Raw genomic sequence first — 65,026 nt, forward strand, 5'->3', positions numbered from 1 at the left:
TAACTTGTATATTTTCAGTGTAACTGTATCTTCCAAACTACTGAACGGATGTGGGTGAATTTTGGACATGTGGTTCACCCAGATCCCCCGGTTCCGAGGATATATTGGTTATGGGGTTATTGCATGTTTTGGGGTTCCTGTGATATGCTTTATAAAACTGTGTTTCTCTGCCTTTGATAATTATATTCGCCCTTGTGTTCAATAATCATCATCGGCAGAGGGGAGGATTTTGTGTGGGTGTGTTTCTATTGTCCCATTGTCCCATTGTGTGTTTAAATGGTGATGTCTGTCCTGTTGTCTCCACATGTGTATTGGCGATCTCCCCTTTGTCCTGAGAGATAATTGGATTGCCCTCGGTTGTCTCCCAGGCAGAGAGGAGGAAACCATGATGCATTGTGGGGATGTGTTCTGTATTTGCAAAACTGTAATAAAAACCAGGCTGGGTGTGCCAGCACTTCAGACCACTGCTTGACCCTGATCACGGAGCCTTGTCTCGTCATTGGGGGGATTCCCTGTATGCTGTTGGAGACTGATTGCCAGGAGTGTAAGCTGACTGAATGCTTTTCCTGTTCGTCTGCTGGCAGCTATTTGCGAGGTTCCAGTTTGGAGTGCTATTTTGTATCCAGTTCGGGAGGTTGGTGTTCTGCAGTAGCTGTGCCTGTCTCTCGGAAAGGGGCATATTGCCTAAACGGATTTTAACCCCTTGTCTGCTGAAACAGACCGTTACACCCACCTTTTGCTTTGATTACTGCTTTGCACACTCTTGGCATTCTCTTGATGAGCTTCAAGAGGTAGTCACCTGAAATGGTTTTCACTTCACAGGTGTGCCCTGTCAGGTTTAATAAGTGGGATTTCTTGCCTTATAAATGGGGTTGGGACCATCAGTTGCCTTGTGGAGAAGTCAGGTGGATACACAGCTGATAGTCCTACTGAATAGACTGTTAGAATTTGTATTATGGCAAGAAAAAAGCAGCTAAGTAAAGAAAAACGAGTGGCCATCATTACATTAAGAAATGAAGGTCAGTCAGTCCGAAAAATTGGGAAAACTTTGAAAGTGTAACCAAGTGCAGTCACAAAAACCCTCAAGCGCTACAAAGAAACTGGCTCACATGCGGACCGCCCCAGGAAAGGAAGACCAAGAGTCACCTCTGCTGCGGAGGATAAGTTCATCCGAGTCACCAGCCTCAGAAATCGCAGGTTAACAGCAGCTCAGATTAGAGACCAGGTCAATGCCAAACAGAGTTCTAGCAGACACATCTCTAGAACAACTGTTAAGAGGAGACTGTGTGAATCAGGCCTTCATGGTAGAATATCTGCTAAGAAACCACTGCTAAGGACAGGCAACAATCAGAAGAGACTTGTTTGGGCTAAAGAACACAAGGAATGGACATTAGACCAGTGGAAATCTGTGCTTTGGTCTGATGAGTCCCAATTTGAGATCTTTGGTTCCAACCACCGTGTCTTTGTGCGACGCAGAAAAGGTAAACGGATGGACTCTACATGCCTGGTTCCCACTGTGAAGCATGGAGGAGGAGGCGTGATGGTGTGGGGGTGCTTTGCTGATGACACTGTTGGGGATTTATTCAAAATTGAAGGCATACTGAACCAGCAAGGCTACCACAGCATCTTGCAGCAGCATGCTATTTCATTCGGTTTGTGTTTAGTTGGACCATCATTTATTTTTCAATAGGACAATGGCCCCAAACACACCTCCAGGCTGTGAAGGGCTATTTGACCATGAAGGAGAGTGATGGGGTACTGTGCCAGATGACCTGGCCTCCACAGTCACCGGACCTGAACCCAATCGAGATGGTTTGGGGTGAGCTGGACTGCAAAGGCAAAAGGGCCAACAAGTGCTAAGCATCTCTGGGAACTCCTTCAAGACTGTTGGAAGACCATTTCAGGTGATTACCTCTTGAAGCTCATCAAGAGAATGCCAAGAATATGCAAAGCAGTAATCAAAGCAAAAGGTGGCCACTTTGAAGAACCTAGAATATGACATATTTTAAGTTGTTTCACACTTTTTTGTTATGTATATAATTCCACATATGTTAATTCATAGTTTTGATACCTTCAGTTTGAATCTACAATTTTCATAGTCATGAAAATAAAGAAAACTATTTGAATGAGAAGGTGTGTCCAAACTTTTGGTCTGTACTGTATGTCTGTATAGTGATTAACCTGAAATCTACCTGCACTTATAATTGTTGTACTTAATGAAAGCTCTCTGTTAATATTCTAAGAAAAAAAAAAAAAAAAGAAGAAGAAGAAGAAAAAAGGGTATGCTTTACACAGAAATGTACTTCTGTTTGATTATATTGTTGTCAGTGGCATATTGCCATATGGAAACTTTCCCTGCGTTGGCACAATTGTAACTGGGCAGTATTGTGTGGGAACAACTGCTGTTGTGCTTTATTGCAAGACTAAATTTAAAGAGCTTTCCAATAAATAATTGTAAGCCTATTTTCAAAAGACTCAGAAAGGCTTTAAAAAAAAAAAAAAAAGTCATACATCACGATTTTCTTACACTTCTCTTGTCCCCCACCAATCCCTGCTTCCTGGTCCATCTTGGCACAAATACTGTACATGACCACTCAACCAATAATTGGCTCATGCGGGTCACTGCTGCGTCAGTGGTTGGCTGGCCAGTTAGTTTTCCTTGGCTATCACATCAACACAAGCGGCAAAGTACAACAAAATGTTAGATCCTACAAGTCACTGAGGCAGTGAGGCATGTCACAGTATTGTCACTTAGGCGAATAGCTGTTTTTGCATGGGAGGCCAGATATGTGGCCTTGCGCTAAAGCTGTATGTTTTTTTTGTTTTATAATTTATTTGCAGTGTATCTTAAAGTGGATGTGTGATCATGCTCAAACTGATGTGATTGCTGAGGCCTGTGATTGGCTGCAGCAGTCACAGGACCAACCCGCTTCCTGGCCCTGCGGAGAATGGAGCAGCAGCAGGACCGTGAATAGGTGAGTGGTGTTTTTATGCTAAGGGGTATAGGTTAGGACCTCAAGGGTGGTTGACTGCATGACTGGACAACCCATTTAAGAAGATATATCTGCTTCCATAAGCTCCAACCTTCCCTAGTGGTGTGAAGTAAAGGAATTAGGGCAGTGTGACAGAATAAGGGTATGTTCACATCAGAGTTGGAGGCCTCTGTCATAGATTTTATCAAAAATAGTGGAAAGGAAAGTCCTGCATACAGACCTTTTTCCCACAGCTAAAAAAGTGCTCTCCTGTTGTTAATATTCAAAAAAAAAAAAAGAAAGAAGGAAGAAGAAAATAGGGTATACTTTACACTTGCCACTTTCATTGTTTTCGTTGTTCTGCTCCTATAACGAAGCAGAAAAACAGAAATAAAGAATGCTAATGTAAAAGAGCCCTGTGATTGAAAATAATAAAAAAGGTCTTTCTGTAATTTATTATCTCAGAGAATAAAATCCCCAAAGTGATTTCTGTGCAGTTAAGGCCGAATGCACACGGCCGTGTTCCGCGGCCGAGAGCGGTCCGTGGTATACCGGGCTAGATTCCTGTTCAGAGCAGGAGCGCACGGCGTCATTGGTTGCTATGACGCCATGTGCTTAATGCCGCCGCTGGACTACAGTAATACACTATACGAGTGCTTTGCTCTGAACAGGAATCTAGCCCGGCATACCACAGACCGCTCTCGGCCGCGGAACACGGCCGTGTGCATTCAGCCTAATCCATACTACGCTTCTTCCAAGTTCTGCAATTATGTTACATTTTTGACATAAGAACAAGTAAATTATTACAGTTACAAAACAACATAAAATGACACAAAATATAATTCATGGAATGTGCAAGGTTGTGTTTGCAAAAAAAAAAAAAAAAAAAGATAAAACCACAAGGGAAAATCCTAAATTGAAATACTTCCCTAAAATACTTAGAGGGTCGTTGTCACGGGTATTGGGGAAGGGGAAAACACCAGATACACATAAAAGGAATAGACAACAGTCTAGGCCTCAAAAGCTAAGGAAGAGGGATGGTGACCTCCTAGTAATCCCTAGGCCTTTTCACTAACTCCTGCCAGTATGAGCAGATCCTGATGTTGGAAATGCTCATACGCCATATACCTAGGCTCTGCTGAAACTGACGAGCCCAAGGATAGGTAGCAGGAGATGAGACAGCTGGTTCTTACCCAGATGAAGGAACCCGCATCTCCCTGAGGCCTAGAACAAAATACACCAGCGAACAACAAACAGAAAAGGTAACAAGCACTTAGCTTTGGGATGTCTGAGAAGCAGGAGATACAAAACAAACAAGCTCTAGCAACTCCAACAGGAAATATCAATTGCATGGTCAGCAATGTGAGGCAGACCTAAATAGAGCCTCATCACTGATAACGAGCAGAACCTGTGGAAAGGTGAGATCCTGCCAAAAAACAACAAACCATGAGGAAAACAGAGAGACCTGTCAGATAGCTTCACGTGCAGCAAGTCTATCCGATCTTCTCACCTCTGTACCCCCCCTTCTACAAGTGACCTCCGGACACCCAGGACTGACTTTCTTAGGATTCACCCTGTGAAATTCCTTCAAAAGGCGACTGGCATTCACTTTGGTCGCAGGAACCCACATTCTTTCCTCTGGACCATAACCCTTCCAGTGCACAAGATACTGAAGAGATCCATGAAGAATACGTGAATTCACTATCCTGGCAATCTGAAACGCAAGATTACCCCATGACAGGAGGGGGTGGCAGAAAGGACGGTTTAGCAGGTTCGACATTTTTCAGTAATGATTTGTAAAACACATTATGAATCTTCAAATTCTGCGGAAGTTCCAGACGAACAGCAACCAGATTAATAATGGCAGAGATCTTGGATGGCCCAATAAACCTTGGCCCCAACTTCCAAGAGGGTACCTTCAACTTAATGTTTCTTGTGGACAGTCACCCACTCTCAGGTCCGGACCACTCATACGTCTCTTGTCAGCCAAAAGTTTATACTTTTTGCCCATTTTTTTTCTTATGGTTTTGAATCTTCCGACAAATAGATGACAACAAAGAGGAGATTCTTTCCTCTTCAGGTATACCAGAAGTCTCAGTACCAGAAAATGTGCCAAACTATAGATTGAACCCATATGCACCAAAAAACGGCGACTTATTAGCGGACTCCTGTCTACGGTTATTTATGGCAAACTCGACCAACGACAAAAATGAAAACCACTCTTCCTGATTCTAAGTGACAAAGCATCAGATTTGACATTTTTATTCCCAGGGCGATAATGTCATGGGTAGTAGGGAAGGAAAGACACCCAAAGGGAACAACAACAAAACAACTACAGACTAGGCACCAAGCCTAGGGAATAAAGAGGTCACCTCCTAGCAAACCCTGAATCTCACCCTAAGCTGCTAACCACATGTGCAAGTCTCAAAGGTAGAAATACACATGCACAGGAACCTAAGACTGCTGATACACTACACCAAACCCTCAGCTTATGGAACAGGGAAAGAGGCAACCAGCTCCTTCCAACCTGAAGGAGCCAGTGTCTCCCTGAGGCCTTGTCAGGATAGACACAGCAAAAAAAGGGAAAGGACTTAGCTTGAGAAGCAACTCGAACAGGAGAATCACCACACAAGCAGAGCACTCCTCAGAAGAACTATTAGCTGCAGGGAAACCAGTGAAAGGCGGAACATATAAAGAGGCCACCTGACTGATAATGAGCAACACCTGCGAAGGGGTGAAAACCTGTCAGCAACAATGAAAACAATAGAGATCTGTCAGATCGACACCTTAGTTTTCCGTCAAATTGAACTTCTAAGATCTCTCCCAGAGCCAGCGGTGACAAATAAGTGACAATGAAAGTAAATCTAGTAAAAAACAACAACCATCTGGCCTGCCTTGGATTCAAACGTTTAGCCGACTCTAGGTAAGGGCTCTTTCACACTTGCGTTGTCCGGATCCAGCGTGTACTCCACTTGCCGGAATTACACGCCGGATCCGGAAAAAAGCAAGTGAACTGATAGCATTTGAAGACGGATCCGTCTTCAAAATGTGTTCAGTGTTACTATGGCAGCCAGGACGCTATTAAAGTCCTGGTTGCCATAGTAGTAGTGGGGAGCAGCATACTTACAGTCCGTGCGGCTCCCGGGGCGCTCCAGAATGACATCAGAGCGCCCCATGCGCATGGATGACGTGCCATTCGATCACGTCATCCATGCGCGTGGGGCGCCCTGACGTCACTCTGGAGCGCCTCGGGAGCCGCACAGACGGTAAATATACTGCTCCCCCGCTCCCCACTACACTTTACCATGGCTGCCAGGACTTTAGCGTCCCGGCAGCCATGGTAACCATTCAGAAAAAGCTAAACGTCGGATCCGGCAACGCGCCGAAACGACGTTTAGCTTAAGGCCGGATCCGGATTAATGCCTTTCAATGGGCATTAATTCCGGATCCGGCCTTGCGGCAAGTGTTCAGGATTTTTGGCCGGAGCAAAAAGCGCAGCATGCTGCGGTATTTTCTCCGGCCAAAAAACGTTCCGGTCCTGAACTGAAGACATCCTGATGTATCCTGAACGTATTTCTCGCCATTCAGAATGCATTAGGATAAAACTGATCAGGATTCTTCCAGCATAGGGCCCCAACCACGAAACTCTATGCCGGAAGAAAAGAACACAAGTGTGAAAGAGCCCTAAGACAGTTTTTTGTGATCAGCAATTACTGTAATGGGATGAATCGCTCCTTCCAACCAAAGACGCCATTCCTCAAAAGCCAACTTAATGGCCAGCAACTCTCTATTACCAACATCATAATTTCTTTCGGCAGTAGAGAGTTTTTTAGAGAAAAAAGTACATGGGCGCCATTTGCTAGGAGAAGGACCCTGAGACAAGACTGCTCCAACCCCTACCTCTGATGCGTCAACTGTTGCACCAGAATAGGAGCAGAAGCTAAATATTCCTTTATTGCTGAAAAAGCATGTAATGGCTCTTTAGACCAGACTGAGAAATCCACGCCTTTCTTAGTCATATCAGTTAATGGTTTAACAACAGTTTAGTAATTCAAAATCAATTTACGGTAGTATTTGATGAACCCCAAAAATCGCATGAATGCCTTCAGATCTTCGGGTCGATCCCAGTCCAACACAGCACAGACTTTTTCCGGATCCATACGAAAACCCGAAGATGAGAGTAGGTACCCCAGGAATTGCAGTTACGGGACTGCAAACACACACTTCTCCATCTTGGCATACAATTTATTCCCTGTTAGGATCAGTAAGACCTGTCTCACGTGATCCTCATGCGTCTCCAACTCTCCATATCAGGGGAATAAATAAGAATATCATCCAGATAAACCACCGCAAACCTGCCTAATAGATGATAAAAGATATAATTAATGAAATGTTGAAAAACAGCAGGAGCATTAGTCAATCCAAAAGGCATGACCAGATTCTCAAAATGACCCTCAGGAGTATTAAAAGCCGTTTTCCATTCGTCCCCCTCATTGATTCTTACCAGATTATATTCCCCCCTCAAATCCAATTTATAGAACACCTTGATGCCGACAATCTGATTGAATAAATCTGGGATCAAAGGAAGGGGATAGGGATCACGGACAGTGATGCGATTAAGCTCACAGAAGTCCAAACATGGCCTAAGAGTTCCATCCTTTTTTTTTTTACAAAGAAGAAGCCTGCAGCCACTGGTGATTTGGATGGTCTAATATGAGCTTTAGCCAAACTCTCGGTGATATATTCTTGCATGGCTACTCTTTCGGGTTCAGAAAGATAATACAACCGAGACTTCGGCAATCTACCTCCGGGAATAAGGTTGATGGGGCAATCATATACTCGATGAGGAGGCAACTCCTGGTCTCCACTCTCAGAGAATACATCAGAAAAATCCAAAAGAAAAGAAGATAACATTTTAGTAGTTACAACAGAAAGCTACGTTCTGAGACAGTTGTCAATGCAGTAATCACTCCAATCGAGAATCTGTCTCGCTTGCCAATCGATGGTAGGGTTATGTTTGTTTAACCATGGTAAACCTAGCACCAAGGGAGCAGGCAAGCCCTCCAGCACAAAACATGAAATTCATTCAATATGAGAATCTCCCACCTTTAGTTCAATGTTCTGCATCATTTGAGACAGACACTTTTGAGAGTGAGGAGCAGAATCAATCGTAAACACAGAAATATCTTTGTCTAATGCGCCTGTTGTCAAACCATGCATACAGGCAAACTGACCATCCACTAGGTTAACCCTTGCCCCACTGTCAAGAAATCGGGTACTACCGGCAAATGACAAAAGCATATTCTCAGATTCCCCACCCACACTACCAAGAGTGAGAAGAGGATTAAACACATTAGTTTTTTTTATTTTTTATTCTTTTCACCTTCATGTTTAACATAAGGACATACGTTAACAAAATGTCCTCCCTTACCACAGAAAAAGCAAAGTCTTTTCTTAACCCTAATGTTTTTATCACCTGGTCCAGGAGAAACCTGCCCCAATTGCATTGGCTTATCACCAGACATGAGCTTGAGTGTCAGAAGAGGCCTCTTCTCCATATCATAGTACATCCCGGGCGAGAAGAACTTTAGATCTCTCCCTCAGGCGTCTATCAATACGTACAGATAAAGACATGGGCGCCTCCAGTGATTCTGGATTTTCGTGAAATGTCAAGGCGTCTTTCAGGTTCTCAGACAGCCCTTGACAGAATTGACTACGGAGAGCTGGGTCATTCCACTCCGTATCAGTTGCCCACCTCCTAAATTCAGAGCAATAGGACACAGCAGAACGCTCTCCCTGCCGCAAGCCACGCAACTTAGATTCAGCCAGGGGAAACCCGATCTGGGTCATCGTAGAGAAGCCCCAAAGCTCTGAAAAATTCATCTACCTATCGGAGGGATTGTGATCCGGTTGGCAAAGAGAAAGCCCAAGACTGAGCGTCACTTTTCAGTAATGAAATAATAATCCCCGCTCTCTGACTCTCGTCCCCAGAAGAGTTAGGACATAGTCTGAAATATAATTTGCACGACTGTCTCTGAACAGAACAAAGTTGTCACTTCCTCCAGAAAACCTATCCGGAAAAGCGACCTTAGGTTCAGGACAGGCATGGTTCCCGCTGCCGGAACCCACTGCCTGTGGTCTCTGAAACTGTGCAAGGAGAGTCCCTGCATCCGATCGACCAGTGCAGAAATAGTATCCATAGTTGCACTGACAAAAGTAAGGATAACTTTTTTTTGGGACGGTTGATAATGTCACGGTTATTGGGAAAGGGGAAAACACCAGATACACACAAAAGGAATAGACAACAGTCTAGGCATCAAAAGCTAAGGAAGAGGGATGTGACCTCCTAGTAATCCCTAGGTCTTTCCCTAACTACTGCCAGTATGAGCAGATCCTGATGGTGGAAATGTTCATACGTCGGATACCTAGGCCCTACTGAAACTGATGATGCCTAGGATAGGTAGCAGGAGACAAGAGAGCCGGTTCTTTCCCAGATGAAGGAACCCACACAGAGGTGGCTCTAGACTTTGTGAGGCCTTAGGTTAAACTCGAACATAAGGCTCCCACAAAGATTTTGGGGATGCTCGTGATCTCCCGTACGGCGCCCCGGCTCAGTCCTCAAGAAATAAGCTGTGTTAACCACCGCACGGAGCAGTGGTGTGGTCAACACTCCCCCTCCATGTATCTCTATAGAAGACTCAGAGATACACAAGTGCTGTGCGGCTCTCCCATAGATACATGGAGTGGGAGTGTTGACCACCGCTCCGGGCACACGGAGATCCGGAGTACCATACAGGAGATCGTGGGGGATCCCAACGGCCAGACCCCTCAATCAGACACTTATCTCCTATCCTTTGGATAGGGGATTTATTTTCCTATCCCGGAGTACCCCTTTAATATACAGTGACATCACAGTAAAGAGTTAATATGCACAGTGACAACACAGTACAGGGCTTATCTTCACAGTACATATTAACACTTTGCATTAACCCTGGCCCAGTTCTCTAAATCGACCCTCCCCCACACACCGCCTTTTGCTGTACTTGCTATACAGCAGCACATACCTGTCACATACAGAGCCTCCAGGTGACGTCTCCTCGGATGTAGATCTTCTCTGTCATCATCTTCTCCATTCGGTCCGGACACTTCTTTCAGCCGCTTCGTCTCTGCAGAGCGTGACACACAGACATCTTAGTGTCCTCACTTTTCTATCATCATCCCCCAACCTGGAGTCCCCACAGTGTTATCCTGCTGCTTGCCCCCCAATACCCCAAAATACTATCCTGAAGAAATAGTAGTGCCCCCAAAGTAATAGTACTCCTCATAGTCCCACCAATAATAATTCCCTTCTAGAATGCCCTCATTAGTAATACTGCCCCCACACTGCCCCCATTAAGTAATTTGCCTCCCACATTGCCCCCATTAAGTAATTTGCCCCCAAACTGCCCCATTAAGTAATTTGTCCGCCACACTGCCCCTATTAAGTAATTTGCCCCCACACCGCCCCCATTAAGTAATTTGTCGCCACACTGCCTCACAAATTCCCTTCTAGAATGCCCTCATTAGTAATACTGCCCCACACTGCCCCATTAAGTAATTTGCCCCCCACACTGCCCCCATTAAGTAATTTGCCCCCAAACTGCCCCATTAAGTAATTTGTCCGCCACACTGCCCCTATTAAGTAATTTGCCCCCACACCGCCCCATTAAGTAATTTGTCTGCCACACTGCCTCACAAATTTGCCAACACACTGCTTCATATTATGAAATTTCCCCCCCATCTTATACTTGTCCGCTGATCTGCTAAGCTGCTGCGCAAGCATGAGTTCAACTTCAGTCACTTGAGAGCGCAACACCATCCAGTGGCGCGTAATCCCGCGAAACCCTTGACTGAATTCATGACCGCGCGGCGCAGCAGCCTAGCAGATTAGTGGACAGACAAGTACAAGGGGGTGGGGAAAAGCATTCGCAGGCTGGAATATTTTGACCTAAGGACGCTCCCACCCGACACTGCCGCAAGTACTTGCGGCTGTGTCGGATGGGAGCCAGAGCAAGGCCCCCACCAGCACGAGGCCTAAGGTGGCGGCCTAAGTGGCCTAATGGAAGAGCCGCCTCTGAACCCACATCTCCCTGAGGCCTAGAACAAAACACACCAGCAAACAACAAACAGAAAAGGTAACAAGCACTTAGCTTTGGGATGTCTGGAGAAGCAGGAGATACAAAACAAACAAGCTCTAGCAACTCCAACAGGAAATATCAACCGCATGGTCAGCAGTATGAGGTAGACCTAAATAGAGCCTCATCACTGATAACGAGCAGAACCTGTGGAGAGGGGAGATCCTGCCAAACAACAACAAACCATGAAGAAAACAGAGAGACCTGTCAGATAGCCTCACGTGCAGCAAGTCTATCTGATCTTCTCACCTCTGTCACGGGAGGGACCTTGACAGTCATTTATTATCCAGAAATACGCCACGTGTTTCTGGTAAGGAGTGGTGCACCCCAATAGAAAATAAGTTCAGAGAGTCAGGGTCTTCAGTTAACCAGTGTGCTTCTTTACTGGAGGAATTCTGGTGCAAAATAATACAGGCAAGGCATAGGCATGCTCCCTGGCAGAAGAAGGGTTAAATGCTGAGGAAAGGCCCGAGCTAGCTGTCCCTCTCTCTCAGAAGGCTGGTACTCTGGTCAAAGGCTGGAGGCCCACGTTCTGTAGCTCTGTAGTCCAAATGGCTCCTTGGTCACAGGGCTGGTGACCCATGGTCTGCGGCTCAGTGTCACTCATGCAGACTCAAACACTGCTCCCTAACTGCATAACATTAGGGGCTCTGACTGCTCTCCTTAAGTAGAGTTACTAGCTAGACAGGAATATTCTAGTGAGAGGGGTGAAGTGGGGAGACTCAGCACAAACAATTACAAAGTTGCCAATCCCATCTGTCATAGACGTACATAATCAAAACAGGTTTCCAGACATAACAACAGAACTAAATCAGACATTCTGGTTTTGGTGGTAAATAAATATGTATTTTTCCCTCTAAAATAGGCTCTTCTTTAAACTCTATGGCAGCTGTGGAAAATTACCAGCTTCTTAGTCAAAGTCCCAAAGTCTCTCAGTGTTCATTAAACCTTTCTACACTGCCATGCAAACACAGTGCAAATGAACAGGAAATATATCACAACATACATATAAAATGCAGTGATAGAGTATTAAACAGTGCAAGTTAACCCTTTCAAGTGAAATAAAGTAAGAAGTTTATAATTTTGCACAGGGGGAATAGGCAAATGTCCAGACTTCAAAGTACCCCTGCTCCAGGGCACCTCATTTTCTACTCCTTTTTTAGGCATAGAAAATTGTCTGAATGTAAGCCAGCAGGGAAGCTGGCTTACATTTAGACTGGCGCTGGATGCGCTAAAGTTATGTAGAGGCCTGTGTCTCTTTATACCTTCTGCGGATCCACTGCCAGACCGGCGTGAAAAAATTAAAGAATAAATTACCCCCTTAAATCCTATTCAGGCTACTAAAACTAAACTAGCAATAGTAAGAACTAACCTGTGTGGAATTTAGTCTTGTCTTAGGAAGGCAGGACAAGCATATCAAAAAGATTTTTCTTTTTTTTTTGTAATGCACTGTATATTTTGCATGGAGATTAATTGAATAATAGATTTTACATGGGAAAATTCTTCCAGCTACAGCAATAAATATTGTCATGTTAAGCAAATGAGTTAAGTCAAAGGCATTAGGTCCGTCTTAAAGCGGGCAAATCACAAAATACTGCACACATTTTTACAGTTGCTACTTTGACCCTTGTAGAATTGATTTGTATTATAATGTATGCAAACACTGGCAGCTGATAGGACATGTGTGCACGCTGTTCATTGTCATTTTCTGTTGTACCCTGTTCTCTCACTTTCCCATAACCTACGCTTGTTTGGCCTGATCTCTTTTATGCAGTGACATTCATCAATTTCACCTATCATTATTTTACTGTGTATAATGAAGCCACTGGTTTGCAGTGTTCTACTGGTGAAAACTGTCTCTGTTCTATAGTATTTAGTTTCAACTATGTGACTGAGAAGTATTAAATTGAAGTATAGATATACAAAAACATAAACAAAATGCTTTTCTAGAGCAGTAGTCATCTGTAAGGGATTTTCCGGGACCCTTACAATAGGACATCAGTATCAGAACGATGGGGGTTCGATCTCTAGCATCCCTGCCAGTCAACTGTTTCCCAAGGTTAAGTGCCAGAACTTGGAATCAAAACTTGACAAATCCATCCACCAGGCAAGGCCACTACACATTGAATGGCGCTGTGTAATTCTGGTACCTGGTTGTAGTACTGGAGCTTGTGAAAACAGCTGATTGTCGAATATTCTAGGAGTTAGAGTCTGACCAATCTGATACTGATGACCTATCATAATGATAATTCATGAATAAGTAAGTCCCAGAAAACACCTTTATAGAAAATGGCCTATATATATATATATATATATATATTTATTTTATTTATTTATTTATATGAGAAACATGGCGGCACTGGCAAATGATAAAAAGTTGGGTGCATGCTTTTAAGGGAATAGGCTTCTTACCTCAATGAACAGTCCAGAAAATGAACGGCACTCCAGTAAATCATGAACAAATGACTCCTTTAATCACCCGTGCGGTACATCGTTTCGGCTCAATACTAGAGCCTTTTTCAAGCAGAGAACTCATACAAATAGTGACGTATATATATAGGTAAAAAAATCAACATACAAATCATGTGATCCAATCCAGCCGGTGGGTGTGCACCAATAAAAACACAATACAATAGAAAAAAGTGCATACAATGTATACAAAGTGCAATATGTAATAAGGACATGGTCATATATATCAATCGTGATACATTTAATACTAATCTTGTAACAAAAAAAAACATATTAATCATATACAGAGCTAACCATGTCAGGTGATGAATAATGACGTAGAATATAGGGGGAGGAGCAAAAGAAAACATAGTGCAGACATACTAATCGGGTAAGGCACACAATCCATCTCGGCGTTGTGTACATCCTACTGCAGCTGCTCAGAAGAGAGCCAATCAGGTGGTGCTCAAGCAGCTGCGGAAGTCATGCGTCAAGGGCAATTGCCGACGCATGCACGTTCCCCAGCTACCGCACCAATGATCAGCTTAGGTGTGTTGAATATTCCGCCCATGGCCAGTGTGATCCAGGCACACACGCGCAATCTTGATTAATGGAAAACCGCCCTTTCTCTGCGAGTCCACACTGCTACTGCCTAAAACCACCTCTATTACTGAGTATAACACCGCCAAGAAGTAGGGATAGTCCCCATCACAGGGCTCCCACCCTACCACTCAGGGTAAAATCCCGAGGACCACCACAAGTCACGCGGCTATCCAAGGGGGATTAATAAAAATGACACCATAAGAGCTAATATAACAATATATTGTTATATTAGCTCTTATGGTGTCTTTTCTTTTTAACAGTTGATCTGCCCTCTGTGTCACCTGCGCACCAGCTGGAGGAGATCCCTCCTGAGTGGTACTATGTCTGCACGACCCTCAGGATAATCCCCCTTGGATAGCCGCATGACTTGCGGTGGTCCTCGGGATTTTACCCTGAGTGGTAGGGTGGGAGCCCTGTGATGGGGACTATCCCTACCTCTCGACGGCGTTATACTCAGTAATAGAGATGGTTTTAGGCAGTAGCAGTGTGGACTCGCAGAGAAAGGGCAGTTTTCCATTAATCAAGATGGCGCGCGTGTGCCTGGATCACACTAGGCATGCGTGTAAAATTCAACACACCTAAGCTAAACATTGGTGCAGTAGCTGGGGAACGTGCATGCGTCGGCAATTGCCCTTGACGCATGACATGCGCAGCTGCTTGAGCACCACCTGATTGGCTCTCTTCTGAGCAGGCGCAGTAGGATGTATACAACTCTGAGATGATACATGGATTGTGTGCCTTACGCGATTGGTATGTCTGCGCTATCTTTTCTTTTGCTCCTCCCCCTGTATTCTAGGTCATTATTCATCACCTGACATGGTCAGCTCTGTATATGATTAATATGTTTTTTTTGTCACAAGATTAGTTTTACATGTATCACGTTGATATATATGACCTTATTACATATTGTACTTTGTATACATTGTATGCACTTTTTTCTATTGTATTGTGTTTTTATTGGTGCACACCCACCGGCTGGATTGGATCACATGATTTGCATGTTGATTTTTTTACCTATATATACGTCACTATTTGTAAAAGTTCTCCGCTTGAAAAAGGCTCTAGTATTGAGCCGAAACGTTGTACCGCACGGGTGATTAAAGGAGTCATTTGTTCATGATTTACTAGAGTGCCGTTCATTTTCTGGAATATATAAATATATGTTACAGGTAAATCTTGTCTAGATCAGGGGAAGTTTCACTGTATAGAGTATAGAGAACAACATGGGGACATATTTCAGAACATATTTCAGAACCACAGAACTACTTAATCCAGGATTAAACCAAGTTCTTATGGGATCTGTCCAATCTAGTTCATGGTCCTTCAAACACATGAGGGACAGGTGTTCCCATGCACCAGTCTTGATCCCTGTGGGCCAAAGTGAGATGTGCCTAATTTATTAAATGGCCGATGGTAGTCAGTTTGCCAGAAACTGAAGTCTAGGGGTATAGTGTACTTCAGCTATAGCTTACACTAGTTTCTGGCATTAGTTAAAGTAAATCCAGTGGGCAGTGTAAAACCCCACCCCTTCTGCTAAGCCCCGTCCCTTTTCTCACCATTTTATAAAATGTGTGGGGAATCTCAAAAATTCACAAATTATGGCACAAATATGGCATGCTCCATGATTTGTAAATTTTTTATACCATTATGGCATAACAACTTTAGTAAACACCACTGATTGGCCTTATTCTTTCTGATCCACTAAAAAAACACTGGGGGAGATTTATCAAAAGTGGTGCAAAGGAAAACTGTCTTAGTTGCCCATAGCAACCAATCAGATTCCACCTTTTATTTTTCAGAGCTTCTTTGGAAAATGAAAGTTGGAATCTGATTGGTTGCTTTGAGAAACTGAGGCTACTTTCACACTAGTGGCATGGACCTCCAGCAGGCTGTTCCATCAGGTGAACAGCCTGTCGGATCCGTCCTGCCGCTAGTCACCGTGTGCCCCCGGACTGCAGTTCCATTCCCATTGACTATAATGTCTGACATTTATTCTGGTAGCCTCTCAATGTGCGCTGCCGTGCCTCCGCCGGAACTTCGCCCCACCCCCATTATAGTCAATGGGACGGAGCGGCAGTCCGGGGGCACACGGTCACTAACGGCAGCACGGATCCGACAGGCTGTTCACCCGATGGAACAGCCTGCCGGAGGTCCATGCCGCTAGTATGAAAGTAGCCTAAGACAGTTTTCCTTTACACCACTTTTGATAAATCTATCCCTCAGGCTCTCTTTTTCAACTTGCAGTCTAATGTTATATAAAATCCCTTTCCCTAGTTGTATAAATAATGTCTTATCCTTTGTGGTCCAGTAGGAAAAGATTGGTTTTATCCCTTTAAAAATGTTGACCTCCAATAGTTCAGAGCTGAACCCGGACATATCCCTTCTTCCCCCACTCAGCCCTTCTGCAGAATTTTCTGCACAATCCTGACACAGCTTGTAGATATTCTGCAAAGAACATAAGGGTTAACACTAGAGATGAACGAATTTCCGCTTATGAAATTCGTTCACACTTTGTTTGGTGGTAAAAGGTGAAGTGCGTTATGGATTCCATTATAATGGACCATAATGCAATTTTATGACGGAATGCATAATGGAATGCCTTTAGAGGCATTCCATTATTCATCCCTTCATAATAGAAGTCTATGGGCTGCATAACGGATCCGTCCTGTTTCCGTTATGCAGGAGAGGACTTCCTCCCTCTAAATGCATTCCGTCATAGATTTGCGTTATGGTCCGTGGTAACGGAATCCATACCGCAATTCACCCTTTACTACCAAACAAAGTGTGAATGAATTTCAAAATATGAAATTCGCTCATTTCTAGTTAACATCTTAAGGACCTTGCCATTTTTCACCTTAAGGACCAGGCTGTTTTTTGGAACTTGATGTGTCACTTTATGTGGTAATAACTTTGAAATTCTTTTACTGATCCAAACCATTCTGAGACAGTTTTCTTGCGATACATTGTACTTCATGATAGTGGAAAATTTTCGTCAATATAATTCACCTTTATTTCTAATTTATATTAAGAAAATCATGAATCTATGGAAAATTTTGAAAAATTTGCAATTTAACAAATTTTAATTTCTCTGCTTTTAAGGCAGATAGTGATACATCATAAAATAGTTATTACTTTACATTTCCCATATGTCCACTTTCATGTTTGCATCATTTTGTAAATGTAATTTTATTTTTTAGGATCTTATAAAGCTTAGAGTTTTAGAAGCAAATTTTTTAATTCTTTAAAAAATTTCAAAACCCCACTTTTTTAAGGACCACTTCAGTTATGCAGTCACTTTGTGTGGCTTACATAGTGGAAACTACCCATAAATGACCCCATTGTAGAAACAACACCGCTCAAGTGATCCAAAACAAATTTTACAAACTTTGTTAACCCTTTAGGTGTTCCACAAGAATTAAAGGAAAATGGAGATGAAATTTTTAAATTTCACTTTTTTGGCTGATTTTCCATTTCATTAATTAATTACTTGTTTCCTGTAACACATCAAGGGTTAACAACCAAAGAAAAATCATTATTTTATACCCTGATTCTGCAGTTTACAGAAACACCCCACATGTGATTGTAAGCTGCTGTATGGGCACACAACAGGACGCAGAAAGAAAGGAGCGCCATATGGATTTTGGAGGGCAGATTTCACTCGGATCATTTTAAGTTACCATTTCACATTTAAAGACCCCCTGATGCACCCCCAGAGTAGAAACTCCAAAAAGGTTACACCAATTTGGAAATTAAGTTGACAGTTTTATTGGTAGAATTTTGGGGTACATATTTTGATCCCTCTATATTACGCTTTTTGTGAGGAAAGGTAACAAAAAAATGCCTGTTATGGCACAGTTTTTATTGTTGCTATGGAGGCGGAAATATCAAATATGTCTACTTTTATTTTTATTTTGTTTCAGTTTTACATAAAAAAGCATTTGAAAAAAAATAATCATTTTTTGGTGTCTCCTTTTTCTAATAATCATACTTTGTTTTCCGGGCGATTATGTTATATAGGGGCTCAGTTTTTGCAGCATGAGGTGACAGTTTGATTAGTAATATTTTGGGATACAGTCGACTTTTTGATCGTTTGGTATTGCACTTTGTGATTTAAGGCGACAAAGATTTATTTATTTTTTTACGGTTTTCACCTGACTGGATAAATCATGTGATATTTTTATAGAGCAGGTTCTTATAGACACAGTATTTATTTTGGTTTTACATAATAAACCAAAATTTTCTGAAAGCCATTTTTTTTATGTTTTGGGTGATTGTCTTAGATAGGTTCTCATTTTTTGTGGAATGATATGACAGTTTGATTGGTACAATTTTGGGGCACATATGACTTTTTGATTGGTTGGTATTACACTTTTTGTGATGTAAGGTGATAAAAAAATTGCATTTTTGGCACGGTTTTTATTTTTTTATGGTGTTGACCAGACAGGGTGGATCGTGTGATATTTTTATACAGCAGGTGTTACCGATGTGGCGATACCTAATATGTCTGTTTTTTGTTTCATTTTTTCAATTTTTTTACAATTTTATATGTCTCTATTTATGAAAAAGCTGCATTTTTTTACTTGAAACTATTTTTTTCAATTGTTAAAACACTTTTATTTCACTTTTTTATTTTTTATTTTTGTCCCACTATGGAACTTCATCATTACAGTTTCTGATCCCTGTTTCAATGCAATACATTACATCTGTATTGTACTGCATTGACTGTAATCCGTGTATTACAATGTATTATATAAGACATCAGAAAACAATTGCAATAATATAATTTATCAGGCTGAAAAAGTTCATCTAGTTCAGCCTCTTCTCCAGTGTCATAACTATAAAATGTATTCCATCCCAAACTTTTAAATGACCCCCCCCCCTTCCCCAGCATTTAAGTTAGGTTGAGGGTGCACTTACCAACAGAGCAGAACAATATATTGACTACTACAATGACCATAGTAGGAATGGATAACTGAGAGTCACTTCACAGTACAACTAAAAATGACATTCCTTAATCTTATTTGCAAACAAACAACCCAGGTGATAAAAGGAAGTTTTATTAAGGTATAAAGTGGAGACAATACATGGAGAGCATGTGCTGGGATCCCATATTTACATTTAGGCTATTGTCTTCCAGTCCATGCTCAGAAACTTCAAGGGACGTCTGCTGCAATTTAAATAGTTGTACGTGTCAGTGACGTGTAAAAGGAGAAGGACATAAATATCTGCTACCTCACTCTGTTAAGTTATGGAACCCTGCAACAAAGGTAAACCAAAGACTTCTGGCACATCTGACACTCTACTAAGCATCATTAAATATAGCTGTTTATACTGTCCCTGTATATCCTTCTTCTTAGATCACTGTGCTGGATATTTGATGCAGGATTATTCTGGATGAATCCACTATGGTAAGGTAAAAATTACGAATGCTCTCATCTTACTGAGTATGTGATCTGAATAGAACTATGTGGTGCCTTGTGAAACATTTATTGATGTTTTTAATTGTTATATATATATATATATATATATATATATATATATATATATATATATCAGAATCAAAAGCTTATAACATTCTAAATATGATTAAAATGACAATATGTAAAACTAAACAGATTACTTTTACCGGTAATTCTAATTTTAAAAGGCTACAATGATAATAAAAAAAATAAATAAAAAAAATCTGGTAAAAAGGTGTACCAGGACAGAAAGGAATAAAAAGGGAAATTAAAATATATATTGCCACCTCACAGATGTTAGCAGAGAATAGATGTTAGCAGAGAATAGAAAAGTGTTATTGCAAAATTAACAGGTTTATTTCAATTATTACATTACAGATTATTAAATGGAATTTAAATGTAGTAATCTTCCAAGGAACAATAATTAAACTGGTGTAAAGTAGCAGCCAATCACATTCCTCCTTTCCTTTTCCGAAGGAGCTGTCCAGAATTAAAGATGGAATCTGATTGGTTACTATGGGCAACTAAGCCAGTTCTACTTTACACCAGTTTGATAAATGACCCCCAAGATCTTTTGCAAGTCTGTGAAAGTTCACTTTATTACAGCATGAGATTACTTTGACAACAATCTTCCAGCTGGCAGAGAAATTGAGAGATAAATGATACATGGTACCTAAAGATGCAATTTGACAGATTACTACAGTATATTGTCAATCACAGCGATGCACAGCCTCTACTTCCCATAGAGTCACATATTTAGTTTGTACTACTGCTTAGAGCTTCAATAAACACTTTAAAACATATTCTTGGGACATTTATAATGTATCCACCATAAATGTTGTGAATGTCTCATAGGTTGGGGGTTCAATGCTAGAACCACCACCTACCTGGACAATGAAGGTCCCCTGGTAGGCACTCCAGAATAGAGGAGACTAAGTGGTTGCACATGCTACTTTGTATGTGTCAGGATGCTTTGAGGCCACAGAGGCTGGTATCTGATTTAGTCATTACATATTTGGTCAGAATTGAAATAAAGTAATAAACATGATTATTTTAATCTCTCTCTCTCTAATGGCTCAGAGGCTGACCGACAGTCTGACCAGCCAATCAGCGGCCGAAATCAGAAAGGTTCTTTGCAGAGAATGTCATACTGCCATTCTGTGTTCAGCTTCTGACATGGAAGGGTGTCATGTGGCAGTGCCTGACAAAACGCTATTACAGAGCCACTAATGCAGGGTGAAAACGACAATCTAGGGAGAGAATAGAGAGATATAATAGGGTAGATTTTAGGGAGTTTTATCAGGAAAATCTTTAAGGGAGTGAGGGACTGGTCACCCAGGTTGAGTGTTTAACCCCTTAAGGACCGGGCTCATTTTCACCTTAAGGACCAGGCTATTTTTTGCAAATCTGACCACTGTAACTTTATGTGTGAATAACTTTAAAACACTTTTACTTATCCAGGCCATTCTGATAATGTTTTTTCTTCACATATTGTACTTCATGACACTGGTAAAATGGAGTAAAAAAAATTCATTTTTATTTATAAAAAAAATTAAAAAATTACAGAAAAGTTGGAAAAATGTGCAAATTTACAAGTTTCAATTTCTCTAAAAGGGTTTTTTGACTGTGTTCATCTGAGCGGTTAGGTCACAGGGTATTTTTATAGAGCAGATTCTTACGGACGCGGCAATACCTAATATGTCTACTTTTTAAAATGTATTTAGGTTTTACACTATAATTAGTATCTCCATAGTCCGAGAGTCATTTTTTTTGGGGGGGGGGGGGGGGCTGATTGTCTTAGGTAGGGGCTCATTTTTTGCAGGATGAGAGGACGGTTTTATTGGCACTATTTTGGGGTGCATATGACTTTTTGATTGCTTGCTATTACACTTTTTGTTATGTAAGGTGACAAAAAATGGCTTTTTTGACAGTTTTTATTACATTTTTTTGAATGTGTTAGTTCATGGGGTATTTTTATAGTTCAGGTTCTTACGGACACGCCAATACCTAATATGTCAACTTTTTTTATTTATTTTAGTTTTACAAAATATCATTTAAAAAAAAAAACTAAACATTTTTGTTTTAGTGTCTCTAAAGTCGGAGAGCTATAGTTTTTTTTTTTTCTGGGCAATTGTCTGTGGATAAATAGAATTAAAATTGGGGAAGGGAATTATAAATTTAGTACTCCGTGGAAGTGTGGTACTCCCTGAAGCAACCGTCAATGCAGAGGCCCGGATGATCGGGGCACGTGTCACACTGAGTGGTGGTGTCCTTCTTTATGCCCCTCCTGTGACACACTCTGCACTTTTTTGGGGAACGTCCCTTCTTTCCAGCATGGCAGACCATACCTGGAAAGTGTTGGCCCAGGTGATGGTCCGGGCGCCTCCAGTTCCCGAGGTTCCCCCGGCCTGCTCTTTCCCTGTCAAAAAAGATCAGGGCCTTGAGGACTGCCTCATAGAACTGGAGGAATTTCCCTGTGTTGCCAGCGCTCTGGGACAGCACAAAAGAGTTGTACAAGGCAACCTGTACCAAGTAGACCGCAACTTTTTTGTACCATGCCCAGGTTTTGCTCATGGCGTTATATGGCTTGAAGACTTGATCAGAGAGATCAACTCCTCCCATATACAGATTGTAGTCCACGATACAATCAAGCTTGAGGACCGTTGCCGCAGTACTTCGCACAGGGACAGGGGTGATGCCGTTACCGTGAATTGTGGACAGTACAAGGACATCCCTCTTGTCCTTATATCTGACCAGCAACAGGTTTCCACTGGTAAGGGCACGGGTCTCACTCCTGGGGATAGGTACCTGGAGAGGGTGGGTAGAGAGGCCGCGTAGATTTTTCCGCACGGTCCCACAATCGGACGTGGATCTGGCGGCGAGGGACTGGAAGGTGGTAACCCTTATCTAGCAGTGGGTGCATAAGGTCCCACACAAGTTTACCGCTGACACCCAGAGTGGGGGGACATTCTGGGAGTTCAATACGGGAATCTAGCCCCTCGTACACATAAAACTTGATAGTGTACCCTGAGGTACTCTCACAACGTTTGTACAGCCTCACGCCATTCCTCACCTCGCCAAAATGGGAACTTGTCATGGCCATATAGTACAGTGGGGTCTGGTAGAGGACATTCCCACTCCAGTACTGCATGACATTGTTTTTTTTTTTACTAGGCCCATGTTCAGCACAAGGCCCCAAAATGTCCTCATCTCGGCTGCACTGACCGAAGTCCAGCCACCGGACCTAGCCAAAAAGGAGCCCAGGTGTTGAGCAATGAACTGTTAGGTGTTCAAGTTCTTTGCTCTACCATCAGATTCACAAAGTGGTTACTGAAAAAAATATAAATAAAATTGTCATATTCAGTGAAGCCCACTGTGGGAATCTGGATTCCTGGTTGGCCAACAAAATCAGGAATCACAGGCTCAAAATCCTCTGGGGTACACCATGCAAGTTCACCGGTAGGGGGCTCAGGTGGACTTATCTGGTGGGCCGGAAAACTAGTACGAGCCCCAGAGCTGCTTGTACTAGTGTGGGCCACAGGGTCCCTGGCATGGTGGTCCCCTTGCTCCACCTGGTGGCGTCTCCGCCGCCTTGGGGGCTCATCATCATCACTAGATGATGAGGAGGACGCAGATGACAAGAGGAAAGTGGGGTCATCCTCATTCTCACTGGGGCTCTCAGAGATGGAGGCAAGCAGGGCGTATGCCTCCTCGGCCGAGAACGTCTGGCGGGCCATAGGGGAGTGTGTGTGTGCGCGTGTGTGGAAAACTTTATTTAGTGTGTGGGGAGACAAGTGTTCACGTACACTTACTCATAAACCTAACAGAAAAAAAAAAATAACTAACAAAAATGAAAGCCCAAAATTAAAAAAAATTAAAAATAAAAAGATTAGAACTCACTGATCAGTGGTCCGAATATGATCAGAGGTGGTTTGGGCAATGCGCTAATAGTGGCCGGACACTAAGAGTGCAAAACAAAAAATGTGTGTGGGGGGCAAGCTGCAGCACCCCTGGGGGGTCTAGGGTCACAAAGCTGAGTGTGCTGTGGACCCCAGACATCCGATTAGGGTGATGCTGAAAAAAAATACACGTTTTTTTCCCCCCTAAACTCTCCCTGCCTAATCTAAGCTGTCCCTAAGTACCTTTTTAGTGCCAGATGGCACTGTGGTGGCTTAGATGGGGGGTGCTGGGCACAGAGGAGGGGTGCTGGGCTCAGATCCACGAGGCTCCTCTCTCCACGGCTCCAGGACACAGTGTGGAGGAGGAGGAGGAGGAGAGCAGAGCTGGGGAAGTTTAACTCCCGCCCGTCTGTGCAGCCAATAGGAAGCGATCCTGGGAGGTGATGTCACCGCCACCTCCCAGGATCTAAGGATGGTGATTGGTGGTGTATTATCACACCACCGATCACCATCCTATTCTGGGTTATCGGGTCACCGGAGACCCGAATAACCCAGAAACGCAGCAAACCGCAGGTCTGAATTGACCTGCGGTTTGCTGCGATCGCCGGTACAGGGGAGTCACAGGACCCCCCTCGGGATTGTCCCAGAGTGCCTGCTGAATGATTTCAGCAGGCACTCTGTTCCGATCACCGCCCGCCGCTCGGCGGTGATCGGACATACACAGGGCCTACAGTTACCTGTGTCCTTAAGTACCGGGACATCAGGGCGTACCTGTATGCCCTATGTCCCTAAGAGGTTTAGGCTACTTTCACACGGGCGTTTCTATTTTCTGGTATTGAGATCAGTCATAGGTCTGAATACTGTAGAAAAACGCTTCTGTTTTGTACCCATTCATTGTCAATGGGGACAAAGCGTAACTGGACAGAACGGAATGCTCCAAAATGCATGCCGCTCCGTTTGGCTGCGTTCCCATACCGGAAAGCAAACCGTAGCAAGCTGTAGTTTCTTTCCATCATGGGATACGGAGCAAGGCGGATCCATATTCTGACCTTCGTAAAAAAAATGATATTTTTCTTCACTGAGCTGTATGGGGGCTAATTTTTTGCGAGCCGATCTTTAGTTTTTATTGATACCATTTGGAGTATGTGTGACTTTTTTATCACATTTGATAAACTTTTTGGGAGTAAGAGAGGCAATGAAAAAATGGTGAATTGGCCATTTTGATCCTTTTTTCTGTTACGCATTTTGCCGTATTGGAAAAATATTTTTATATTTTAATAGTATGGCCATTTTAAAATTCTGTGATGCCCATGGTGTTTATATTTTTTATTATTTATGTATTTCTTTTTTTATTCTAAGGAAAGGAGGATCATTTAAATTTGTATAGGTCATCAGTATCTAATTGTTGGGGTGTGACACGGTTTGAGAAGGCACCAGTCCTCTCAGTTATGTCACGGTCTTCTCTCACCTCACCAAGCACAGCACTGTACTGTACATTGTAGCGCAGCTGTGCTTGGTATCGCAGCTCTGCCCCAGTGAGCGATGAACATGACGTCCCATGGCCTAGGGAATTTCACGGTGTTACTGCAAGTGCCGATGCCTTCTCAAACAGCTGATCACTGGAGAATCCTGGATGCCAGACTCCCATTGATCAGATACTGATGACCTATCCACAGGATACGTCTCCAGTTTAAAAAAAATTATAATCCGATAAGGGGCAATTTTTTAGAAGCTTTGGAATATGAAAAAGTTTAACAGGTGTTTTTAAAAGGGGCAGCTGCCCCGGGCCCAGTTGCTCCTGGGGGGCCCAAGGCAGCTGCCTCTTGAGCCCTGCTAGCCACTGCCCCGGGTGTCAGGCTGTCAGCTACACAGGGGGTGCTGCCATGCCATGCCTGCAGGCACTGAGTCCAGGCAGCGTACTGTGAGAGCTGTGATCTAGGACCTTAGATGACATCATCACCATGTGACCAGTAACCTAGCAATATTACTGGTCACATGGCTATGAGGTCATCACAGGTCCTACAGGAGTGTTGCATGGGAAGTTTGCCATAACTGTGGAGCTTTTTTTGTGAAGATTACATCAGAAAAAGGTGACAGGGGCTGTTATGCTAATATACTGTAAACTACTGTATAGTGGGGTGCTGTATACTGTGTGGGGGCCTGTATACTGTGGGGGGGCTGTATACTGTGGGGTGCTGTATCGTGCATAGTTTGGGGTGCTGTATACAGTGAGGTGCTATACTGCTCTACTGTATACTGTGAGGTGCTGTATACTGTGGGCTGCTATACTGCTCTACTATATACTGTGGGGTACTGTATAGTGTGGGGTGCTATACTGCATATTGTGTGGTGCTGTATACTATAGGGTGCTATACTGCATACTGTGGGTTGCTGTATACTATAGGGTGCTATACTGCATACTGTGGGGTGCTGGGGTGCACTGTAACACTAGGGTAAGCTGAGCCCTGGTCTCCTTCCTGCAGAGCGGTGCCCACTTCCAGCCTAAGCTCAGCTGCCCAGAGCACTGATTCTGAGCCGCTGGAGTCTTCAGAACTGGAAGTATTTACAGTCATTCACTGTACTCTACCAGATCTGTGAATTTTTTGTGTGTGTGTTGTGGTGGAGGGCGTGATTGCCTGCTAAGGTGTGGGAAGGCGGTATCCAGGGGGCCCAAGTAAATTTTTGCCCAGGGTCCAATCAATATTAAAGACGGCCCTGCAATAACTATGTATGTCAGTGTCACTTTGACATTGTTTGCTATTGCTGTTATTGCATTCAAGAGCTTAGGGAGGGAGGGAGGAGAAGAAAAACAAAATTAATTAAATATGTATGGAAACACCTTTTCCTAAAGATTCTGAGGCCTAGGAGACTAGAAGTTAGCAATTTTCTGGGCAATTGGAGCAACAAAAAATTACCAAAATTGAACTGAATAGAATCTCAAAAGGTTTGCTCATCTCTACCGCAGACCAATTCATTTGGATAACTGAGTCTTGAGAGAAAAATGGACAATATTTAAATCTGATGCAATAATCCATGCAGAAAATTACACATGTGCCACTCACCCACTCGATTGAAAAGCTCAATTTTCATTATCGGTGCTGTCTGTTTTAATGCAGATAGCACCCCGACAGACAAATTACCTCTGTAGAATTTGTCTTAGGCCTCTGTCACACGGGCGTTGCAGGAAAAGATGCGGGTGCGTTGCGGGAACATGCACAATTTTTACCCACGAGTGCAAAGCGTTGTAATGCGTTTTGCACGCGCGTGAGAAAAATCGGCATGTTTGGTACCCAGACCCGAACCCAGACTTCTTCACAGAAGTTTGGGTTTGGGTTCAGTATTCTGTAAATTTTATTATTTTCCCTTATAACATGGTTATAAGGGAAAATAATAGCATTCTTTAATACAGAATGCTTAGTAGAAGGTCAATTGAGGGTTACATTTTTTTTTTATTATTTACTCCTGTTCTTTCTTCAGGACCTGTCAAAGGACCTGTGGTGACGTCACTGAGCTCATCACATGGTCCATCACATGGTCCATCACCATCCTAGCAACCATGCGTGAAAATCGCACTGCACCCGCACTGGCTTCCGGATAAAAGAAAAAAAGACAGCTTGCTGCAATTTTCACGCAACTCACAAGTGATGCGTGAAAATCACCGCTCATGTGCACAGCCCTATAGAAATGAATGGGTCCGGATTCAGTGCGGGTGCAATGCGTTCACCTCACGCATTGAACCCGCACAGAAAACTCGCCTGGTTGAAAGGGGCATTAGGGTACGTCCACACGGCTGTGCTGCAGTTGAGTACGGCTGTGGTCATATGGGCTGCATTTGCCTCTAATAAAACTAATGAGACCACGCTTTTTAAAGGCCACACAGTATTGAAGGTGTCGCACTGCCATTAACAATTCAGGCCTATTATACAGTGTGGTCTTAATTAGTTAAAGTTATGTACACCTTTGGAGGTAATTTTTGTTTATGATTGCATTTTATAAATTTTGGGCTAAAAATCATATTTTCAATTAGGCCTTCATCAAAAATATTGAGCCATTCTGTCACAAAGGGTTAACTGATTTTCTAACTGTGTGACTGGTACTTTCACTTTGTGCTGTTATCTAATAAACCTTATCTCTATACTACTAAGGGGTCATAAACACTTACTAAACCCCTTCACGTCTGCAATCTGTATATATACGCGATAGCTGAACATACCCCGTGCAGCTACCACGTATATATACGTTCTGGCAGCTCTTTAATCCAAGCGCTGCAAAGCGCTTGGATTAAAGCTTCTGCCCCTGCCCTGTATGCTGTCACGGACAGCATACAGTGCAGTAATGCCGGCAAGGGACCAATCAGAGTGGCCCCTTGCTGGCAATCGATCTGATTGGTTAGTCTGTGCAGACTAACCAATCGGATCGCGGCAGTGTTAAAATGCCGGTTTCAGGCTCTGATCTGTGTCCTGAAGCCCCCGATCTGTGCCCCCTTGAAGCCCCCGATCTGTACCCCCTCCTTCTTGTCCTGCCCCCGATGCGGTCCACCCCCTCCTGCCCCGATCTGTGCCCCCTTCTTGTCCATATTCTTATCCTGCCCCCCACCCCCCGATGCGGTCCGCCCCCTCCTGCCCCGATCTGTAAGTAAAATGCTGCCCCCTGTCCGCTGCCCCCCCCGATGCGGTCCCCCTTGTGTGTGTGATGGCGGCGGCTCCATTCCTGAGCCGCCGCCATCAGCAGCGTGTGTCAGCTCTATGCTGACACTGCTGTAACCCCATAGATGCCGCAGCAGCGGCATCCATGGGGTTAATAGAGGGAGGGGGCTCCCTCTCTCTCAACCATCAGTGCTGCTGCGATCGCAGCGCCCGATGATTGCCATGGCAACCGGACGCTTTGCAAAGGCGTCCGGTTACCATGGTATAGGCGTCCAGTGCTGCCACCTACAGGCATCTGATTGTATTATACTTTGCAATGCAAGAGCATTGCAAAGTATAGTACAACCATCAGCCCCACTGGATCTTCAAGATCCAAGAGGGAACTGATAAAAAAAATGTGAAAATAATAAAAGTAAAAATAAATAAATAAAAATGTAAAAAATAAATTTCCTTTTCCTATAAAAAAAAACAAAAAAACACACATATTAGGTGTCACCGCATCCGTAACGACCATCTCTATAAATATATCACATCATCAACCCCGTCCAATAAACACCATAAAAAATTAAAACGGTGTAGAAAAATAAGCCATTTTTGTCACCTTACATCACAAAAAGTGCAACACCAAGCGATCAAAAAAGGCGAATATACCCCAAAATAGTACCAATCAAACCGCTACCTCATCCCGCAAAACATGAGCTATGGAGACACTAAAACATCATTTTTTTGGTTTCAGAAATGCTGTTATTGTGTAAAACTTGTAAAAAAAAAAAAAGTATACATATTGCCACGTCCATAATGATCTGCTCTATAAAACTGTCACATGACCTAACCCCTCAGATGAACGCTGTAAAAAAAAAAAAAAAACTGTTCCAAAACAGCCAATTTTTTGGCCACCTTGTCCCATAAAGTGTAATAATGAATGATCAAAAAATCCTATGTACCCAAAAATGGTACCAATAAAAACCTCAACCTCAACTCAAAAAATGAGCCCCTGCACAAGACGATCAGTAGAAAAATAAAAAACATATGGCGTTCAGAAAACCAATCCAGCAAAATCTGCCTTCCAAAAACCATACGGTGTTCCTTTCCTTCTGCACCCTGCCGTGCGCCCCTACATCAGTTTACGACCACATGTGGGGTGTTTCTGTAAACCACAGAATCAGAGTAATAAATATAGAGTTTTGTTTGGCTGTTAACCCTTAATGTGTTAAAGAAAAAAAAAAGAAAAAAATAGAAAATCTGCTAAAAAAGTGAAATTTTGACATTTCATCTCCATTTTCCTTTAATTCTTGTGGAACACCTAAAAGGTTAATAACGTTTGTAAAATTGGTTTTAAGTAACTTGAGGGGTGTAGTTTCTACGATGGGGTCATTTATGGGGGTATCCACTATGTAAGCCCCACAAAGTGACTTCAGACCTGAACTAGTCCTTAAAAAGTGGGTTTTGGAAATTTTCTTAAAAATATTAAGAATTGCTTCTAAACTTCTAAGCCTTGTAATGTCCTAAAAAAATAAAATAACATTTCCAAAATGATGCCAACATAAAGTAGACATAGTGGGGAATGTTATGTAATAAATATTTTATGAGGTATCACATGGTAAATTTGGGATTTTTTCCATAAATAAAGGTGATATATATTGACTCAAATTTATGACTGTCATGAAGTACAATGTGTCACGAGAAAACAATCTCAGAATGGCGTGGATAAGTAAAAGTGTTCCAAAGCTATTACCACTTAAAGTGACGCATGTCAGATTTGTAAATTTTGACCTGGACACTGGGGCATCAATGACCTTTGGTCATGAAAGGTTTAAGCCACATTCTTATCAGTAAGATATGAACTGCCTATAAAGTGTTTATAATGTCACTGAGCAGAGATAAGGAGTCAGTCTGCTTCCCGGATGGCAGAAAAGACAAATCCAGAGGCTGCTACTACAGCATCTCAGCTCGGTATAGAAAAAATAATTCCATATTTTTTAATAAAGACCAACAGAAAAAATTATTTTAGCTGAAAATAAGTACAATGCAATAATACAAAATGTCCACAAGGGTGTACATAGCTTTTAAATAAGATGCAGCTGCAGCCTAATTGACGTCGCGGTACTCGACCACAACATGGCCACATCCCAAACACCCCACAACTGTGCCATGTGGTCGAACCCTTAGGCCCCTTTCACACAGGCGAGTTTTCCATGCAGGTGCAATGCGTGAGGTGAACGCATTGCACCCACACTGAATCTGGATCCAGTCACTTCAATGGGGCTGTTCAGATGAGTGGTGATTTTTCACAGATCATTTGTGCGTTGCATGAAAATCGCAGCATGTTCGATATTCGTTTTTCACGCAACGCAGGCCCCAGAGAAATGAATGGGTCTGCATGAAAATCGCAAGCATCCACAAGCAAGTGTGGATGTGGTGCGATTTTTATGCATGGTTGCTAGGAGATTATAGGGATGAGCAACCATTAACCTGTTCCGGACACATGATGTACCGGTACGGCATGTTGTCCCGGTACTTAAGGAAGGTACCAGTACATCATGTATAGTTCCGATCACCTACGCCCGGCGGGCGGTGATCGGAACCCGGTGCCTGCTCAAATCATTGAACAGGCATCTTGGCTCGGTTTTAAATGAAGTCCAGGAGAAATGGGACTACTTAAAAGTGGCACTATTGAAGGCAACAGAAAATTGCATTAGGCTTGTCAGTGAAAGGATAAAAAAGGGAAGAGACCACCGTGGTACTCAGCAAAAGTGGCCAAAATCATTAAGAACAAAAAGATAGAATTTAGTGATTATAAAAAAAAAAACAAGATGACAGGCAAATTTACAAGATTAGGCAGAGAGAGGCCAAACAAGATATAAGAGCTTCTAAAGCACAGGCAGAAGAGAAATTAGCTGTCAGGGAAAAAAGGCGATAAGACATTCTTCAGATACTTAACTGAAAAAAGGAAACTAAAACAAGGAATTTCCAAATTAAAAACAAAAGAAGGAAGGTATATGGAAGATAAAGATAAAGATAAAGAACTAGCTGACTGCCTCAATGAATACTTCTGTTCAGTTTTTACAAAGGAAAATGAAGGAATAGGACCTCAGTTAGGAAAGAAGACTAATGAATCTTTTGATGCATGTGTCTTTACAGAGGAAGAGGTTCTAAGTCAGCTGTACTAAAATTAATACAAATAAGTCACAGGGGCCTGATGGGATACACCCAAAGATATTAAAAGAGCTCAGCGGTGAATTAGCAAAACTATTAACAGATTTATTTAACCAATCACTGGCCCATTCACAAGAAAGGTAGTAGGGAGGAATTTGGCAACTATAGGCCAGTAAGCCTGACATCAATAGTGGGGAAATGAATGGAAACCATACTTAAGGAGAGGATTGTGGAACATCTAAAATCCCATGGATTGAAAGATTAAAAACAGCGTGGGTTTACTTCAGGGAGATCATGTCAAACTAATCTTATTGATTTTTTTGATTGGGTAACTAAAATAATAGATGGCGGAGGTGCAGTAGACATCGCCTATCTAGACTTTAGTAAGGCTTTTGATACTGTCCCACATAGAAGGCTTATCAATAAATTGCAGTCTTTGTGTGTGGACTCACATATTGTTGAATGGATTGAGGGACAGACAACAGAGGGTTGTAGTCAATGGAGTATATTCAGACCATGGTCTTGTAATCAGTGGGGTACCTCAGGGATCTGTTCTGGGACCCATATTGTTTAATATTTTTATCAGCGAAATTGCAGAAGGCCTCGATGGTAAGGTGTGTCTTTTTGCTGATGACACAAAGATTTGTAACAGGGTTGATGTTCCTGTAGAAATACACCAAATGGAAAACGATTTAGAAAAACTAGAGGAATGTGAAAAAATCTGGCAACTAAAATTCAATGTTGATAAGTGCAAAATAATGCACCTGGGGCATAAAAACCCAAGAGCAGAATATAAAATCAGTGATACAGTCCTAACCTCAGCATCTGAGGAAAGGGATTTAGGGGTCATTATTTCATAAGACTTAAAGGTAGGCAGACAATGTCATAGAGCAGCAGGAAATGCTAGCAGAATGCTTGGGTGTATAGGGAGAGGCATTACCAGTAGAAAGAGGGAGGTGCTCATGCCGCTCTACAGAGCACTAGTGAGACCTCATTTGGAGTATTGTGCACAGTACTGGAGACCATATCTCCAGAAGGATATTGATACTTTGGAGAGAGTTCAGAGAAGAGCTACTAAACTAGTACATGGATTGCAGGACAAAACTTACCAGGAAAGAATAAAGGACCTTAACATGTATAGATAGGGCCAGGGACTATTCGTAGTATTCAGTATATTGGGCAGACTAGATGGGCCAAATGGTTCTTATCTGCCGACACATTCTATTTTTCTATAGTTCCCGTAAGAATCTGCTCTATAAAAATACACGCCCAAACCCCTCAGATGAACACGGTAAAAAAAAAAAAAAAAAAAAAAAAAAAAAAAGATTTTTGGGTTACCTTACATCACAAAAATTGTAATAGCAAGCGATCAAAAAGTCATATAGTCTCATCCCGCAAAAAATGAGCCCCTACCTAACGATAATCGACGGAAAACAAACAAAAAAATGACTCTTAGACTATGGAGATACTAAATGTTTTTTTTTTTGTTTATAAAAAGATAATATAGTGTAAAACATAATACATTTTAAAAAAGTAGACATATTAGATATTGTTGCGTCCGTAAGAATCTGCTCTATAAAAATACCCCCCAACCCCTCAGATGAACACTGTAAAAAAATAAAAAAAAAGTGCCAAAAATGCAATTTTTGGGCAAATTTTTCATTTTAATCCATTTTTTTCCAATAACAAAGTAAGGGTTAACAGCTAAACTAAGCTTAATATTTATTACCCTCATACTGCAGTTTACAGAAACACCCCATATGTGGTTGTAAACTGCTGTATGACCAAACGGCAGGGCGCAGAAGGAAAGGAATGCCGTATGGTTTCTGGAAGGCAGATTTTGATGGCCTTTTTTTTTGGGCACCATGGCCCATTTGAAGCCCCCCCTGATGCACCCCTAGAGTAAAAACTCCATAAAAGCGACCCCATCTAAGAAACTACACCCCTCAAGGTATTCAAAACTGATTTTACAAATGTTGTTAACCCTTTAGTTATTGGCAAATGGAGATAACATTTCTGAATTTCTATTTTAGGTAACCTTGCCTCACAAAAATGTAGTATAGATAAACCAAAAATCATATGTACCCTAAAAATAGTCCCAACAAAACTGCCACCTTATCCCATACTTTCCATAATGGGGTCAATTTATTGTAGTTTCTACTCTAGGGGTGCATCAGGGGGGCTTCAAATGGGACATGGTGTAAATAAACCAGTCCAGCAAAATCTGCCTTCCAAAAACCACACGGCGCACCTTTCCCTCTACGCCCTACCGTGTGCCCGTAGAGTAGTTTACGACTACATATGGGGTGTTTCTGCAAACTACAAAATCAGGGCAATAAATATTGCATTTTGTTTGGCTGTTAACCCTTGCTTTGTTACTGGAAAAAAATTATTAAAATGAAATTTGAGAATTACAATTTTTTGACAAATTTTCCATCTCCATTGCCAATAACTCTTGTGCAACACATAAAGGGTTAACAAAATTTGTAAAATCAGTTTTGAATATCTTGAGGGTTGTAGTTTCATAGATGTGGTCACTTTTATGGAGTTTCTACTCTAGGGATGCATCAGGGGGGCTTCAAATGGGACATGGTGTAAATAGTAGGAGGAGACTGCCCTTGTTCTCCTGGGCGTCTCCTTCTCCTAGGCTGTAGCGCTGACCAATCGCAGCGCAGAGCTCACAGCCTGGGAGAAAAAAACCTCTAAGGCAGTGAGCTCTGTGCTGCGATTGGCCAGCGCTACAGCCTGGGAGAAGAAGACACCCAGGAGAACAAGAGCAGTCTCCTCCTACTATAACCAAGTCCCCAAAGTCTCCGCCTACTATAACCAAGTGACCGAACATACTGCAGGGCATAGCAGGAGAACGGAGCGGCGCCTAGGGATAATAGTAAGTGCAGTGAGATCCCTTGGCGCCGCTCTACAGATCATGATACTTAGTTCACAATGTTTGGACCGATGAAAGGTCCTCTTTAAAGTCTAATCACTGTATTATTTTCCCTTATAACATGGTTATAAGGGAAAATAATAGCATTCTTAATACAGAATGCTTACTAAAATGTGGCTTGAGGGGTTAAAATAATAAAAATAAATTAATTCACCTCATCCTCTTGTTTGTGCAGCCAGGATGTCTTCTTTCTTCTTCTTTCAGGACCTGCAAAAGGATCTTCTATCTTCATTCAGCAAGACCTGCGCTGACGTCACCGCGCTCACCACGTGGTAAACGTGATTACGTCATCAAAGGTCCTTGTCCTGGAAGAAGAAGAGGAAAGAAGACGATGCCAACTGCGCGAACAAGAGGATGAGGTGAGTTAATTTTTTATATTTTTTAACTCTTCAAGCCACATTTTAGTAAGCATTCTGTATTAAGAATGCTATTATTTTCCTTTATAACCGTGTTATAAGGGGAAATAATAAAATGAATAGAACACCTAACCCAAAACCGAACTTCAGTGAAGAAGTCCAGGTTCGGGTCTGGGTACCACATTCAGTTTTTTCTCACGCGCGTTCAAAACGCATTGCACTTGCGCGGAAAAAACTGACTGCAATCGCATGCCGCCTTGCACGGGTTTCCCGCAATGCACACGCGACGCATATGGAGGAAATCCGGGACGCCCATGTGAAAGAGGCCTTACAGTCGTACTGCTGAACAAACTGGGCTGATCTTACACTGAAAAAAAGACTATGCTACTAATATTAATATACATAGCTATAGCTAAAATGTACATTCAAATACCACAATCTCCTTGAATCTCACCATAGTTATTGGCTTATGTACAGAATTTTATAGAATCAGACATACTACACGAAGAATTTCAAGATACCCTAGAGGTTCTACATGAAAATTCAACCTTCATCAATGAAATTCTGCAATCTACAGGTACAGACATATTTAGCTTTTTGTTATATATTTACATCCACAATGTCTGCATCTCTTGGTTGCGTTAGGGTACTTTCACACTTGCGTTAAACTTTTCTGGTATTGAGTTCCGTCCTAGGGGCTCAATACCGGAAAACATCAGTTTTATCCTAATGTATTCTGAATGGAGAGCAATCTGTTCAGTATGCATCAGGATGTCTTCAGTTCAGTCACTGTACAGTTTTTGGACGGAGAAAATACCGCAGCATGCTGCATGCGGCATTGCTTTCTATTGAAATGCATTAATGCCGGATCCGTCCCCAAGTGTTCCGGAAAAACTAATCCGGTTTTGCGGTCTGCAAATACGCAGACCTTTAAAAATGTGAAAAAAATAAACACTGCATCCGTTTTTCCGGATGACAATTGGAGAGACAGATCCAGTATTGCAATGCATTTGTGAGACGGATCCACATCCGGATCCGTCTACAAATGGTAGCCGTTGGCATACAGATTGCCGGATCCAGCAGGCAGTCCCGTTGCTGGCACTGCCTGCCGGAATCGAACAACGCAAGTGTAAAAGTACCCTTAAGGTTTTTTTCCAAAGCTGTAAACCTCCCCACCCCGCACACACACAATGCCCGGACCCCTCATACAGACAATACTTACATAGTCCCGATATCTGTGTCCTTCCGTATCCCTCCGCGGTCGTCGCTGCATTTACCCTTCGTGCGGATCACAGCATCTGGCAACTGAGGTGCAGCCAATTGTAGGCCACACATGACACATGACATAAGGAGGCAGATCACCATTGCGCCCTTCTTTTGGCTGCAGCCCCCTCTCGCTGGATGTTGTGATTTGCACAACGGGAAGATGCAGCGACGGCCGTGGAAGGATCCGGAAGGACACAGTAGTTGGGGGCCAGGTAAGTATTGTCTATATAATGGGCCTGGGCCTTGTGGGGGGTTACAGCTTTGGATAACCCCTTTAAGCACATTTCCAATATTTATTCAATCTGAAGTCACTTCTGTTTAAAAAAATTCTGCAACAAATTTGCCACGTTAGCATACCTTAAAGAGTTTTCCAGGATTTTGTCCTTTTTTTTTAATCTAGTCCCCAGAGTGCGTGCTACCTTTTTACTTACCTGCTCTCCACCTCTCTGGTCCAGCGTCCTGGCTCCATTTAACAGTCTTCCAATCTACGGCTTGTTTACTTCCATCTGGAATATGACTGGGGTCACGTACCCTGCTGCAGCCACCAACTAGCTTCAGCAGTAACGTATCCCCAAGCAGCACTGTGCACATGACCCACTAGTGAGACCATTCTAGTGAGACCGCTGAGACCATTCATTGACTGCAGTGGGGCACATAACCCCAGCTATATCCCAGGTGGAAGAAAAAAGGAAGACAGGAGCTTGCTGAATGGAGCCAGAGAGCAGGTGAGTGTGATTATTTCACAATCCAAGGCTAGGTTAAAAAAAAGCTAAATTCATTTTCTTTTTACTTTAAGACATGTTGCAAATACAAAATATGTTACAAACTAAATCACTGTAGATTTTGGCAGCACTGAAAAAAAATATTTTAGAATAAATAGCCTCTTTCACACAGTGCAGTATAGGTCAGTAGTATTTTACATCCATGTTTTTTTTAGCTAAAACTAGCCAACACTGAAAAAAGTTAATAGAAAAGATTAAGGCCTCATGCACACGACTGTTTTTCGGGTCCGTCACTTCAATGGGGCCGCAAAAGATGCGGATAGCACTCCGTGTGCTGTCCACATCCGTTGCACCGTTACGTGGCCCCGCAAAAAAATTATAGCATGTCCTATTCTTGTCTGTTTTGCGGACAAGAATAGGCATGTCTACAATGGGCCTACAATGGTTCCGTTCTGCAAATTACGGAAGGCACATAGGCGGCTTCAGATTTTTGCGGAACTGCGGTTTGCGGACCGGAAAAACTGGCACGGTCGTGTGCATGTAGCCTAATGTGAAATCTTCTTGGTTTTGACTTATTTGTGAATGCAAAATAAGCACCAAGGGGGACATTTATTAAGACTGGCGTTTTAGATGCCAGTCTACCCCTAACTGGCGGTGGATGTGCCGAATTCATGTAGACGGTCGGCCTCTACATAACTTATATAACTTCGACGTATCCACTTCCTGTCTAAAACTATGCCAGCTTCCTTGCTAGCGTAGATTTAGACCATTTTCTACACCTAAAACAGGCATAGAAAATGATAAATGAGATGGGCTTGCCGGCCTGCACCCTTCCACGACCATGCCACATCACTTTTTATGGCTACTTTCACACTAGTGTTCGAGGCTCCGCTTGTGAGTTCCGTTTGAAGGCTCTCACAAGCAGCCCCGAACGGATCCGTCCAGCCCTAATGCATTCTGAGTGGATGCGGATCCGCTCAGAATGCATCAATCTGGCACCGTTTGTCCCTCCGCTCCACTCAGCAGGCAGACACCCGAACACTGCTTGCAGCGTTTGGATGTCCGCCTGGCCATGCGGAGGCAAACGGATCCGTCCAGACTTACAATGTAAGTCAATGGGGATGGCTCAGTTTGAAGTTGACACAATATGGCTAAATTTTTAAAAGGAATCAGCCCCCATTGACTTTCAAGTCTAAGCAACTTTTCACACTTAGAATTTTTTCTAAACTACAGGTCCTTCTAAAAAAATTTGCATATTGTGATAAAGTTCATTATTTTCTGTAATGTACTGATAAACATTAGACTTTCATATATTTTAGATTCATTACACACCAACTGAAGTAGTTCAAGCCTTTTATTGTTTTAATATTGATGATTTTGGCATACAGCTCATGAAAACCCAAAATTCCTATCTCAAAAAATTAGCATATCATGAAAAGGTTCTCTAAACGAGCCATTAACCTAATCATCTGAATCAACTAATTAACTCTAAACACCTGCAAAAGATTCCTGAGGCTTTTGAAAACTCCCAGCCTGGTTCATTACTCAAAACCGCAATCATGGGTAAGACTGCCAACCTGACTGCTGTCCAGAAGGCCATCATTGACACCCTCAAGCAAGAGGGTAAGACACAGAAACAAATTTCTGAACGAATAGGCTGTTCCCAGAGTGCTGTATCAAGGCACCTCAGTGGGAAGTCTGTGGGAAGGAAAAAGTGTGGCAGAAAACGCTGCACAACGAGAAGAGGTGACCGGACCCTGAGGAAGATTGTGGAGAAGGACCGATTCCAGACCTTGGGGGACCTGCGGAAGCAGTAGACTGAGTCTGGAGTAGAAACATCCAGAGCCACCGTGTACAGGCGTGTGCAGGAAATGGGCTACAGGTGCCGTATTCCCCAGGTCAAGCCACTTTTGAACCAGAAACAGTGGCAGAAGCACCTGACCTGGGCTACAGAGAAGCAGCACTGGACTGTTGCTCAGTGGTCCAAAGTACTTTTTTCGGATGAAAGCAAATTTTGCATGTCATTCGGAAATCAAGGTGCCAGAGTCTGGAGGAAGACTGGGAAGAGGGAAATGCCAAAATGCCTGAAGTCCAGTGTCAAGTACCCACAGTCAGTGATGGTCTGGGGTGCCATGTCAGCTGCTGGTGTTGGTCCACTGTGTTTTATCAAGGGCAGGGTCAATGCAGCTAGCTATCAGGAGATTTTGGAGCACCTCATGCTTCCATCTGCTGAAAAGCTTTATGGAGATGAAGATTTCATTTTTCAGCACGACCTGGCACCTGCTCACAGTGCCAAAACCACTGGTAAATGGTTTACTGACCATGGTATTACTGTGCTCAATTGGCCTGCCAACTCTCCTGACCTAAACCCCATAGAGAATCTGTGGGATATTGGGAAGAGAAAGTTGAGAGACGCAAGACCCAACACTCTGGATGAGCTTAAGGCCGCTATCGAAGCATCCTGGGCCTCCATAACACCTCAGCAGTGCCACAGGCTGATTGCCTCCATGCCACGCCGCATTGAAGCAGTCATTTCTGCAAAAGGATTCCCGACCAAGTATTGAGTGCATAACTGAACATAATTATTTGAAGGTTGACTTTTTTTGTATTAAAAACACTTTTCTTTTATTGGTCGGATGAAATATGCTAATTTTTTTAGATAGGAAATTTGGGTTTTCATGAGCTGTATGCCAAAATCATCAGTATTAAAACAATAAAAGGCTTGAACTACTTCAGTTGTGTGTAATGAATCTAAAATATATAAAAAGTCTAATGTTTATCAGTACATTACAGAAAATAATAAACTTTATCACAATATGCTAATTTTTTTAGAAGGACCTGTATAATGCAGACTGATCCGTTCTGAACAGATCCGCTCTGAACGCAAGTGTGAAAGTAGCCTTAGACCTGGCGTGAGCAGGGAAAAGTTGCAGATTACTGCGCGAATAACCTTTGCGCCGCAATCTGCAACAAATATATGCCAAAAAGTGGCATATAACTGTTAGTAAATGACCCCCCGAAGCTGCACTGTGTGAATGAGGCTTTATCTTGAGTGGGTTGAAATGTCATATGCGTATCTTATGTTTTTCTCGAATTCCTATTTCACTAGTCTTTCAGATGCAATTAAAAATATTCTCCATTATACAGATGAATGCAACAGTTATACAACCCTGTACAACAACTATCCACAATGCAACGTTTACTTCACAACACCTTCTGAAGATGAGCACATGTGGATGAATCCAGCTGTGAGTAAATATTCTATTCAGTGGTAAACCACCTGGCTTAGTGACTTCCTTATGCTTAGTCTTTCATCTATGTATGATTTAATGAGACGGTCGGAATAATAATGGGAAATCCCTTATTACTTGGGACTCCCAGAATTTTGAACTGTCATGCCCTGCTCAGGTTATGTGCGGAGGTCTGCCAGGTTAGCGGCACATGTCTAGCCTTTGTTTTTGTTTTGGAGTTGAGCTGTATCCGCCTCCCTTCAGGTGCACTGGGTGGGGTCGTTGGTATGAGTTTAAATTACGCCCACTCCTAGTGTCCTGTGCGGGTTATAGCTTCTGTCTTGCTGAGAGGAAGGAAGGATTTGCTGTTCCTGCTCACTAACAAGATAAGTTGGTTTGGTTTTTCTTGTGACTGTCTGTCTAGGCTGTTAGAGAGACGCCTGCCCCCTCCAGGTCCTAAGGGAGCAGGCTGCCTCTTTCCCCCTTTCACCATCTTAAGGATTTTAGGGTATCTTCAGCCTAGGCACGGGGACACGTTCATTCCCACCTTTAGGGTCTGAACGTGGGCATAGAAATCTAGGGAGAGCTGGTTGGGATTTGTCAGGAGGTGACCTTTATCCCCAGCTTCTTGCCTAGACACTTGTTTGGTTGTATTCTGTGTATCTTGTATCCTGTCCAGCGTGACATGAACACTTTAACCCCTTCCCTATTTACGTCAGCGGTTTGGACTTTAACCACTTCAACCCCCCTAGCTGAAACCCCCTTAATGACCAGGCCACTTTTTACACTTCAGCACTACACTACTTTCACCGTTTATTGCTCGGCCATGCAACTTTCCACCCAAATTAATTTTACCTCCTTTTCTTCTCACTAATAGAGCTTTCATTTGGTGGTATTTCATTGCTGCTGACATTTTAACTTTTTTGTTATTAATTGAAATTTAATGATATTTTAGCAAAAAATGACATTTTTCACTTTCAGTTGTAAAATTTTGCAAAAAAAACGACATCCATATATAAATTTTTCGCTAAATTTATTGTTCTACATGCCTTTGATAAAACAAAAATGTTTGGGCAAAAAAAAAAATAATGGTTTGGGTAAAAGTTATAACGTTTACAAACTATGGTACAAAAATGTGAATTTCCGCTTTTTGAAGCAGCTCTGACTTTCTGAGCACCTGACATGTTTCCTGAGGTTCTACAATGCCCAGACAGTAGAAAACCCCCACAAATGACCCCATTTTGGAAAGTAGACACCCTAAGGTATTCACTGATGGGCATAGTGAGTTCATAGAACTTTTTATTTTTTGTCACAAGTTAGCGGAAAATGATTATTCTTTTTTTTTTTTCCTTACAAAGTCTCATATTCCACTAACTTGCGACAAAAAAATAAAAAATTCTAGGAACTCGCCATGTCCCTCACGGAATACCTTGGGGTGTCTTCTTTCCAAAATGGGGTCACTTGTGGGGTAGTTATACTGCCCTGGAATTTTAGGGGCCCATATGCATGAGAAGTAGTTTGCAATCAAAATCTGTAAAAAATGACCGGTGAAATCTGAAAGGTGCTCTTTGGAATGTGTGCCCCTTTGCCCACCTAGGCTGCAATAAAGTGTCACACATCTGGTATCGCCGTACTCAGGAGAAGTTGGGGAATGTGTTTTGGGGTGTCATTTTACATATACCCATGCTGGGTGAGATAAATATCTTGGTCAAATGCCAACTTTGTATAAAAAAATGGGAAAAGTTGTCTTTTGCCAAGATATTTCTCTCACCCAGCATGGGTATATGTAAAATGACACCCCAAAACACATTCCCCAACTTCTCCTGAGTACGGCGATACCAGATGTGTGACACTTTTTTGCAGCCAAGGTGGGCAAAGGGGCACACATTCCAAAGAGCACCTTTCGGATTCCACAGGCCATTTTTTACAGATTTTGATTGCAAACTACTTCTCACGCATATGGCCTGATCAGGCAAACACTGCGTTTTGGGTGGAGGGCGAACTAAGGTGACACTGATACTATTATAGATCTGACTGATCAGTTTTGATCACTTACAGATACTATAAAAGTACAAATGCTGATTAGCGATACGCTAATCAGCGAATAAGTGACTGCGGTGCGGTGGGCTGGGCGCTAACCGATCACTAAACTACCTAACCAAGGGGCCTAAACTATTCTAAAACCTAATGGTCAATACCAGTGAAAAAAAAAGTGACAGTTTACACTGATCACTTTTTTCCTTTCACTAGTGATTGACAGGGGCGATCAAAGGGGTGATCAAAGGGTTAATTGGGGTGCAGGGGGTGATCTGGGGATAAAGTGTAGTGTTTTGGTGTACTCACTGTGAAGCCTGCTCCTCTGCTGATGAAAAGGACCAGCAGAGGAGCAGGGAAGCCATATAACACATCATATTTACTAATATGGCTTCTGATTCGACATTTTAAAAATTGCCAGCCTGCCAGCCACGATCATTGGCTGGCAGGCTGGTGACGAAATGGTGCTTATAATTTTGTCTCGCGAGATGACGCACGGATGCGTCCAGGAGGAATAAATCAACCGCCTCCCGGACGCATCCGTGCGTTACATGGTCAGGAGGCGGTAAAGATGGTGCCCGCTGCTGAGGAGAGCAGGCGCCATAGGAGCAGGGTGCCTGCTGTTTAATACAGCAGGCACCCGTGGCTAATGTCCACGACCAGCAGTAATGACTATCGCGAACATTTAACACTTCAGATGTTGTGGTCAATCCTTACCACGGGCATCTGAATGCCGAAAACCTGGAAGCATGTGCTTCTGGGTGTGCTTCGGCTGCCCGGCAAGGATGGAGGTAGCCTTAGTGTGTTAGCAGCAGCCCCTGTCCTGTGAGACAGGAGGCTGCTGCTTAGTAATTTCTATGGCGCCTATGCCTGTAGCAGGGCTCCATATAAATACAGCAAAATTCTCATAGACTTCAATGCTCATGCATTGGAGTCTATGAGAAAACCAATTCAATGATTGTGAGTTATAGTTTTCAAAGGGGAAAAGTGTAAAAAAGAAAGATTTTATAAATTAAAAATATATATAAAAAAATAAAAATTCAAATCACCCCCTTTACCCAAAATGAAAAAAAGAATAAAAACAGAAAAAAAAAAACAGAATTAGTATCCTGGTGTGCAAAAATGCCCGTACTATTAACATATAAAAAATGTAATCCCATACAGAAAAATTTTGTTTTTCGGATGCTTCTCCTCCCACAAAAATTGAATAAAAAGTGATCAAAAAGTCGTACACACCCCAAAATGGTATAATTGAAAAGTACAGATCGCGCCGCACAAAGCTCCAGACACATAAATACAAAAAAGTTATAGGGGCCAGAATATGGAGACTAAACGAAAAAAAAAAAAAAAAAAAAAACACATATGTGGTATTGCCAGATTCGTACTGACCTGGAGAATGAAAGTAACTGGTCAATTTTATGCTATAGTGAACGCCGTAAAAACAAAACCCCAAAAACTGTTGTGGATTTTTTTTTTTCCAATTTCACCCCATTTAGAATTTTTTTTACTCTCCCCATCACATTGTATAAAGTGCCATTAGAAAGGACATTTTGTCCCACAAAAAACAAGCTATCATACAGCTATGTAAACCGTAAAATGTAAAAAGTTATGGCTTTGAGAGGGCTGGGAGTAACAAAAAAATTATAATAAAAAATAAAATAAGATCGCCCGGTCATGAAAGAGTTAATTTAACCAGTGGTAGCAGGGATGAGAATTGAACAGTCATAAACAGCAGAAGAAAGTGGCAAGTAAATGTCAGATAATCTACTTATGGGTGTATATATAGTCAGGTCCATAAATATTGGGACATCGACACAATTCTAACATTTTTGGCTCTATACACCACCACAATGGATTTGAAATGAAACGAACAGGATGTGCTTTAACTGCAGACTGTCAGCTTTAATTTGAGGGTATTATCTAAATACATCTAAAATCAGGTGAACTGTGTAGGAATTACAACAGTTTGCATATGTGCCTCCCACTTGTTAAGGGACCAAAAGTATTGGGACATAATGATTATAAATCAAACTCACTTTTTAATACTTGGTTGCAAATCCTTTGCAGTCAATTACAGCCTGAAGTCTGGAACGCATAGACATCACCAGACGCTGGGTTTCATCCCTGGTGATGCTCTGCCAGGCCTCTACAGTTCCTGCTTGTTCTTGGGGCATTTTCCCTTCAGTTTTGTCTTCAGCAAGTGAAATGCATGCTCAATCGGACTCAGGTCAGGGGATTGACTTGGCCATTGCATAACATTCCATTTCTTTCCCTTAAAAAACTCTTTGGCTGCTTTTGCAGTATGCTTTGTGTCATTGTCCATCTGCACTGTGAAGCGCCATCCAATGAGTTCTGAAGCATTTGGCTGAATATGAGCAGATAATATTGCCCAAAACACTTCAGAATTCATCCTGCTGCTTTTGTCAGCAGTCACATCATAAATAAATACAAGAGAACCAGTTCCATTGGCAGCCATACATGCCCACGCCATGACACTACCACCACCATGCTTCACTGATGAGGTTGTATGCTTAGGATCATGAGCAGTTTCTTTTCTTCTACATACTGTTCTCTTCCCATCACTCTTGTACAAGTTGATCTTGGTCTCATCTGTCCATAGGATGTTGTTCCAGAACTGTGAAGGCTTTTTTAGATGTCGTTTGGCAAACTCTAATCTGGCCTTCCTGTTTTTGAGGCTCACCAATGGTTTACATCTTGTGGTGAACCCCATATATTCACTCTGGTGAAGTCTTCTCTTGATTGTTGACTTTGACACACATACAGCTACCTCCTGGAGAGTGTTCTTGATCTGGCCAACTGTTTTCTTCACCTGGGAAAGAATTCTTCAGTCATCCACCACAGTTATTTTCTGTGGTCTCTCGGGTCTTTTGGTGTTGCTAAGCTCATCGGTGTGTTCCTTCTTTTTAAGAATGTTCCAAACAGTTGTTTTGGCCATGCCAAATGTTTTTGCTGTCTCTCTGATGGGTTTGTTTTGTTTTTTTTCAGCCTAATGATGGCTTGCTTCACTGATAGTGACAGCTCTTTGGATCTCATCTTGAGAGTTGACAGCAACAGATTCCAAATGCAAATAGCACACCTGAAATGAACTCTGGACCTTTAATCTGCTCATTGTAATTGGGATAATGAGGGAATAACACACACCTGGCCATGGAACAGCTGAGACGCCAATTGTCCCATTACTTTTGCTCCCTTAACAAGTGGGAGACACATATGAAAACTGTTGTAATTCCTACACCGTTCACCTGATTTGGATGTAAATTCCCTCAAATTTAAGCTGACAGTCTGCAGTTAAAGCACATCTTGTTCATTTCAAATCCATTGTGGTGGTGTATAGAGCCAACAATGTTAGAATTGTGTCGATGTCCCAATATTTATGGACCTGACTGTATATATTTCTATATGAATGTAGTCATGTCTGCATGTATATTGAAAATCTCAGTTGTGCAAGTCTAAATATTCGCATTACTAAAACTACAAGGTAAGAGTTATCTATTTGGATCAGGGTACTTTCACACTAGCCTTATTCTTTTCCGGTATTGAAATCCAGTAAAGGGTCTCAATACCGGAAAAAAACGCTTCTGTTTTGTCACAATGCATTCTGAATGGAAAGCATTCTGTTCAGTATGCATCAGAATGTCTTCCGTTCCGCCCCTTGTACAGTATTTGAGCAGTATTTTTTGCAGCCAAAATTCCAGAACACTACTGCACTTGCCGGATCCTGCATTAATTTCCATTTACCAGTTTCCCGGTTTGCACATGCGCAGTTCTTTCTAGATTTGAAAAAATGTAATACCGGATCCGTTATTCCGGATGATTCTGGAAAGACGGATCTAATATTTTAATAAATAAGTCTAACGGATCCGTATCTGGAAAAAAAAAAGATATCCAGTTACATACGGATTTCCGGATCCGGCAGGCACTTCCGGCAACGGAACTGTCTGCTGGATTCTAACAACGCTAGTGTGAAAGTACCTTAAGACATGCACTATGTTAAGAGCATAATTGTGTTGAACATCTTTTGTTTCTAACTGTAATTTCCACTAGATGGCACCAAAACGATTTCCAACGTTTCAAAGAAGTCTAAACAGGATGTGATATAGTTGCACTTGAACTCTTAGAGGGGGATGTATTTGTTATGAGGGGAATTTTTGAAGTCAGTGTTGCTTGAGTCTGCATTGGCATTAAGTACACCAAATTTGGTTCATTTTTAAAAACGTCTACAGATGTTAGGGTACTTTCACACTTGCGTTGTTTGATTCCGGCAGGCAGTTCCGTTGCCTGAACTGACTGCCTGATCAGGCAAACTGTATGCAAACGGATGTCATTTTTTCTGACTGATCAGGCATTTTTCAGACTGATCAGGATCCTGATCAGTCTGAAAAATGCCTGATCAGTCAGAAAAATGCATTGCAATGCATTGCAATACCGGATCCGTTTTTCCGGTGTCATCAGGCAAAACGGATCCGTTTTTTTTCTCATTTTTAAAGGTCTGCGCATGCGCAGACCGGAAGGACGGATCCGGCAATCCGGCACTAATACATTCCTATGGAAAAAAATGCCGGATCCGGCATTCAGGCAAGTCTTCAGTTTTTTTCGCCGGAGATAAAACCGTAGCATGCTACGGTTTTCTCTTTTGCCTGATCAGTCAAAATGACTGAACTGAAGACATCCTGATGCAAACTGAACAGATTGCTCTCCATTCAGAATGCATGGGGATATGCCTGATCAGTTATTTTCCGGTATAGCGCCCCTGTGACGGAACTCTATGCCGGAAAAGAAAAACGCTAATGTGAAAGTAGCCTTACTCTGGTTTTTATGCAACTCCTGGCTGGGGTGAATTTGCAACATTTGTGCAACCTTTTAGTTTCTTAAATCTGTACTACATCTCATTAAAGGGTTTCTCCAGGAAAGATAAAAATAAAAACACTGAAAATCATGTTATTATAAATACGTTTCAGGATGGCTCATTTCTTCTAGGGGACAATCAGTGAAGGAGTTAAAATGGCTACTGTCAGATTCCTGGACATGGAATCCGTCCTGCTAATAGCACTACAGGATGGCCTGTCAATGTAAACGCCCGTCTCTGCCTGCATCAGCACCGCAAAGCTCTATATTATGTGCAGATGACAGTTGACATGAGTGCTAAGCTGTGTCCATGTGCTTTGGAAGGGAGTTCACCTCACCTCGTAATTGCAAGCTGAAGTGTAGGAATGAGGACCAAACATGCTGCTGTGGAGGAGGAGTGTTATTAGAAAACACTTCAGCTTGTGTGATTGAGGTGAGGTAACTTTAGCCCTCTTCTGAGACTGACAGATAAGCGCTTATCTCGGCTGACATTTGCACATGATATTGTTCTTCACAGTTCTCATACTGGCAGAGAAACCAGCCTGCAAAAGACTCCTAGGATTCCATGCCCAAGAATCTAATAGCAGCCATTTTAACTCCTCCACTGATCATCCACTAGACAAAATGAGCCATTTTAAGTAATTAAAGGCATTTAAGAGTTTATTTATAATAACAGGTTTTTCAGTATGTTCATTTTGTTTTGTTTCCTGGAGAACCCCTTTAATCACACTCTATTTTCAAAACTGACAGCGCAGGTTTGATAAATTCCTCCTCCTCCCCTCTTCCTTAGTATTCAGCATGGATGCAAGTGTAGTTAGTTTTGGTGGTTTATTTTTCTTACAGGTAAATCCCAACTCATTAGTGGATTATGTGCAGTACAACATGCAGAACGGTGATGTAAATCACCTAAATGAAGCAGAACATTCTTCTAGACCCGCACAAAAATTAGGTAAATATGAACATTTCACCTGTGAATGAGCGCATGTGCCCCAGAAGCTGGGTGCCAGGTTAGGGTGCCAAAAAGCTTTGGCCAGAGTAGTTAGACATTGTGTTAGATCAGGAAACTGCATCTTGGCAGTTTCCTGCCCTAACCTAATGACAAGTGACTAGCTACCCTAGTGCCAAGTGACTAGCTACAAAGGGGATTTTTCTCCTGGACCTTTGGGGATCTCTGTGTCTTCAGAGACTGGGCTCATTGGAGGTACTATAGTGGGTCAGTCCTACCCTGGGCCTCATGCAGCCCACAATGCCATTCAATGTGGGCCATGATAGCAGGGAAGTTACAATCTACATAATGTTGGCCACCATATTTCTTAATGCTACGCGTCAAAATAGTTTTTGTAGGACAAATATAGAAAATTTTGTATATGTGAGGTTGAGATAATGTTGAGTCATGAACAAACATATATCAGGGCTAAGTTATTGAACAGGCCAGGTAATGATCAAATGGAACCATGAACAGGATGATAAGATACCAAAGGCATAGGGGCACAATAGAGGAATGGCTTGGCCACTCAGGAAACTCTTCTGTGAGCCAGGACAGAGAGCCCCAACAAGCAGCAGCACTTGTAATGTCTGGCTTTGCCCATTCTGTATTAAATGGATGGCCAGTGATTTGAATGTTCGCCATACTACAGTAAATTTCCCCTGCAACAGTTTCTACAGGAGAAATGTCTAGATGCCTACAGCTTCCCCTAAAATCAGCTGTTTGCCAAGGTTCCAGGGAACCTCCCTGAGGTTATCTATTAAGTCTAGGTTCTTCATCAATTAGTAGTGTCTCAATAGAAGATTCAGAATATCATAAATGGCATAAATATATATGTGTGTCACAAAGCTCACAGTAGTTCATACATATTCCCCTGTAATGTATCATCTTAATGAGAATTGTGGCTGTTCATTATGTCCAGATGGAAGCATTTCTTGTCTGCCTGAACATCACATTTATGCTTTATAAGCAGGGAAGAAAAAGCTCCGTCTCTTTGAATATCTTTATGAGGCTCTGTATGACCCTGACATGATGAACTGCATCCAGTGGGTGGATGAAGCCAACGGTGTCTTCCAATTTGTCTCCAAAAACAAAGAGAAACTGGCAGAGGTGTGGGGTAAGAAAAAAGGAAACCGCAAAATCATGACTTACCAGAAAATGGCCAGAGCTCTGCGGAATTATAGCAAAACTGGGGAAATTCTTAAAGTCAGAAGAAAACTGACATACCAGTTCAGTGAGCTGGCTCTGCAGAGACTGTCCCCTGCCATCATGTCAGGAAAAGAGGATGTATACTGCCAGTATGTCCAGCCTGGCATAGAGTACTGGCACAGCCATCAGAGCTGGGAGATCAATAAGTATGCTTACAACAATAATGGATATCATTTCAGCCATCAGTACATATAAAGTAAACTGTTCATTGCTGTCTTCAAGAAGAGCATCAAATTCAAAATGAACTGTAAAACTAACTCAGACTCTAAACCATATGTGATGTCAAACCTTGTGCAATCATGTTGTGCCATATATTAATGTCAAAAAGATATAAAATGTATATAAATTCATAACATCTTGTGGTCCTAAGATATTTGATGTACACTGCTTATAAATATAAGTATGTAGATATTGGCCTTCACCAACCAGGATATGAATAACTTATAAGGTGCCATTTTTGGTGCTGTCAAAAGACGAATGACTGAATCAAACAAGCAACATTTTAACTACTTAACACTTGCTTATATCTTTTTTTTTTTCTGATTGCAAATCCAACTGCAGCAAGATTAGAGCACAATGTAAGGAAACACTGTCGCTGATCTGAGTTGTGACAGTACATGAAAGAAGATAAATTATGGAGAGATGCCTTGTGTCTTCTGGACCTAAATGGATATAAAGTGTGTGTTTACATCAGGGATTAGCAACTTCCAGCACTCCAGCTATCCTGAAACTACCACTCCCAGAATTCCTATGGCCCCTTTCACACGGGCGAGTATTCCGCGCGAGTGCAATGCGTGATGTGAACGCATTGCACCCGCACTGAATCTGGACCCATTCATTTCTATGGGGCTGTGCACACGAGCGGTGATTTTCACGCATCACTTATGCGTTGCGTGAAAATCGCAGCAAGCTCTATATTGTGCGTTGCGATAATCCATGCAACGCAGGCCCCATAGAAGTGAATGGGGTTGTGTGAAAATCGCAAGCAAGTGCGGATGCGGTCCGATTCTCACGCACGGTTGCTAGGAGACGATCGGGATAGAGACCCGATCATTATTATTTTCCCTTATAACATGGTTATAAGGGAAAATAAAAGCATTCTGAATAATAAAAAATGTAACTCACCTTAATCCACTTGCTCGCGTAGCCGGCATCTCCCCTGTCTCTTTCTTTGCTGATTGTAGTCAAGGACCTGTGGTGACATCACTCCAGTCATCATATGATCCATCACATGATCCATCACCATGGTAAAAGATCATGTGACGGACCATGTGATGACCGGAGTGACATCACCACAGGTCCTTGACTACAATCAGCAAAGAAAGACAGGAGAGATACCGGCTACGCGAGCAAGTGGATTAAGGTGAGTTCCATTTTATTTTATTTTTTTTAACCCCTCCAGCGCTATTTTACTATGCATTCTGTATTCAGAATGCTATTATTTTCCCTTATAACCATGTTATAAGGGAAAATAATACAATCTACAGAACACCGATCCCAAGCCCAAACTTCTGTGAACGAGAACAGGTGAGCAAGTGTGCATGCTGGGAGTTGTAGTTTCACTGCAGATGGAGTACCAAAGGTTGCTGACCCCTGGTTTGCATACTTAAATATACAGCAGATAATTTACATTATAGCAGAAACATTTGTGGATAGTATTTAAATGTAAGGCCCCTTTCACACGGGCGAGATTTCCGCGCGGGTGCAATGCGTGAGTTGAACGCATTGCACCCGCACTGAATCCGGACCCATTCATTTCTATGGGGCTGGTCACATGAGCAGTGATTTTCACACATCACTTGTGCGTTGCGTGAAAATCACAGCATGCTCTATATTGTGCATTTTTCACACAATGCAGGCCCCATAGAAGTGAATGGGGCTGTGTGAAAATCGCAATTATCTGCAAACAAGTGCGGATGTGGTGCGATTTTCACACAGGGTTGCTAGGAGACGATCGAGATGGGGACCCGATCATTATTATTTTCCCTTATAACATGGTTATAAGGGAAAATAATAGCATTCTTAATACAGAATGCATAGTACAATAGGGCTAGAGGGGTTAAAAAAATAAATAAAAATGTACTCACCTTAATCCACTTGTTCGCGCAGCCCGGCTTCTCTTCTGTCTTCATTTTTGCTGTGCACAGGAAAAGGACCTGTGGTGACATCACTGCGCTCATCACATGGTCCGTCACATAATCCATCACCATGGTGATGGATCATTTGATGAGCGCAGTGACGTCACCACAGGTCCTATTCCTACTGCACAGAAAAGATGAAGACAGAAGAGAAGCCGGGCTGCGCGAACAAGTGGATTAAGCCCTATTGTACTATGCATTCTGTATTAAGAATGCCATTATTTTCCCTTATAACCATGTTATAAGGGAAAATAATAGAATCTACACAACACCTAACCCAAACTTCTGTGAAAAAGTCCGGGTTCGGGTCTGGGTACCAAACATGGCAATTTTTCTCACGCGCGTGCAAAGCGCTTTACAATGTTTTGCACTCGCGCAGAAAAATTTTGCATGTTCCCGCAACGCAGCCGCATCTTTTCCCGCAACGCTCATGTGATACCAGCCTAAAGGGCAAGTGTCTATTAGAAAATAATTGCATTCATTCTCTATTTTAAACATATTTTTATATAATTTTTGTGATTTTTCATGTTGCTGCTCATATTAGTATACTGCCCACTGTGCATCATAGACTGAAATGTCTTAGGCAGCTCAGGCAAGGTCATCATGTACAACAGGGGTTAGCTATCTCTTTAGTTGTTTTGAAACTACAACTCCCAGCATGCACACTTCTTGGAAAGCTGGAGGTTGCTGACCCCTAGTGTACAGAAAGTAAAGTATAATGTATGGTCCAATGTAGTGCCATCTGCTCAAACTCACAAAATAGTGTGTACAGCTAAATAGAATATGTCAACACCATACAAATAATTGGAATGTGTGTCTCCTTTTCACACAAGCCAATGATTGGGGCAATTATCGGGAAGGAGCATTTTAAGCAACGCTTGCTCCCGATAACTATCTGTGTAAAGGCAGGAGAGCACCACTGATGAGGCAAAGTAGGGCAGTGGCCACAGGTGGCGCTCTGCTAGGTCTGCAGGGGAGCAGCAATTTAGCCTCCAGCCCTGCACTTCTGCATAACCCTGAAAATAGTTGTTTGACATAGGGCTTGTTCACAACACCCGTATGGCTTTTCCAGTGTTTTGCAGGCCGTTTTAAACGGATCCATTTTTCCCTTCAGTAGTGTTTCCGGTTCCATATGGCATATACAGTATACAGTAATTAAATTAGCCTGGGCATAAAAATTTTAATAGATGGTTCCGCAAAAACAGAACGGATACGGAAGACATACGGAGTACATTCCGTATGTGTTGCGTTTTTTGTGTGGACCCATTGACTTGAATGGAGCCACAGAACGTGATTTGCAGGAAATAATAGGACATGTTCTGTCTTTGAACGGAATGGAAAAACGGAAATACGGAAAAGGAATGCATATGGAGTGCATTCCGTTTTTTTTTTGGAGGAACCATTGAAATGGGTCCGTATACGGAACTGCCCGTATGCAGAATGCAAAAAACGTTTGTGTGAACAAGCCCATACTGTAACTTTATTAAGGACACTTCAGGAATGGAGGCTAAATTGTGAGGTATATTGTACATCCGCAGCAAAAACATGTCAAAACCACAATGCACAATAATCTCGTCATCACTGTATTCAAAAGACACTGGAAGACCTTTGTAGACCATTGTAGGATCAAAGTTCCTTAAGCAACTAGAAGACTTAACAGAGTAAGGAAAGCATGGAGAAGAGGCATCCTCTAAGGCCTCATTCACACGGGCATCGCGTGTGAGGGCCGGACAAGATGCGGGTGCGTTGCGGGAAAATAAGCGATTTTTCCACGCAAGTGCAAAGAGTTTTAATGAGTTTTGCACGCACATGTTTGGTACCCAGACCCGAACCTGGACTTCTTCACAGAAGTTCAGGTTTGGGATCGGTGTTGTGTAGATTTTATTATTTTCCCTTATAACATGGTTATAAGGGAAAATAGCATTCTTAATACGGAATGCTTAGTAAAATGTCCATTGAGGGGTTAAAAATAATAAATAAATTTAACTCACCCCATCCACTTGATCGCGTAGCGGATCGCCCATCACATGGTCCATCACATGGTCCTTCTGATGGACCATGTGATGAGTGCAGTGACATCATCAAAGCTCCTATAGCCAGGTCCTGAAGAAAGTAGAAAGAAGAGGAGATCCGGTACACGATCAAGTGGATGGGGTGAGTTAAATTAGTTTATTATTTTTAACCCATAAGAGGACATTTTACTAAGCATTCTGTATTAAGAATGCTATTTTCCCTTATAACCATGTTATAAGGGAAAAAAATTAAGATTGGGTCCCCATCCTGATCGTCTCCTAGCAACCATGAATGAAAATCGCACCGCATCTGCACTTGCTTGCGATTTTCACTTCTATGGGGCCTGCGTTGCGTGAAAAACGCACAATATAGAGCTTGCTGCGATTTTCACGCAACCCGCGTGGAATTCTCGCCCGTGTGAAAGGTGCCTAAGTGTACAAGTGTGTGTGTGTGTATACTGTATGTATGTCAATCTGTCTATGCATGTCTGTGTCTGCATCTGCCCTTAGATATATATAAGATTCTCAATGCCTGCCATATATATACCGCACCACTGTATACAGTATATACTAAAAAACTAATGAGGCAGCACTGCATTCTATTCTGAATACAGTATATGGATGGTTCATAGCACTAGTTCTCCTTTCCAGTATACTGTGTATAATTCTCAGTATCAGCTCTTATTCTGTATATATGGATACTGCACAGTACCACTTCTCCTGTCATGTACACTGGGTGAAATTCTCAGTATCTGCTCTTATTCTGTATATATGGACACTGCACAGTACCATTTCTCCTGCCCTGTATACTGGGTGAAATTCTCAGTATCTGCTCTTATTCTGTATATACGGACACTGCACAGTACCATTTCTCCTGCCCTGTATACTGGGTGAAATTCTCAGTATCTGCTCTTATTCTATATATATGGACACTGCACAGTACTAGGGTTGAGCATACCAAACTTCAGGATTTTTGGACCCCGGACCCGTACCCAAACTTTTCAGTAAAAGTTTGGGTTTGGGTTCGGTGTTCGGCTATTTTATGGAGCTTTTTGAAAGGCTGCAGAGCAGCCAATCAACAAGCGTTTGACTCTGTGCCCTTAGAAGCCCTCACAGCCATGCCTACTAATGGCATTGCTGTGATTGGCCAGTGCAGCATGTGACCCAGCCTCTATATAAGCTGGAGTCACGTAGCGCTGCACATCACTCTGCTGTTACTAGTGTACGTAGAGGATGCTGCTGCTGTGAGGGAGAGAATAGGAAAGAATCTTTAATCAGAAGTTCTTGTTAACTCAGGGATCTACATAGATTTAAGTGGCCTTTGCTGCATTTTTTAGTGTGAAATACAAGCTTGAAATACTGCAATAATAATCTGGGTTTAAAAAAAACACCCATTTTTGGCAATACCCTACATCTGGTGCCTTGGCTGCATTTTTCAGTTTGAAATACAAGCTTGAAATACTGCAATAATATTCTGGGTTTAAAAAAACACAAATTTTTGGCAATACCCTACATCTGCGGCCTTTGCTGCATCTGTCAGTGTGAAATACACGCATTAGATACTGGTGTTCTATTCTGTTATTAAAAAAACACCCATTTTGGGCAAAAAACTAAATTTGCAGCCTTTGCTGCATCTGTCAGTGTGAGATACACTCATTATATACTGGTGTTCTATTCTGTTTTTGAAAAAAAAAAAACACAGATTTGGGGCAAAATAGTAAATCTGCGGCCTTTGCTGCATCTGTCAGTGTGAGATACACGCATTAGATACTGGTGTTCTATTCTGTTATTAAAAAGAAAAAACATTTTAGGCCAAATACTATATATGCAGCCTTTGCTGCATCTGATAGTGTGAGATACACGCGTTAGATACTGCTGTTATATTCTGTTATTAAAAAAACAAGATCCTAAATATGAGGAGAGCGTCAAACAAGGGACGTGGCCCTGGTCGTGGTGCTGCTGGTGGAGCTCCTGTTGCAGGGAGAGGACGTGGTCGATCTGTGCCAGCTACACGCACAAGTGAAACACCTTCCTCAGGTGCGAGTAGGCGACAGACCCTTCAGCGGTATTTGATCGGGCCTAATGCAGCTCTACGAATGGTGAGGCCAGAACAAGTACAGGCGATAGTAGATTGGGTTGCTGACACTGCCTCCAGTTCCTTTACATTGTCTCCCACCCAGTCTCCTGCTGAAAGATCAGAGTTGGCACCTGCAGCCGATGTCCATCAGTCTTTCACCTCACCCCCTTGCAAATCAGCCAAGCAGTCTGTGCCCCAAGTCATGCAGCAGTCTCTTCTGATTTTTGAGGACTCTGCTAGCAGGGTTCCCCAGGGCCATCCACCTAGCCCTGCCCCAGAAGTGGAAGAGATTGAGTGCACTGATGCCCAACCACTTATCTTTCAAGATGAGTACTTGGGAGGACCACCGCAGCACGCCTCGGATGATGACGAAACACAGGTGCCAACTGCTGTGGCTTTCGAAAGTGTGCAGACCGACAAGGAGGGCAGGGTTGAAGACTGGGTGGAAGATGATGTGGAGGACGATGAGGTCCTCGACCCCACATGGAATCAAGGTCATGCGAGTGACCTGTGTAGTTCGGAGGAAGAGGTGGTGGTCGCACAGAACCACCAGCACAGCAGAAGAGGGAGCAGGCTGCAAAAGCGGATCAGCCGTCCCCTATACAGTACGCCTGCTACTGCCCACAGCAGCAAGTGACCGAGCACACGAAAGCCAGCTCCAAGGAGTTCCCTGGCGTTGCAGTTCTTCAGACAATGTGCTGACGACAATACACGAGTAGTTTGCACACTGTGCAATCAGAGCCTGAAGCATGGCATAAACGTTCTCAACCTGAGCACAACCTGCATGACCAGGCATCTAAGTGCAAAGCACGAGCTGCAGTGGAGTAGACACTTCAAAAACCAAGAAAGGTCTCTGGCTCCTCCTGCTTCCTCTTCTGCTGCACTCTCAGCCTCTTCATCCACCTCTGGAGTGACAGCGCCTGAGGCGGATAGCAGTTTGGCGCATGTCCTTCTACCACCGGGGATTGCAGGGCGCTTCAGTTTGCCTCCTGTTGCTTCCTTCTCCTACTCTGCTCCCTCATCCTCAGCGTAACATCTTCACCACCAACTTCAGCACAGCCAGGGGTAAACAACAGCAGGCAGTTTTAAAACGTATCTGTTTGGGGGACAAACCCCACACTGCGCAGGAGCTGTAGACGGGCCTTGAACAACAGACTGATGAGTGGTTGGTGCCAGTGAGCCTCAAGCCCGGCCGGGTGGTGTGCGGGAATGGGCGAAATCTCGTAGCAGCTCTGGGACTAGCCGGTTGGTGCATGTGCTGAATTTGGTGGTGTAGAGGTTCCTTAGAAATTACCCCGATATGTCAGAGCTGCTGCATAAAGTGCAGGCTGTCTGTGCGCGCTTTTGGCGTTCTCACCCTGCTGCTGATCTCCTGTCAGCGCTGCAGCGTAACTTCGGCTTTCCAGCTCACCGCCTCATATGCGACGTGCCCACAAGGTGGAACTCCACCTTGCACATGCTGGCCAGACTGTTCGAGCAGCAGCAGGCGATAGTGGAGTTTCAGCTGCAGCACGCACGGGCGAGTCACTCTGCAGAACAGCACCACTTCACCAGCAATGACTGGGCCTGTATGTGAGAACTGTGTTCCTTGTTGCGCTGTTTCGAGTACTCCAACATGGCCATTGCCGATAATGCCTTTCTCAGCGTTACTATCCTACTTCTATGCCTCCTTGAAAAAATGCTTCTGGCGATGATGGAAGAGAATGTGGCACAGGAGGAGGAAGAGGGATCATTTCATAGGGTTTCCGGCCAGTCATTCACAAGTGGCTCTGAGGGTGGGTTCCTGCCCCCACAAACGCCAGGTACACAATTGTCCAGCCAGGGCACAGTTCTGGAGGATGACGAGATGGAGGATGAGGAGGAGAAGATGGAGGAGGAGGAACTGTGTTCACAGCAGGGTGGCACCCAAACCAGCTCATGGCCATCACTGGTGCATGGCTGGGGGGATACAGAGAACACAAATGATACAACTCCCACAGAGGACAGCTTGTCATTGCCTCTGGGCAGCCTGGCACACATGAGCGATTACATACTGCAGTGTCTCCGTAGCGACCGCCCAGTTGCCCACATTCTAACTTGTGCTCATTACTGGGTGGCCACTCTACTGGATCCCCGCTACAAGGACAATGTATCGGCCTTAGTTTCGTCACTGGAGCATGATCGTAAGATGCGCAAGTACAAGCGCACGCTGGTAGACGCGCTGCTGGTAGCATTCCCACCTGACAGCGGGGGCACAGTGGAAGCACAAGGTGAAGGCAGAGGAGAAGGAAGAGGTCACAAACGGAGCTGGGGCACCGCCAGCACCTCAGAAGGCAGGGTTAGCATGGCCAAAATGTGGAAAAGCTTTGTCAGCACACCACAACAACCAGCACCACCAGCTGATATGGAACGTCTTAGCAGGAGGCAGCATTTCCCGAACATGGTGGAGCAGCATGTGTGCACACGCCTACACGTACTGACTGATGGGTCTGCACCCTTCAACTTCTGGGTCTCCAAATTGTGCACATGGCCTGAGCTTGCCCTTTACACCTTGGAGGTGCTGGCCTATCCTGCAGCCAGTGTATTGTCTGAACGTGTGTTTTGCATGGCAAGGGGCGTTATCACAGACAAGCGCAGCCACCTGTCCACAGCCAATATAGACAAGCTCACGTTCATTAAAATGAACCAGGCATGGATCCCACAGGACTTGTCCTGTACCTTGTGCAGAATAGACATGTATACCGGCCTTACCCAGCCATTGTTATACTACAGCGCAATTGCTCATTGTTGTATTTTGAATATTTCCCACTCTTTTGGAGTGTAACCTAATAAAAAAAAAAAAATTAAACCAAAAACCAGTGTTGGCTACCTCCTCCACCGCCGCTTCCACCTACACTGCTACGTCCACCGCCTCCTCAAACTCCTACTCCATATGGACCTCCACCTCATAAATCAAGATTCATTTTTTTTATTTGTATGTATTTTATTTCATTTGATATCATTTCACTAATTTGTTTGTTACATTTTCGGGTGAAATTAACCAATTTTTGGCTGTGATATACCCCTGCTATACCTATTAGACAATTAAAAAAATTTCACTAATTTGTCTGTTACATTTTCGGGTGAAATTCACAAATTTTTGGCTGTGATATACCACTGCTATACTTAGTAGACAGGTAAAAACATTTCACTAATTTTCTGTTACATTCTTGGGTGACATTTGACCATTTTTGCCATGATTTAACCCCTGCTCTGCATAGGTGACAGGAACATAAATTTCAAAAAATCGTCTGTTACATTGTCAGGTGACATTTTACCAATTTTGCCGTATACAAACCCCTGCTCTGCATAGGTGACAGGGAATTAAATTTCAAAAATTCTTCTTTAATTGACGCGCGCCCCCTCCTTTCATTCAATGCTTAAACTTTAACAACTTGTCCCACATTTGCGCTTCAATAATTTGTCCCACTTTTCCACTCACATTTAATTTCAAACAATTAACCTCCCTTGGATGTGGTATCCCTTTCTCACGCTCCCTCTCCGGCGTGGAACCCTGATTCACCGAATATATATATATATATATATATATATCTCCCCCTCTCAGCCCTCCTCCCAACCTAACTAAACCCCACTATAAACTTAACAATACTAATATAATAATATAATATTATCATAATACTAACATAACACAAAACATACCTATATAATACAATATAGTACAATATAGATACCATAAACCAACACTATTACACCTAAACCAGCTATGATTCGGTACCCGTAAGCCTTTCCATACTTACATTACTACAAAACAAAACCAAAACCTATGAGTGTGCTATATCAGCCCAACACCAGGAAAAGAGTACTACTCAGCTAAGGAACCCCAAAACAGAAGCCCCTCCACAGATGAGAGGCCTTAGGGTCCCCCCACCTTTCGTACTCAAGAGAGTGTACCTTCACCAGGTCACCCATGATGTTCCTTTATACCGTCTCCAATGGGAGTATTTTGCGACTCTTTGTTGACACTAAACACCATGCATTACAAATAAAGTGTGATGGTCCCTCCCACCAAGGTCTTTGAAAGCCCCATAGGCCCACTCCGCATAGGACAGGGCGGCCAGCCTAGGCCAACCGATGGAAGCCCCCACCCTTGGTCCTGCCAAAACATCAAGAGTGGGGTCTATTCCTGCACTGGGAATAGCTTCAGCCAAGAAAGCTGAAAAACTGTCCCGATTTAGATCTTTCCTACCCAAGAGGTGAGAGTAGAAATGCAGTACGCCAGTCCTTTAGGGTGAGCGAATGTGAGGTCACGGGGGTCAGTTAGCAGACCGAGGGTTGCTCTTAGTACTCACAGTTTGTAGTATACCCTGGGCAGGCGTACAGCAGTGATGAAGAGGCTGGCACGTAGATCCTCTGGGGCACTCTCTGGATATAGGGACCAGGCCGGGTGATATTTGAGGGGCCCTGGGTGTTGTAGGTTTGGCGTGCCTGTGGCAAGATCCCTTACAGTTCGTGACGCCAGTAATGGTGGCAGACCGATTGTTAGGAGGAATAATGAAGGTACACACGATTGTAGTGAACTAGAATTCTTCTTTACTGAACAGTTCAACTATGTACAAACTTCAGGCAGTTCCATATAAAGAATATTTGAGGCAGGCTTTACATCAGTGGCAGGTAGAATCCTAGCAAGATAACTCAGAGGGAATAAACTCACAGATCAGGCTGTACTTTCTGCAGAATCCTGTCTGGCTTTCTACAAGGCCCGTATGCCTAATAGCTGGCTTTATCCTTGGGTAGGGAAACCTTCCTCTGGTATAAATGCTCTTGCTGTCAATAAACCTCTGTCCTTCAGCTTTCTACTTGGCTGGATAAGATTAACACTGCTCTGTACTTTGCAAGATGCAGGATAACTTCAGGAGGAAACTTCTTCTCCTGGACTAACCCCCTGAGCTTCACTCAGGACGTCAGGCAGGATAGACTGAACTCACTCTTTCCTGTCTGGGCCTAACCATATATACTAGGGGATTCCTTAGCTCCCTCTACAGCTTAGAAGGAGAAACTACACCCCTAGCAGGCCTGGTACACAGGAATTAACATGAAATTATGCAGTCATACAATACAAAACACCATCTCCCACAGGAGGTGGGGACAACATCACCCAATTGACCCTTAGTAGTGTCCACCTTTACGTAGTGGGACACTACAGAAAGACCTGACGACCTCCAGGATCCCTGATTTGGACCTATTCAGGGAACCAGTACTGTCGATCAGGCCTACCACGAATTTACTTTTTACTGCCATCTTACAATTTCCAAGGGGTCGGGTGAGCGGTACTTCCCAAAATCCCTTTTAGCATCCAAAGAGGCGTATCTATCGTACTGACACCTCTTGAGCAAGGATTTCACATGAGAGATATCCTCAAGGCTACCCCCCGTCGAAACCAGTCTTTCAAGTTTCTTCCTCAGTTCCTCATACAGACAGTATCTGTCCCAGCTCCTCAGGTTAGAAAGCTCACGGAAAAACCTTGCCGTCCTTTTTTTTATATCTCCCACCACTCTGAATTACTGTTGCAGAGGTCCACCAAAGGTTCCTGGCTCTGAAGGAAATCCTCAAAGGACTGTCTTATTGTCACTTCGTCCAGGAGAGACGAATTCAGCTTCCACATTCCTCTGCCTATACGGGGAGTCTCTGCAACATTCAAAGAGAAAATAATCAAACAGTGGTTGGAGAATTCCACTTCCACGGCTTCTAAAGCCGAGAAAACTGCCTCCTCCTTTAAAAAAAAAAACCTATCTATTCTAGACCTACGATTTCCCTGATGAAAGGTGAAATCCATGTGGTCTGGCTTATGCCGTAAATGGGCGTCCACCAGACGAGTATCCTCAACTATCCTAGACAACACAACGCTATCAGCATCCAGTCCACCTTTGAACCCTCCCCTATCACAAGCGCTTGTCACCTTGTTGAAGTCCCCTCCAAAGATCACTTGCTGGCTGGTAAAAAGAAAAGGCTTAATCCTCATGAGGAGACACTTGCTCTGTGAGCTGTAGATGTCTATTAATCTAAATTCTTGGCTCCCCATGAGGACATCTAAAATCAGGCACCTTCCCATTTCTAACGCGATTATCCTTCTGTATTCCACTTTTTTGGTGGTCTTAAAAAGTACCGCCACCCAGCTATGTGGCTTGGCTGCAAGAGACCAGAAAGACGGACCTAGCCGCCATTCTCGCTTGGCTTTTGCAGCAGAGTCATACTTGTTAACCAGATCTCTTGCAAAAACAAAATATCAGCTTAATATGGCTGAAAAAAATCAAAGGCCAGGAAACGAGCTGCGTCTGACTTAATACTGGCAATGTTAATGCTTGCAATTGTCAACGGGGTCAGTTCAGCCATCATTGATGATAGAGTTAGATAGCCTTCTTTTTCCCCACCCCACCACCATCAGCATTTTCATCTGAACCATCACACTCCTTCTGTCTTTTCAAACTTAGAGACATCCATACCATCCTTTTTGCCCAAGGTTCCAGGCTTGGCCCCCCCTCCAGAAGGTAATTTACCCCCCGAAGGACAGAGCCCAGCAGCCTGCGATGGAAGCCCCTTCGCCTTCCTCGCCCTCTGGCACCACACCCGTCTCCCCGCCAGTTGAAGCAGTTGGGGGATCCTCGTCAAGGGCCTAGTACCGATTAGAGACTTCCACCAGAGGGGACCCAGTTGATCCTTCCTTAGGCTTCTGGTCAAGAATGAGTGGGACAGATGGGTCCCACTCTAGAGAGGGCTTACGACCCTCTTTCTTCTTCTTACTCTGCTTGTTCCTCCTACCCTCCAACCACGCTCTGCCACCCTCGTCCAGGCTTTTGCCGTACGAGGAGACAGGGTTGGTGGATGGGTTAGCCTCCACAGGTTGGGCCTCTGGTTCCCCATCGTCTCTGTACCCCGGGTCACTGCAACTGGGATCCTCAGCCAGACCAGCCGAAAGACCAGCTGAAGGGTCAGCTGCCACCTGTTCCCTATCCTTGCAGCGTTATTCTTGCCGCCTGATCCTGGATGGCCTTTGCTTCTTCGAATCCTGTCTGATTCCTCCAGCGCTAGTAGTTCCACTTGTCCCCTCACCAACTTATTCAGTCCTGGCAGCAGGCTCCTCCCCAACCACAGACCCAGCCTCACAGCTAGTGCCTGCCTGATCTTGAGCCCGGACCTGAACCCTGTTGGCGAAGGCAAGCGGACAGCGACTAAACGGGTGACCTAGGTCCCCACAGAGGTTGCACCGGGTCCACCTACAAGATGCGGCATTATGACCAGTGTCCCCACACTTAGCGCACATGCGAACATCGCATTGTGCGCTGAAGTGGGTGGGACTGCCGCACTGGTGACAGACCTATGGCTGGCCCCTATAGAACACCATAATCCTATCCCTTCCTATGAAGGCAGAGGAGGGAATATGAGTAACAGAATTGCCCCGATCAAACAGCTCCACGCTGAAAGTCCAGGCACCCGACCAGATGCCATGCTCATCGAGCACCTTGGCGGGGAACTGCCCAACCTTACCATATCGACTAAGTCAAGTCATGATGTCTACACTAGACAGTGATTCATTGCGGGTCAAAACAGTCACTGTCTTCACAGTCGATTGGCGGGTGATGGCCTCAACGGCAAAACCCCACCATTCCGGGGGGTTCTTTACCAGCTCATATTTAGACCAGAAGAGCTCCAAACCCTCCAGCCTAACAAAGCTGACGTCGAACATAGCGGTGCCGTAGGGATGTATGAGCGCAAAGATATCATTTGCAACAAACCCCGCCCCCAGGAGAAGTTCCACAACAGTCTTCCTAGAAGGAGCTGCTGCTTCCTTACTCCTCCAATAGAGACGGGCCACATTCCTACGGTCCCTACGATCTCACCCCTCCTTTGTTCTCGGAAGGCCCTAAAACCATGCCTTTCTGTCCAAAAAGCAAGGTCAACCGACCCTCCCTCTACCTGTATGGAAGTCCCTGGTCCTTTTTTTAGGGCCTCCACCTTGGGCAAAGAGTCACTCGAAACAACACCCGCATACGTCTTTGTTTTTGCCATCCTCTCTCTCACATCCTTCCTCATTGCTTCCTTCAGCATAACTTCCTCCTCTTCATCCACTTCGGTATCCGCAATATACTCCTCAATCAAAGCTTCCTCACCCACCATCTCAATTTCTACCTCATCCACAATCCCATTCACCTGTTTATTTGTATCCTCATTTATAATCTCGTTTACGTTCTCATTCACCCCCACAGCCACCTGCATATCATTACCCACAATCCCATTCACAACCACATTTGAAACCATATTTGTATGTGCATCAACCTTTATTTTCCCAGCTGTATTACTTTTCACTCCCCCTGGACTGGGGGGAAACCTTCCCCTGGTCGGGTTCTCTAAAGAGACCGCAGTATCACTGGGGGCGGGCCCTGAGGAGCCCCCCGCAAAGCCTACAGGGGACTCCCCATCTCCCACGAACCCCCCACTGCCTCCATGACCCGCACAGTCCTGGGATGCTCAACAACAGTGTTCTCCCTAGGTTCCAAAGTCTTTACACTTTACACTGATTTTAATGATCTTTACACAATTTTGACACTTATCAGTTTCTAGTTTTCTTTTCCTCTTTCTCAGCACTACCTCCTTGAAACCTTGTCAATCATCGCATCCTTGTCTGCCCTCCTCACCTCCTTATGTGCCACACTGTTTGGGGTTTTACCCCCGTGCTTCTTGTGACCACCCTACCACTACAGGAAAGGGGGGCACCTCCCGTCACCATCTTAGAATCAATCTCCCGCACTGTTTGGCCCGATTCCACTACAGGAACTGGGCTGGGCACATCCGCAGATTCAAAAGGCACAAATCTAAGCACTTCTTCTTTCACAGTTTAATTTTTCTCGTTTCTGATTTTCACCAGCTCATCCTCAGGGACCTCCTCATCCCCAAAATACAGTCTGCCCACCGGGGACTCCAGCTGCCTGACTTCCACCATTAGCCTTCCCCCAGACCCGCTTTCATCCCCGGAGACAGCCGCAATCAGGTATAAGGGGTCCCCCTGGCCACAAGGCAGAGAGTCCACCTCCGAATCTTGTGTTCCAGGTACCACCTTCCCCTGGCTCCCAGCCTGCTGCCCTGACAGACTGGGGCCAAGCGTACCAGATAGTCCACACATACCCTCAAATCAGTCATTCCTGAATTTTTCCAAGAATGGGCTGCCATTTTCCTCAATGGCTTGCTGCCCTCTTCTCCTCCAAAACAGCGATTACCTCCTCCAACTTCACCAGTCTGGAGGAGAGGATTGCCTTCTTTGTCTTAGGTGCCATTTTCTCTTGCATTTTTACATTTTTATACTCCACATTAAGTCTTTTAATTCCTTCTTGACCTCCTTATGCATGTTAAGAAAATATGCTACTCGGGAGGAAAAGGTTTCTGAAGACACTTTAGGCACCAAAATACCCCAATTAAGCAGTCTCTTAGCCGCTGGGCAGGAAGTACCCCCGCCACCAGGCTTCTTTAACCCCATAGGGACACAGCCTAATTTCACCTTAAGGACCAGGCAATTTTTTGCAAATCTGACCAGTGTCACTTTAAGTTCTGATAACTTTAAAACGCTTTGACTTATCCAGGCCATTCTGAGACTGTTTTTTTCATCACATATTGTACTTCATGACACTGGTAAAATGAAGTAAAAAAAATATATATTTTTTTGCATAAAAAATACCTAATTTACCAAATTTCAAAGTTTCAGTTTCTCTACTTCTGTAATACATAGTTATACCCCCAAAAATTGTGATGACTTTACATTCCCCATATGTCTACTTCATGTTTGAATTATTTTGGGAATTATA

The 65,026-nt window shown here is 43.3% G+C and overlaps 1 protein-coding gene across 1 annotated transcript; it reads left to right on the top strand.

Moving 5' to 3' along the window:
* Positions 1 to 34,611: 34,611 nt before the first annotated feature.
* Positions 34,612 to 49,263, top strand: SPIC (Spi-C transcription factor). The gene is made up of 5 exons (XM_044277395.1): positions 34,612 to 34,660; positions 35,135 to 35,234; positions 39,793 to 39,893; positions 47,619 to 47,724; positions 48,731 to 49,263. The coding sequence occupies exons 3-5, from the start codon at positions 39,876 to 39,878 to the stop codon at positions 49,162 to 49,164; spliced, it is 558 nt and encodes a 185-aa protein (XP_044133330.1). The 5' UTR covers positions 34,612 to 34,660; positions 35,135 to 35,234; positions 39,793 to 39,875; the 3' UTR covers positions 49,165 to 49,263.
* The last annotated feature ends 15,763 nt before the right edge of the window (positions 49,264 to 65,026 follow it).

The sequence above is a fragment of the Bufo gargarizans genome, chromosome 2, assembly GCF_014858855.1.
Source record: "Bufo gargarizans isolate SCDJY-AF-19 chromosome 2, ASM1485885v1, whole genome shotgun sequence".
Classification (NCBI taxonomy): Eukaryota; Metazoa; Chordata; class Amphibia; order Anura; family Bufonidae; genus Bufo; species Bufo gargarizans.

What these genes read in the sequence shown, in the direction of transcription:
- SPIC (XM_044277395.1), top strand. An exon ending in TAGACCCGCACAAAAATTAG is followed by an intron (nt 47,725 to 48,730) that starts GTAAATATGAAC and finishes ATGCTTTATAAG; the next exon opens with CAGGGAAGAAAAAGCTCCGT.